At 43.0% G+C, this 72,089-nt stretch overlaps 3 protein-coding genes, 1 long non-coding RNA gene and 1 other non-coding gene across 8 annotated transcripts in view; 4 read left to right on the top strand and 1 right to left on the bottom strand.

Moving 5' to 3' along the window:
- The window catches only part of LOC124702100, an 8,832-nt gene extending 5,846 nt beyond the window's left edge, over positions 1-2,986 (top strand). For 2 of the 4 annotated variants that reach the window (XR_007002326.1, XR_007002328.1), the window contains one exon: positions 1,049-2,986. This is a non-coding gene — a long non-coding RNA (uncharacterized LOC124702100). The remainder of the gene's footprint in view (positions 1-1,048) is intronic. The other 2 variants (XR_007002329.1, XR_007002327.1) reach the window with 2 other exon arrangements.
- Positions 2,987-3,423: 437 nt separating this feature from the next.
- TRNAK-CUU lies at positions 3,424-3,496 on the bottom strand. The gene has a single exon. It is a non-coding gene; the product is annotated as a tRNA-Lys (tRNA).
- Positions 3,497-14,897: 11,401 nt separating this feature from the next.
- On the top strand, positions 14,898-18,691 carry LOC124697929 (guanosine nucleotide diphosphate dissociation inhibitor At5g09550-like). The gene is made up of 13 exons (XM_047230453.1): positions 14,898-14,995; positions 15,385-15,447; positions 15,579-15,662; positions 15,751-15,858; positions 15,976-16,148; positions 16,264-16,375; positions 17,319-17,399; positions 17,483-17,545; positions 17,649-17,750; positions 17,841-17,965; positions 18,128-18,338; positions 18,410-18,484; positions 18,615-18,691. Exons 1-13 carry the CDS (start codon positions 14,909-14,911, stop codon positions 18,672-18,674), a joined length of 1,344 nt encoding a protein of 447 aa, XP_047086409.1. The 5' UTR covers positions 14,898-14,908; the 3' UTR covers positions 18,675-18,691.
- A 3,610-nt stretch (positions 18,692-22,301) lies between these two features.
- On the top strand, positions 22,302-26,200 carry LOC124695296 (beta-glucuronosyltransferase GlcAT14B-like). Its single transcript, XM_047228153.1, has 4 exons — positions 22,302-22,821; positions 24,193-24,268; positions 24,347-24,462; positions 25,482-26,200. Exons 1-4 carry the CDS (start codon positions 22,302-22,304, stop codon positions 25,994-25,996), a joined length of 1,227 nt encoding a protein of 408 aa, XP_047084109.1. The 3' UTR covers positions 25,997-26,200.
- A 6,885-nt stretch (positions 26,201-33,085) lies between these two features.
- LOC124695295 lies at positions 33,086-37,021 on the top strand. The gene is made up of 4 exons (XM_047228152.1): positions 33,086-33,700; positions 33,782-34,168; positions 34,624-34,806; positions 36,448-37,021. The coding sequence occupies exons 1-4, from the start codon at positions 33,086-33,088 to the stop codon at positions 36,790-36,792; spliced, it is 1,530 nt and encodes a 509-aa protein (XP_047084108.1). The 3' UTR covers positions 36,793-37,021.
- Positions 37,022-72,089: the final 35,068 nt, after the last annotated feature.

The raw sequence follows: 72,089 nt of genomic DNA, 5'->3' as shown, positions 1-72,089 counted from the left end.
GGCGTTGTTGCTTGTCGCAGCGACCGGCCGTGTTTCTTGTGGGCGGCAACCTGCAGTCATAGAGATGTGGGACACGGAGGCCGGCACACAAATCGTGGCCAGCTGAAGTGCGGGCGTGGAGGCAGAGGGCACGACACGGTGGGCGCGGGCATGGGGTGCAGCGGCGGCCCGATCGTGGGCAGTGGCGTGCATCGTGGAGGGTGAAGTTGCGAGGAGAGCGAGATTAGCGGAGTCAGTTTTGACTGGATTATGGTTGAACTCAAGGATGTGATCGCTCTGAAGCGGTGATGCCGCCTCTGACGGAAGGAAGGAGGTGGGGAGAATGGAGAGATCGTGTCCGTATGATGTGATTAGATGTACGGTGCAGATGTAATTTTCCTACGGCACTTCGTGCCTTTATAAGTAGTAGAGATAGAGACTAATGGAAAAAAATCTTGTCCAACTTGTAAAATATCAAATAAAAAAATTAACAGTTGTGTAACTGACTCTGTTTTCCACTTTGTTTTCTGATTATAAGCTAATTAGGCTTATGATGCATGGAAGTCCGAAGCATAATCCGTGTCCGTCTATTTAGTTCCATTCTGATGTACACTGCAACATTCTTGATTGTTAGTTTATTCTTTCGTATGCGGATGCTGCCCGAGGGTAATTTCTCCACCATACCGCAAAGAATTGAACATGGCCCTATTGCTTATTATCTCCGTGTGCTCATTTGGTTACTTTCACGGGGTTTGATTGAGAAGCTCAAAGAAGGACATGCATAATACTCTAGGTCTGCAAGTGCTGACCGTCTTCCCAGTGCTGCTTGTGAACTGTCACACCACGGAAAAAATCAAGATTTCGGTGCACTGGTACAACATTCCCCCCCCCCGGCCGCATTGCCGTCAATGCCAGTGACCTCTCGACCTTTCCTGGCATTCAAGGTTCACATCATTTGTCACCCCCACCACGCTTGCGGTTCTATACCCCAACCCAACTTCTCTCGACAAGACACGGATGAGTGATCTTAGCCATTTTATTACACTATTTTCGTTCTTGTTTGTTGCAGCACAGGACACTGGACACCAAGTTCACAAACAAGATGACATGGAAAGCTATTTTAGAGCATCGGCCAGAGTTACAACAAGATGCACCGTCACCCATAATTTCCTTCTTGGTACTGCACGGATAGATTTAGTTTGATATACGAGTTATTACACAACAATTTCCATCGAAGTGCAATGAAGGTTATAAAAATGGACTGAAGTATACACAGTCACCTACATAGCCACACATGAATATGTTGTTTCAAAGGTACTTGAGCTTGTTTCAATGATAGGCAACAGAGATTTAAACTTCGTTACATTTTCTTGCTCTGAGCGGTGCTTAATGATAGCTCATTGGTTGTAAATTTTTGTGCATTTGGTACAAAGTTCACATTTAGGTTCTGATTGTTTTTCTCTAGGACAACCTTCGATAAAGATTATCTTTACTGCTTATTGCTGATTTTTTTTCTTGATGTCTGAGGATTTTTTAGTTATATCCCCTTCTGGTTTGTTTAGCCCATTTGCATCAGCCAGAGAAATTGAATGAGGTTTCACATTACATCAAATGCATGGATTTAAATATAGGCTTTTAAAGATTTATTTCAAAAACGTCCAGATGGTAGCTTATTTCTGATGTGGATCTGGGAAGTAGTCATTGAATGATTTGTGTCCATGTTGTGTGACCGTGGCACCATTTAAATAACTGATCATGCTTAAAGATGTAGTGCTTCGATGAATAGGTGTACTCCTCCAATCCTCCATGGAATTGTGCTCATATGAATATTTTTATCCATTCGTTCCATCTTCTCATATCCAATTTAGCCTTTGTTAAAGAAAGGTTGTTGCTTTTGGGGTTTGTCTAGACTAGGCATTTCTAATCAAATTTCTTTTTTGTGTGGTTTATATGTAACAATAAAGAGAATAAATTTGTTTCTAAATAAGGTCTGTCTTATGTGTGTTGCATATGAGTCGATGGCGGGCCTCTAAAATTATTTGTATGTGAGCTAGCTTAGCTCTATAACTCAGAGACCATTCTTTTAAGATTAATTGTTTTGGTAGGTCAATCAAAACAACTTGCAAAATGATTAATGCCTCAAAACCTAATGGTATGTTGCAGCTTCAAAAAAACTGAAAGAAACCTCAAAAAATGTATTATGCTGATAAATGTTGCTCAGTTTGACTTTGATCTGTCCTGCTGATATCCACATTCACTTTTTATGTGCAGATCTAAATAAACTATCGGAGCACCTTTATTTAGCATGTTTATGAGCTTAGGAAATTAGATTTGTTTCATGCTAATAGATGTCGTCTTAATAATTATTGAAGTAATGCGAAGAACCAAATATTTGTGCTTACAAGAATTAAATCTTTTGTTCTAAAAAATGTGTCTTCAATAAAGGAAACACATATGCGAGGACTTTCTACCAGTAATTGATCATTTGTTGGAGTAGAAAGAGCATTGTCTTTGTCTCATAACTTTTAGCTATTAGCTATGTTGATCATATTTGATTTAATGTTACTAATACGTAGGGAGGCTTGACTCTTCGGTCAGGACGGCGTGGACTGTGTTCAACATATGGCAGGCTATCAAATCGAAGAGCGTCTTGAAGCCGACATCACTCGCCAAGACAACCATCAAGGTCCACGGCGACCTCCAATCGAAGAGCAGACAGAGCAACTAGAGATTCAAGCCGCCTTCATCACAACCACTTGCAAATAGAGGCATGCATTCTGAGCCTCGCTGGTGTGTGGCAGTCTAGATATGTGTGCTGGGAATAATGAGCAACATGAGTGTCATGTACTTTTCCTCTGCAGGTGTGAACTTTTTTGTTGTCTGAATCGATCTGTTTGGTCTATGGCTATGAGCTAATGTGTTATTTGATGAATAAAGGCTACTGCTGGTTTTTACTGCTGTTACGGTGTTGATTGGTTGAAGCTGAAACTGCTTCATATTCTTGCAATTGAGCTGCTCTCTTGTCTTCACCTTACATTGGCTCTTTGATAAATGCACAATCCTAATTGTTATTTCTGTTGGAGGACAATTGAAGCATGTCCTGAGCCAAAGGCCAATAAAAATAGTGTCTTGTCTTTGATTGGGACCCCAACGACCGGCGAGGAGGCGCCCCATGGGGCGCCCCAACTACTAGTATATAGAAAAGGTGTTTGCGTTTTAAATAGGGTCACCAATACCAGTACCAACCTGATGTACCTGAAGCTGTACATAAACAGTAAGATGTATGCTTAGATCTTTAAAGTAGAGATCGCACATTGAGTAATTGCATATGGCAGAGGATAAAGCATGTACTAAATTATCATAGTAGATCCTCAATCCGTGCTGAATTTTGTGAAATAAAAAAGCATCCTTTCGCATTATTGAGAAAATCAGCAAAAAGGCAATCGCCCACCGTGGGGCTCGAACCCACGACCACAAGGTTAAGAGCCTTGCGCTCTACCAACTGAGCTAGACGGGCTTACGTTTGAATTCTTTAAAACTATCTATTATCAAAAAGCTTTTGCAAATTACTGAGAAGTGAATGCGCACATAGGTCTGGACGGTGCGTCAGAAAATCTAAAGGTAAAACATTTCAAGAGATCTATTTGAAATCACCCTGAACCGAGAGAGGCCATGACCACCAACTGGTGATCTACATCTAAAACATCAAACACTTTTTTATTTACAAATTACCATATATTCTAGTTGCTTGTTCTCCAGCTTATTCCTATTGCGCCTCAAGTGCGTGTCTTCTCTTCATGTTTAGGATCCCTCAAGTTTGCTGCTCATCGTGTTCAATACATAGTTGCCGACGATCCGGAACGCTCGGATCGCGGAACGGGATCGCGGAACGAGGTTCGACAAGCCAGCGAACAAGGATCGCTCGGGGGTACACATCTTTGGTACGCGAAGTTGGATCGTGGATCGCGATCCACTTTGATTTGGGTCGATGACCCTGGATCGATAGAGTAGATCAAACACGATGACATGGTTTGATAGTTTGTACTTTGTACCTGATGATCTTGGAGACTTGGACCGATGAAATCCTTGCGTGGATCCAGAGTTCCAGACTTCCAGAGACAAGACGAAGAGGCGTGCTGAGAAATCAAGAGACGAGGGAAAAGAGGAGCAGAATCAAGATTACTAATAAGCCCAAATATGACGCTTAGAATTACCGTTTTTACGCATTCTTTTTAATGGGCCTACCATATTCCAGGTCGCTAATATGGGAAGACGAACGGGGCGAACAGGATCGCGATCCAAAAACGAATTCCATCGATCCACGCGCGTTCCCGATCCCCGATCCGGGTCGATCGACCCAGGATCGCGGAACGCGGCAGCGATCCCGAACCCTGCAACTATGGTTCAATACGGCGATATCCTCATTGATTTTCATATTCTCCTGTAATACAAAGGTAGCACTAAGCTGTTGAGAAAGAGACTGAGAACATGGACATTGCTTGTGTGATATAGTATTGACTGACTGAGCTACATAGGAAAGACAAGACTAATGCTATGAACTAATTAATTGTTTGATAATTAATAACATGTAGTGCTGGGAGCTAAGGTGTAAAATTAACATAGTTGGAATGGGATTGGTGAATGTACAGTGGGGAAATGCAGAAAACACACTGTTTGAAGGCAGCTCGAGTGTTCCGACGTTTCAACACCTCTGCCATGTTGTCTTGTTATAATTTTTGAGTTAGCTCAACATCTAAAGTTCTGGAGTAACATGTTCTAACTATTGAGTTCAACATTTCACTGCTACATTTTGCCTTTTTTTTTCGAAATGGAGCTAAGATCAAGGTCTGTCGTATAGCCTTTCAAGATGACGGCTTAAACAGTGAAGCATCTCGTATGCATTTTGGACAGAACTAGGACCTCACAAGTTTTACGTGACTTGCATGTTTCATGTTATTTGAGAAAGTGCTAGACGCAAGAGAACTGCATCTGATCCAAATCATGATGCTTAAGAGTATACTTTCATCTGATCCAAATCATGATGCTTAAGAGTATACTTTCATCTGCTGATTGCCTTTCCAATCTTCAGTATATGGAGGTGCACCTGGGCATATATGTGACATAACTTATTTAATCTAATGGACTGATTGTTAAGAATTCTAGAACTAGTAAACAATCGAAAAAAAGATTATCAAGCTGCTATACTTTCCTCCCGCAAAAAAAAAAAAAGCTGCTATACTTTCCTGTCTTATGGAGAAAAGTTACAACTAGTAAAGTCTGTATTCACATCACTGCCAAGTGCTAACTTTCTTTATGTGCACTCCGGCCCTTCCCATTGGAATTATTGAGCAAATAAATAAATATATGAAACATTGCTTTTGGAGAAAATATGTCATGGAAGATAAGGGCACTGCACTAATTGCGTGGGACAAAGTTTGCATTCCGATGGAACAAGGTGGTCTGAGAGTTTTAAACATCAATGTTCACAATAAAGCTCTGCTAATGAAGAATTTGCACAAATTCTTCAATAAAGAAAAATTCCCATGGGTCAATCTAATTTGGGAAACTTATTATCAAAATGGATCTCTTACTGGAAAATTAGAAGGTCTCCTTGGTGGAGAGCACATTTAAAATTGTTGAACACATACAAGCAACAGGCTACTTGTAGCATTGTGAATGGTAAATCAACTCTTTTTGGTCAGATAAGTGGCAACAAACAACTCTGGAACAGAAATATCCAGAATTATTTTCTGCTATGCAGTCAACAGCAAAATTTCAGCCAGCAGCCTCATTCACTTGACATATTTGGAAGAACATTTTCACAGGCCACTCTCTGTGTACAAGCATATAACCAATTTATTGAACTGCAGCTGAGCCTAAATACCATTCAAATTTCTGACAACCCTGATCAATGGATGTATACATGGGGCAAATAGTATCTGTACTTTTCTCAGAAGAGGTTTCAGACACTCAGATGCATCTTTTGTGGGACTGTACTTTCGCTGAAGAATGCTGGGACATAATTCTGCCAGAAAGAAATAGAGGAACAAACATGTATGATGAAATCACACTGCTCAAAGAGAAATTGCACAAACATGGAACTGATTACTTTGGGATGCTGTAGCATATGTTTGCAACGAAATGGGAAAATATTCAAAAATGAATCTCCTTCAGTTCAAGATTGGAAGAGACAACTCAAGGAAGACATGTCCATGGTTATCCATAGACTAAGCAAAAGAAAATACCTACTATCAAAGATTGGATACAGAATAATTCTTAATTAGACTCCCTTTTCTCATTTTCTTTGTACTTATGAAAATATTTTACTACCTTATAATATATAATTCATACATTAGGGCAGAATGCCTTGCTGTTTTCCTCTAAAAAAAGAATTCTAGAACTAATGATACAGACTGAGATTCTGAAAGCCAATCCTGTCTTGCATAATCAAAATTAAACATAAATCCTCTAATATCTACTTGAGATGGAAGTTATATTTGTTCATTCTACCTTCATTGCATGCTAAACGACTTTGTCACGTTAATATTGCCTCTGACTGGGGAGCGAAAGCACCAACCTGAACAAAAACTGAGTGCTATGTTGGTTGGTATACTTTAATATACCGATAATATGTTCTTGGTTAGATCATATCCTCATTTTCTTGCGCACATCCTAATTTTTTCACTTAGAATTAACACAGCTTTGATTTTTTATTTGAATTTTATGATATCGGTTCAGTTCGGATTACCCATTGTGAGGGCATAACCCCACCTCACAGTGCATATTTTAATTGAATAGGGGGAACTAAGGATCTCTGACAATTAACTTTTCATAATAAATGTCATGTACTTGATAACTGTACTGCCCCACACACAGAAATCCTTTCCCTTCGTACGATTAGAAGAAGCTTTGATTAACGAAAGATTCCTAACTTTCTATCCACTCTCAGCTAGTCAAGTAGAAGCCGAGAAGATAGAAGATCACTCCTTCTTTTGTTAATTTCTTTTAGGGATTCTCATATTCCCTACTGGGAACTTTCTCACTCCCCGGTTATGAAAATCTAATACGGTTGCGGTTAATTTCGATAGAATGTTCGTTATGCTTTATCTACTCTGTTTCTAGATTAAAACTATCGTACTCCAATTTCTCATATATCCAACATTTAATCCCGGTGATGATGAAGAACACAAGTGTTGTAGGGTTTCGGCGATCGATAACATCACTATGCCCAAGGCAAATGACCGAATTTTTTTTACGGAAAGCTCAAAGAACCCAATGTTGAATTAATGAAACCACATACGACAAAGGTTGCAATGGTGCAGAAAACAGTTTAAAAAAACAGAGACAGGGCAAAGATTACAGGCCACGCTGAGAGCGTAGCAACACAGAACATCAAGAACTACATGCCCGAGCAGCATCTACGAGCACGAAGAAGAAGTCCCTACCCTGATACTCGACACAAGAAGGTCACAGACCGCAAGTCATGGCGTTGCCACCGGCCGATGCTCTTCCGCCGTCGCCATCGAAACTATATTTCTCACAAAACAGTTACTCCCTCTAATTTATAATAAGTGTCGGAACTTTATTAGTTTAAATTTAATTTTAAACTAATAAGGTTTCGATATTTGTTATGGATCAACGGGAGTACAAGGTATCCCATATAAATAACCCATCCTATAATTAATGAAGATATACATCAAGTAGCCAGCAGAGCAGGAACCAGCAGTACATATATTCCTTAATTACGCCAACAGCTTATCTACTAGTCTGCGACCCTCGGGATGGCCAACCTCCCAGTCCTGCAAGAGACTTCCGAAGAGGATGAAGAAACCGACACCGATGGCGAAGCATATGATTCCGGCGGCGAAGGGGAATATGTTGAGGGGTTTTCGCTCGACCTTGTATTCGAAATTCTCTGGACCCATAAGGTAGTAGCCTAGTATGACGAACGACATCATCGCTACGCCCACGACGATGGTCATCGTGAGCCGACCGCACTCGTCGGGCTCCGCCACCGCCTCTGCCATGCCGCTCTCGACGTCGGCCATCGCCCGCTCGGATTTATAGTATGTCGATCGAATCAATCCGGCCACTTCCTTTGCACATATATATACGTCGATCGATCGCTAGCGTAGGTAATTTTATCTGTTTCTGGACCTCACGTCGTACTCGTACTAATAGGCCCAAGCCTCACAAGAAACGGATCCATCCATATAGCACAGCCCACAAAGTACAAATAGATCTTTTTTTAGAACAAAGAGATCTTTTAGAATGTGTTCCGCCCACGTCGCTCCACGATTTACCCTGGCCAATTTGTTTTTGACAATCAATACTACATATATTTATAGCAACAAATAGTATATGATAGAGATGCATGAACTGCCGACGATTACAACATAAAATCTAAAAGATAGTAACAAATCTTCGAGGTCTTCAATTTCTTTCTTCTTCCAGAACACAATTTTGTACTCTTCTGAAGGCAGCCAAAGATAGATAACGAACCATAGACCTGTAGATACCGACGAAAGTTCTCACATTATTTTTTGAGCCGCAATGCCAAGGCTGCGTGCACGCACGCAACCATTAAAGCGAGTCATACAACATCGGCAAGAGTACCAACACCGGTATGTCGGGAGTAATAACCGACTAGCTTTATCGTCGTCGATGGAGAGCCGAGAGTACGAATCACCATTGTTGAGGACTTAGCAGACGGGACAAAAACTGCGAGGATAATCCTCCTCGTGGCAACAACAACAAAAGATCCAAAATCGATCTGGCGAAGTAAGATCCGAAGGCTCATAACTAAAAATTTGTGATTGTTCAACACCACCATTGACGCCGGGAAAAAGATCTCGTCGCCGAACGAAAGGCCGAAGATCACTTAGTGCAGACGATGCCATCTCCATTGAGGGAAAAACCAACAAGAAGGCGGCTACCAAAATCCAAACATAATCTAATAAAAACAATACTTTTATTCGAAACTTCACGCATAGATCGGGTTCCCCACTCCTCCCAACGCCGGTGAAGCCGACCGGAGGAGGGGGAACCAATCTATGGAGGAGGATGAACTGGAGGCAGCTAGGGTTGAGACAGCGGCTGAGAGGAGAGACGAGATCAACCGGTCTTGTTTGATTCTACCTTTGACCTAAAAATATTTAATCCAACGCTACACTTGAAAGCTACCCTGGTCAATTTTAGTTGCTTTACGTTTCTCGTCAAGCTATTACGGTGGTTCTTAGGTTTTCCTTTTGTTTTTTCACTAGATTTTTGTTTTCGGTTCTTTTTTTCTTGCTTATTATTTTTTCTTTCCGTTATATTTTCTCCTTTTATTTTTATGTTTTCTTTTTAATTTCCTATCATATTTCTATATTTTTTCCTTCTTATATTCCTTCTATTTCATACTTCATGTTTTCTTTCTTCTTTTATTTTATCTATTTTTTTTGTATTTTATGTTTTATATTAAATAAATGCGCATGTTTTTGACAAAATATTAGTACTTTTTAAATTCAAATAATATAAATATTAATATTGATAAATTGTTCAAACATAAATATTTGTATTTAAGAAAGCACGCAAATAACATAAATATTCATTGTAAAATCATTCCTTTTTATATTAATAGATTTTTGTTACAAGAAGAATAACGTTTTATTGAAAATCTTTCAAATTACATAAATGTTCATATTAAAATCATTGAAATAAGATAAATGTTTTTTTAAAAAATTTGTTCAATAACATACATATACATATTCAAATTTAAATTCATTCAAATAAGATAAATGTTCTATTTTCTAATATATTCACGTAACATAAAAGTTCATATTGAAAAATAAATTAGAAAAAAAATAAAAAATAAAGAAATTGTTCCTGCTGTTTTGGGCAAAAATGGTAGGAGCCCATGAAGAAATCGATGAGCGACTCTGTCCTTCATCCAGTGGTTTATAGGAGCTCTTTAATTAGGGCATATCCAGCGCGCCGAACTGTTTTGGACGCAAAATGTGTCAATTTCTATGTTTGAATCGGCCCATGGATTAGAATGAGGTAGTGTCCTCCTTTCCGTCTGCTTGGATTGGGGGAGGGAGTGACTCAATTGGCACCATGGATGGAAATACAAACAAATAAATTTAAATCATGAGCCCACATATGCTCCGCTTGCACGGATGTCATGATGCACATGGGCGAACTCTGCAAACATTGCTGGCATTGATCTCATAGTGCATCATAGAGCATTGTCCTTTGCAAGCCTAGAGAATACCGGAGAACGCTGGAGCATGTTGATGTCACTATGAGAACCTTCCATGCTAAAAAAAGTGTGAAATCTAAATATCTTGTGATGCAACATCCTCAAGAATAACAGTGCACCCATCCACATGCCCGTTTTATTGCCCCTGCGAAGAAAAAAGTAGTTTTTCCACTCCTAGCCAAGCATCTCAAGAAACCGCTTTCCTCTATAATCTAGTTTGGCATTGTCAACGACATTGGGATCTCTTGGGTAAGCATCGCCGAACACTGCAAGCACATCTTTGCAAAACTTGTATACCGAGTCAAGGCATGTGGGATCTCGCTCATGCGCTTATACTCATCAATGATCACGTGCAACTCCATATGCAAGGATTCAAATAGGTGCCAAACATTTTTTTGGTAAGAAGTAAAGCCAAGTTTACTGATAATACTGGTCTTGCATTTGAAGTATGAGTTGTGCCCCCACTACTTAAAAAACAACTATACACAATTTTCTTAACTGTGACGCACTGAAATTGTAGTGCGCCACGGGTATATATCTGTAGCACACCCGAAAGTGGTGCGTCATCTCGGCTAACTTACCCGTGGCGCACCGTTAAAAGTGGTGCGCCACATGTATTCCTTGGCTGGGCTAGTCGGTCTGGGCCCCTTAGTTGTGGCCACAGGTATATTTGGTATGCGTGGCGCACCTGTATGTGGTGCGCCATGGCTAAGTCATGTGTCGGGCTTATACAAAAGAGGTCAAATATCCGTGGTGCATGGTGTAAGGGTGCCCCATGGGTAGCTAATATACTCATGGCGCACCAAGGCGTGGTGCGCCACGACTAACCTAGGACCATCCATTTAGTCACATGGAGCTATCTACCACCTCTCATCCCCTGTCCTCTTTTCCCTCCCTCCGAAAGTGGACCTGCCCATCTCCCTCCTCCCCCACCTCATTTCCTCCATTGTTTCACTCGTTTTATCTTGTCATACCTACTTTGGTTGATAGATATGTAAGGAAACACTCTCCCAAGTCCTAGGTCTACTAAATCTCACTCACTTTCTCCTCCACACCGTCTCGGTCTCTCGTATCAGTTATTTATATAATATGTGTGTATTTGGAGGATATGCATGTTTGTGTAGCTGGTCGGGCGCCTGCATGTGTATGAATGTTTGTATGTGAAGTTTGGATGTTGCTCCGACATGTGTATGCACACGTTTGTATGTGAAGGTTACATGTTGCGCCGATGTGTGCGTGCATGTTTGTATGTGAAGGTTGTGAGAGATGACGAAGCTAGTTGACAACATATGAAACTGTATTGTGTTTCGATCCAAATGTGATGATGTGAAAATGAGTTTTGCCGATGTTTTTTCCGAAATGTTGATTCATTTCCGTTTCCGCGAATTTATGGCACTACATGTAAGTCCTATTTTTAGTAAAGGTCGTGCCAAAATTTGATGGCGACCATATATGATCGTGTGGTTCTAAAATATTTTCTTTATCTATACCGCGCAGGTGACCATGGTCATCACGATGAGCGAAAGCATCATGGCTAGATATTTGAAAACCTTTTGATTGCTAAGAAGAATTTCAGGAGTCCATGCTTTAATGAAGTGGTTACCTTGGCTTGCTGGAATGTTTAGAAGCAAACGAATGGGTGGATTTCCAAATCTGAGAGGCCATCATTCAGAGGTTGAAAAACCGCTTTTATTTTGGATATCACCTGCATAGGGTGAAAAGTTATGTTATTTCTTCTTTGTCACAATGGATAGATAGTCTCCCTTAACGGTTTTCTTCTTTCTACCTTTGTATATAAGCATGTAAATATGTACAGGGTTCTTTATTTTTCAACAAAATATGCTGTGGGGGCTCCCTACAGTAAATCTTCAAAAATCTAAAATAAAATAAAGGAACAAACATCTATGATGAAACCACACACTGCCCAAAGAGAAATTGCACAAACATGGAACTTATTACTTTAGGATGCTGGAACATATAGTTGCAACGAAATTGGAAAATATTAAAAAATGAAACTCCTTCAGTTAAAGATTGGAAGAGGAAACTCAAGGAAGATATGTCCATATGGTTATCCATAGGACTAAGCAAAATAAAAGACCTACTATCAAAGATTGGATCCATAATAATTCTAAATTAGACTCCCTTTTCTCGTGTTTCTTTTTACATATGTAATATTTACTACCTTATACTATATAATTCATATAGTAGGGCAAAATGCCTTACTGCTCCCCCACCTCCAAAAAAAAGAATTGTAGAACTAATGATATGAAACATGTACATGTGAGAATCTGAAAATGAATCATGCCCTGCATATTCGAAACTAAATTTCAATCCTCTAATCTCCACTTGACATGGAAGTTATATTTGTTCTACCTTGATTGCATAGTGAACACCTTTGCAACCAGACGGCCAAGTTCATGGATCCTAGACCTTGCTTGGTCAGATAAAGATGGAAGTTGAGGCCTTGCTCCCTGATGGTTATGTCGTGCTTGTCACTTCTTGTAGGCATGTGTTGTTGTTATTGCTGTTGTGGCATGGGTCGCTGTCCTAGCTCGGCTTGGTATTGTACGGTTTTCAGGCCTAGTTTTCCTTATAAACCGAGCCACTATTCCTACTAATCGCAAAGAATCGTTGCGATGTCTGCATTTCGTCAAAAAATATCGATAGTACGGTTCTTAGTTAGATCAATCCTCATTTTCTTGCGCACATCCTATTTTTTCACTTAGACTTAAAACAACTTGATGATTTTCTATTTGAATTTTATGATATCATTAGTTCACTTTGGATTACCCATTGTGAGGGCATAATGCACCTCACATTACATGTTTTAAGGAAATTATGAATGGAGGGGGAACTAAGGGGTTCGACAGTGTTGCATCTCTAAAAACTAACTTTTCTAGACTAAGGGGTTCGACATGTACTTGATAACTACACTGCGATCTCCACACTGGTACATCCCTTCGCTTCGTACGAATAGAAGAAGCTTGAATTAACAAAAACCCATAGGATACAAAGGTAAAGATTCCCGACTTTCTATCCACTCTCGGCTAGTTAAGTAGAAGCCGAGAAGATAGAAGATCACTCTTTTTGTTTGTTTAATTTTTTGTAGAGATTTTCATATTCCCTCCTGGGAACGTTTTCTAAAATATTATACGGTTGCGATTAGTTTCAGTATAATGTTTGTTATGTTTTATCTACTTTGTTTTCAGATTAAAATTGTAAAATTGCTCATATATCCAACATTCAATCCGAGCGACGATGAAGAACGAAGGTGTTGTAGGCTTTCGGCGATCAATAATATCACTATGTTCAAGGCAAAGGACTGAAGTTTTTTATACAGAAGGCTTTAAGAGCCCAGTTTTGAATTAATGAATCACATACGACAAAGGTTACAATGGTGGAGAAAACAATTTACAAAAATAGAGACGGGGGCAAAGATTATAGGCCGCGCTGAGAGCGTAGCAACACAGAACATAAAGAGCTACAGGCCTGAGCAGCATCTACGAACACCAAAAAGAAGTCCTTACCCTGATCCTCGACACAAGACCGCAGGTCTCGGCACCGCCACCAGTTGTCACTCTTCCGCCGCTGCCATCCGAACTATATTTCTCACAAAACAGTTACTCCATCTAATTCATAATAAGAGGAACTTTATTAGTTTAAATTTAAATTTAAACTAATAAATTTTTGACACTTAGTACAGATCAGAGGGATATCCTATTTAAATAACCCATCCTATATAAATAATGAAGATGTACATCAAGTAGCCAACAAGCACGAACCAGCAGTACCTATATTCCTCAATTACGCCAACAACTTATCTACTAGTCTGCGCCCCTCCGGATGGCCAACCTCCCACTCCTGCAAGAGACCTCCGAAGAGGATGTAGAAACAGACAGCGATGGCGAAGCATATGATCCCGGCGGCGAAGGGGAACGTGTTGATGGGTTTTCGCTCGACCTCGAGTTCTAAATTCTCTGGACCTATAAGATAGTAACCCAGTACCAAGAACGACAGCATCGCTACGCCCACGACGATGGTCACCACGAGCCGACCGCAGTTGTCGGGCTCCGCCACCGCCTCTGCCATGCCGCTCTCGACGTCGGTCATCGCTCGCTCTCGGATTAATAGTATGTCGATCGAATCAATCCGGCAACTTCCTCTGCACATATATATACCCTTCGATCGATCGGTAGCGTACGTGATTTGATCTGTTTCTGAACTGAACTGGACCGCATGTGGTACTCATACCACCGGGCCCAAGCATCATATGAAACGTATTTGATACCATCCATAGAGCACAGCCCACTAAGTACAAAGATGACTTTAATAAGCTTTTTTTTGCATCTCATCCGGTAGCCCACCCGAACTCTCAAAAAAAAATCCGGTAGCCCACCCCACCCGGCGAGCCTCCAGAGCACGGGCCGGCGCATGGCGCGCCACGCGTCGCGCTCGCCGGGCGCTGCGACCTGCAACCGCGAACCTCGACGACATCTCCGCGGAAAGCAAGGAGATGAACGGAAGCAGCGACTGATCGATCCGATGCCTGTATGTACGTGCGTGCGCGCGCGTTTGTCGGGCTCCTTCCATATATACGCACGACGAGCCGAGAGAGAAGAGATCACCGGCAAGCGGAGGAGAGCGAGGGGAAAGGAGAGGGAGATCTGGTAGATCGGCGTGGGAGCGATGGATGAGGAGTATGACGTGATCGTTCTGGGGACGGGGCTCAAGGAGTGCATCCTCAGCGGCCTCCTCTCGGTCGATGGCCTCAAGGTCACATTCTCTTCCCTTTCTAATCTGTTCATGCGTAGCGCCTTGACGTTGGTTCCAGGCTTCCAGCCTACTGATTCTGTTAGTGTCAAACTGGAAATGTGGCTGATCACATCATCATTGTTCACGAAGCGCATGTGTCAGATGAGATCTTAGGGTGTACTATATCATTGTTTGAAGAAGGAAAATCTTGGAAATGTGGTGACCTCGGATTGATTAAGCTATGAAAATAATTCGAATTGGATCAACCATACTCCACCCGACTTATTGTGGATCGGAGAGAGTACTAGTTTCTAACAATGCAGGCTAACATTTCCTTTGACAAAGGCACAATGCATAACTCTGAAGTCTCCAAGTCTTTATTTTTCTTCTTCCGTGTGTACGTGCTGCAGGTTCTCCACATGGACAGGAATGACTACTACGGAGGAGAATCTACATCCCTGAATCTGACTAAGGTGTGGTAACGTGACACCTGCACCCATATTTTCTGATCATCATGCTCTCCATTGTACAGAATAAGATCTTAAGTTCTCCTGATCCTGAATCTGGAAGTTATGTGTAACGTTTCATTTCATTTGCTTTATAGATCTGGAAGAGATTCAAAGGCAGCGAAACCACTCCGGATCATCTCGGCGTCAGCAAGGAGTACAATGTCGACATGGTGCCCAAGGTCTGTTGGCGCCTGAAAAATACACTCCTTTCTTCTCCTATCCTTCTGTATTATGAATGCAGATTCGTTGTAAATTGTGAGTTTGCAGTTCATGATGGCCAATGGTGCATTGGTCCGTGTCCTGATCCGTACCAGCGTGACAAAGTATCTCAACTTCAAGGCCGTCGATGGCAGCTTCGTGTACAACAATGGGAAGGTATGGATCTGACATTCAGACATGAATATCAGCAAAAAAATAATTCATACATGGCAACTGTTAAATCTGTATATATCATGTTCGGATTCACATTTCCCCCTTTGTTCATGCTGCTAGATCCACAAAGTCCCCGCAACAGACGTCGAAGCCTTGAAATCTAACCTGATGGGCCTGTTTGAGAAGCGCCGCGCCAGGAAGTTCTTCATCTACGTTCAGGATTACGAAGAGGATGACCCAAAGTCACACGAAGGCCTGGACCTGCACAAGGTCACTACGAAGCAAGTCATCTCGTAAGTTGATTTCGCTTGTCTTGCAGTTCGGTTGTAATGAACTAAAAAGGAGAAAACCAAGTCGTACTTTGCCACCGTTTCCTAACACTAAGAGACTAATGTTTGCTTGGATCAGCAAGTATGGACTGGAGGATGACACGGTTGACTTCATCGGTCATGCATTAGCACTTCACCGGGATGATAACTATTTGGATGAGCCTGCAATTGACACTGTCAAGAGAATGAAGGTGCTATATTTCCACCAACTAAACAAACAAGTTTGTTGGAGTCAGCATTCATTTTGATTTGTAGCGAATGACCATGCTTGCTGACTTCTGAATGATAACTATCTAGGAAGTAATTGTCCAAGATCGTGAGCAAACTATATTTGTGTTTTGTTTAAAACACTATTATTGAAAGATAGGTTACAAAAAGGGCATATACTGTACACCTAAATAAGAGCATGATTGAAGTTGCTGTTAGGGGCCAGCTAGGCAATTGAGGACTTAACAATGAAACAACTGTACCTGCTTGGTAGTTTTCCTTCCCATGTTACTGTCTTTTGCATCGTCTCATTTCTGTGGTCCTCATTTTTCATTCAGTACGATTAAGAATAAAATCATTAGGTTAAGCACATGTGCATTCAAGCGACCCTCAAAATGGAACATTAATTATGCTACTTTTAATTCCAACCTAGTTTTCTTGAATCTTGACCTTGTCACCACACCAATCTATTTTTGCTTTAACCATATAAATGATATCTCATTTCTCTGATATTGTGATGTACTTATAGCCTTCAGGATTTATTTTCCTGTACCAAACATGGATAATCTGGTCATGTTAAGATATATGTGTGTTGTTCTTTCTATTCTGCTGTCACTGTTTCTGAACTGTCATACTGTTGTGTTCTAATGTTTCTTCGCGTACGCACTGTATGTAGAGGATCAATGGGGAGGCCTATTGTTCAAATAAAGTCATAATATACATACCAACGTTGCATTGAAAATGACAGATATTTCCATATGTAAAAATAATAATCTGCCGTGTCTCATGGAATATTTATAAGCTAAAGACTTACAACTAGGGTGAAACAGAAGACATGACAGCTAATTTGACAAACAAATACAGAAATGCGATATCTGTAGGGAAATAGATAATCAAAATCTGATTCTCGCTATTGTTTTTCAATAGCTTTACGCGGAATCATTGGCACGTTTCCAAGGTGGATCACCTTACATCTACCCTTTGTATGGACTAGGAGAGCTCCCTCAGGTATGGGCATATGGCCATTATTTTACTTGGAAATGATACACGTTTAATCTTTACTACAGCTGATATCGAGAATGTTGTATTAGGCCTTTGCTCGTCTGAGCGCTGTTTACGGTGGCACATACATGCTCAACAAACCAGAATGCAAGGTAACTAATTTTTTTCAGACAGTTCAGCACTCGTCAATTAATGCACCAAGGCTAGCTTCTAGTTCTTCAGTCAAACATGCTTAAATTTGGCAACTATTTGCAGGTTGAGTTTGATGAGAGTGGTAAAGCATTTGGTGTGACTTCCGAAGGGGAGACCGCAAAATGCAAGAAGGTTGTCTGTGACCCCTCCTACTTGCCTGACAAGGTAGACATACGTTTGTGACTTGCAAGCACCACATTTCGGATTAAGGTGTGTGGTAGAATATGACCTTGATATCTTTAAAACAATGAACAGGTGAAGAAGGTTGGAAGGGTGGCGCGTGCGATATGCATAATGAAGCATCCGATTCCTGACACCAAGGATTCTCATTCTGTGCAAATTATCCTCCCAAAGAAACAGCTGAAGCGCAAGTCAGACATGTAAGTATTTTTTTTAAAAAAAGTGACATTTAAGAGAGAGTTGATTAGATAACCAGTACTACTATTCAGCTGGTTCTTGGTTTGATGATTCATGATTGTCTTAAAATATGTAGCGGTCTTAGTTAAAGCATCATAGCAGTACCTCATACAGTTATTTTGCAGGTACGTGTTCTGTTGCTCTTATGCTCACAACGTCGCGCCGAAAGGCAAGTTCATCGCCTTTGTGTCGACCGAAGCTGAAACTGACAAGCCTGAGATTGAGCTGAAGCCCGGGATTGATCTGCTTGGCCCTGTGGAGGAGACGTTCTTCGACATCTACGACCGTTATGAACCTGCTAATACTCCTGAGGAAGACAACTGTTTCGTGACAAATGTAAGTTCAGATCTTCAGGCAAACCATAGTTTCTACTTGAAGGAGTGTTCTTAAGTCCTTGGTTTTTACAGAGCTACGACGCGACCACCCATTTTGAGACTACTGTGAAGGATGTGCTCGCCTTGTACAGCCAGATCACTGGAAAGGTAACTGTACTAGATTTCTTTTCCTCTTAAAGCGTCAAACTTTTAAATACTGAAGTAGAGCAGGGTATTTACTATAAGAACATAGAAACATCTGGACAGAAATCTAATAATTTGCACCGTTGTAATGCAGGAGCTTGATCTCTCTGTGGATCTGAATGCTGCCAGTGCTGGTGAACCTGATGCTGCTTGAACACCTGTTACTCTTAGATACTTGTTTAATTTTTTTCTTTCTTTACTCATTCATTCTTCATAGATGGATCTTTTGTGTCCAATCCATTTCTTGGGGTTCCATTTTTGTCCTTCCTGTAAGAAAGTACAGTATGATGGATTTTTATATACATCTAATAATTTTCACATGCCTTCACTAGTGACTAGTGAGAGTGTGAGCAGAATTTTTTCCTTGTCCGTCTATGCTCTTTCTGAACATGTATCTCATGTATTACTGAACATGCCCAGAGCTGTGCCCCCAGGATAATAAAGAGAAGGAGGGCACGGCTCTGTGATATATAAAAATGGGGTTTGTGCTCATCTACCTCTTGTACTGGACAGTAGGATAAATCAAGTGCAGCACGGCGTTGCTGTCTCTGCACGCTTCCAACTTTTCCAGGTGCATGCAGCAGAACCAAAAACAATTTGCACAGTGGAGATAAGGGTACACAACAGAGGTAAAATGATAGTACAAGGGATTAATCTGGAGGAATAATATATATAGTTTTAAATATATATTTCAGACTTCTGGTCGTTGGCCTAATAATTCACATAGTAGTACCTAACTGAAGAACTTTTGTTGTAATAAACAACTCTATCCAGGCCAGACAGAAAATGGTGTGAGATCCACATATATACATTGAAAGAAAGAAAGCAAAGGATCATCAAAGTCTAACAACCTTTATCTTGCTGCTAGTCGTACAGCACCATCATGGACCAAATCATTCCAGTTTTCACCATCCTCAGGGCTCAGGCTGGGTACTAGAACGGCGCACATATCCTGGTAGGACTAGGATCCCTTTCTGTTGGAGCCACTCTACTAGGGCCAGAAAAGCGGCAGCACAAATTGCTACTACCTTTCATTCATAGGTTAGGTGATGAAAAGCTTGGTGATTAAAGAAAAGAAAACAGGCTATCTAGAGGCTTTGATTACGATTAGCAGGCACAGCAAGCGAGTATAGACGTATAGTACTGGTACTGAACCGAGTGATCAACTGTCGTTTGCGCGCTGTCGTAGCGTCGGAGACTGAATCTGTATGGAGCGTTGTTTCTATGCATTTTGACCCGGCGAGCTAGAGGGAGAGTAGCATTTTGCTTGCACGGAACGTATCTGCCAGTCGTGCCTGGTAGACTGGCTGGAGTATACGCTTAAAAAAGACACTCCGTAATACCCTCCACCAAGCAAGCACGCCGTATGACAAATTGTTTTTTCAGTAGTTCTCCTAGAAAAAGCCGTTGATAATATTGTCCCACATACACTATTTTGACGACGACAACTTTTCCATGGGACATGGTAAACTTTGGTATGCCCGTGCCTACTAATTCTTCACCATCGCGCTGGTCGGCGAGGTGCTTCTAGTAGCCATCGAGCTCACATTTGTCCACTACAATTTTGCCGATTGACTGTTGTACTACCGGTGATACTACCTATGTTCCAAAATACCGTATAAGATAAAACCTGTGTTTCAAAACATTTTAGAGCAACTGTAGCACATATGCCGGATATCTGCCTGGCTAAAAATATATAATCGTTAGTTTTTGGTTTTTGGTGAAAAAAGACCCGAAAAGCCGGCCTGAATAATTTTATCCATCACTCACGATTTTCGATCCGTGGTGCACCATATTGGATACCCATATCGAGCAACCCCGAAAGCACCGCAATGGTATGCAAGGCTTCAATCGAGGGGGCCATGATAGCCGACATCGCTCTCGGGTAGAATCAAGGGCCATCGATTTGCCCGCTCATTCCCCGTCATGCAAACCCAAATTCATTGTCAGCTAGCGTCCACGCCCTCGCTGTCCTGGAGGTAAGTTTAGGGTAAATCAAGGTCATTTATTCAAGATTCGGGCGCTGCGGTTTGTGAGCTTAGATTTTTGTTTGTAGATGAACTTGGGGGTGGCCCGATTTTTGCTCGAGGATTTGTCGTCGTCAGGCGATTCCGACATTGAAAAATTCCTTCACGACGACAATGTCGAGAACCTCATCTTGTTGGCCGCCGTGAAGGAGCAAGATGACGGCAAGAAACAAAAGCGTAAAGGCTCGGCGGTTGGGCGCCTTTTAGGGTTTAGATCATCGATGTTGGATTATTGTTGGGTTTAGATCATGTGAACCATTAATTCCATTCCAGGCCTTTCTTAATTATTTGATTTGAACATTCATTGTAATTTGGATTATTGTTGTATTGTGTGATGTTGAGATAATAGCAATTTTGATTTGTATTTTATTTGAAAGGGATTTTGATTTGTATTACTATCATTTTGATATTCATTTATTTAAAATAAAAAAATATACTAAGTCAATGTCCTGATTTTCAATACTGATGAGGGTCTGCGCCCAAACAAATCACCAAACCCATACCAGATAACTTATCTGGTACGAGTTTGAGGGCCTGCTTGGCTGCACCCCGCGTGGCATGAGAAAACCGTACCCAATCCGAGGTAGTACAACCGGTTACTCCCTACATACCGGTTTATTAGGGTATTACGTATTGAAAAAAGCTTTAACAATTAATTTAGTTGATAAAACAGAGAAAACACAACACCTTTTCTTCCAAAATCGGAGTGGACATAGGCAAATCAAAGTGCACAAAGTCAATATTAGAGTGGACAGAGACCGGTTGCTTGCTTCCCACCAGCATCGCTCCTGATAGCATGTTGGTCACTGCCACTGCGTCGCCAGTTGGAAAAGACGAGGGAGAGCATAGAGTTTGGACATGGTCGGTTAGGATAGGCGAATTCAAATAAATGTTCCCTAAATGTATCCTATGCTTCCTTTGTTGCTAAATGTTATATTACATGTGCCTAACCTTTTTTATTTTTATTTTAGAAGTGCTTTAGCGCCAAATGACACTTTTTTGAACTCAGTTGTGGAAAAGTTAGCATTGCCCTAAATATGTTCAAAATTGTGATGGTAACTTACATGTTTGGAGGGGGATATGTCTCCATGAGAGTGTTTGTGTGTATGGCGATGGACTGAATGTCTTTGAATTTGTACATCTGTGTTATAGCCGTTGTTTCATAATTAATTTTTGATATTTTCCAAACTCTATATAGGGCTAGAAAGGGCATGAATGTCTTACATTTTGTTAGTAACTAATTTATGCTCGAAATGTGTAATAGTGTAATAGACCGGTATTTTTGCCCATCTATAGCGAGCAAATCTTGCAGATTGAGGTGGGAGGGAGAGATGCTTAAACATGTGCTTACGCGCGGCGCATGGTGAAGCCCTTGTATTTAAAAACTCAGCCTCCGATCGATGCAATCACCTGTGTGGACTCTGGAGCGTTATAAAATGATCCCGTAATTGCATCGCTAATCTCAAGTAGTAAAAGAGTAGCAGAAGCGCTCTGCACTCCGCGTCAGACGCAGGCAACGCAGCACGCTTTGCACCCGTACACTCGCCCCCGACTTGCTTGCACGAAACGCCGCTGCCACCGTCTCCACCTACGCTGCTACCTCACCTCCACCAGCCAGCTAAGCCCAGCGACCGACCCAGCGCCTCCATTCCGTCCGATAGGTCACCGTCCGTACGCGTCACCGGCGACCCGACCCACCCACCGGCCACCGAATGCCGGAGCTCTAGCGCTGCCTCCAGCCCGCCCGCGGCGCCATGTCGAGGAAGCACCACCCGCCGCCGCAGGCGCACCACCACCGCCAGCGGTGGCCGCGCTGGCTGCTGCTGGCGCTCCCGCTGCTCTCGCTCCCCATCCTCTACGCCGCGCTCGGCTCCGCGCGCTCGCAGCCGCAGCCGCCGCGGCTGGGGGGCAGGCAGCAGCCCCCGCTGCCGCCGCCGAGGCTCGCCTACCTCATCTCGGGCGGCCCCGGGGACGGCCCGCGGATCCGGAGGCTGCTCGCGGCGCTCTACCACCCCTGGAACTACTACCTCGTCGGGGTCGCGGGCGACGAGGACCGCGCGGATCTCGAGGCCTTCGTCCGCGGCGAGGAGGCGCCGCGCCGCTACGGCAACGTGCGGGTCGCCGCGCCCGGCGAGTGGGCCGCGGTCTCGCGCCGGGGACCCACCGAGCTCGCCGCCACGCTCCACGGCGCCGCGCTCATGCTCAAGGAGTTCCAGGGGTGGAGCTGGTTCATCAATCTCAGCGCCTCCGACTACCCGCTCATGCCCCAGGATGGTACTAACTAATTTCAGCTACCTCCTTCTTGATTCCATTGCCTCTACTAGTTAACTTGCAGTTTTAAATGCGTTTTATAGTTTTAAAGCATTCACTACACTTACCAAAACTATAGATTGTGTGCCATAGTGCTTGTAGCTTGGTTGTAGCTTCTGCTCATTTAGGACCTTATATGCTGCTCCTGCTCTGTAAGGTATATTCATTTGCTATAACTCCCCCAAATCAGTTTTTCTGTTAGAACAGTGCTATTCTTGCTGCACTCTGGTGTAGGCCAGTTCTGTTGAACGATAAGTTCAGGCTACAAAAGGGAGGGGACATAATATAGATAAAGCTGGCTGGGAAGTAAAAAAAAGGGTGGGATGAGCAACATAAACCAAAACATAAGCATCAGCGCTTCAGAGTTCAGATTCATCACTTAGTCCAACACACCAGGGATCCCAGTCACATCTTCACATCATGAACTCTTGTGCTTCCCAACTGCGCAGCGGCATTCAGAACTGCATCAAGCAGACGAGTTGATTAGTAACTCCAGAAGGGGACTGGCAATTTCATTCCTTCATCCTATGTTTAAAATTTCACATAGCCCGAACATCTGCCCCAGTGAAGACCCCTCCTAAAAGGAATGCTATCTGTAACAGTATCATTGGCAAAGCTATCTGTCTAGCCGTAGCTTGAGTGTTTTCAGTTACCTTTTTTCTCTCCATACATCTAGTCAGAACTGCCCATAGCCTGTAGTGTTTATATTGTCAAAATGGATGACCAAATAGCCCTGCACTCTACACTGCCAGGTGTTACGTCCTCTCTTGCTGTCTCACAGTTGGCATCCTAGATTTCCACATCCACCAGAAAACGCAAAATTTTCCAAGTTCATCATATATGGTACATCAGCTATTATAAATGTCTCAGTAAAATTGCAATAAATACTGCAGTCATCCATTGCATCACTTGGGATTTTTGTTAACTATAAGGATTTAATAAATAAGGTGCTTGTTGGGCTAGCCAGTACTGCTGTTCCTTCCACAGAAAATATTGCGCTGAGGTAAAAAGAGCGTGAATTTCAGCATCTTGTATGCAACTCATCTGGAGTATTCTGGATGTTACATCAACACAAGGCGGCAATGTTGGGTGTCTATTTATAATACTATTATAATTTTAAGGAATCCGTGTCAAAGCAAAGAGCCAAAGATAGCTTGTGCTTCTGGTCTCACTTGTAGTTCTTGAGGTTTCCATTTTTCCCTAGTTGATAGAACAAAATATTGGCGTGGACCTATATGTTGATTGGTAGCACATTTATGGATTGCAGTGCTCTATCAAACTAGTTGGTGTCACTTCTGAAATTAACATCCATGTCCTTCCCCTCATACTTGACAGACCTCCTTCATATCTTCTCATATCTTCCAAGAGATCTGAACTTCATCGAGCACACAAGCAGTATCGGTTGGAAGGAGTAAGGGATTTTTTTTCCTTGTGTTTCTTAACATCTGATGATATGTTCTTTATCATGATTCCTTGGTTGCGTGTGCAGGCATCAAATGGCAAGACCAATCATTGTAGATCCAGCGTTGCAGATCTCGAACAAAACAGAGGTCATAACAACAAAGGAGAAAAGAAGCTTGCCTTCAGCTTTCAAAATATTTGTAGGTATTGTCTCATGCTTGCTTTGTACTTAACACAGTCCAAATATTTCTGCACTAGTTCAATAGTATAAGCATAGAACACTATGCTGCTGCCTATCTACCTCCTGTTCACAATACTCTCTTAACTACAACTAGATTCCCATACAAATTGCTGTGTATGACTGTAGAACTATGACATTGCTATATTCACGATTCTCATCATAATACTCTGCAGGTTGTTGATAAAACTTATTCAATGGACGTGAAGTTGTTCTGCATATGAAGTATTGTAGTACAAGAGATATAAATAATGCTTATGCAAACTATTTTATACACAGAGATTGGGCTAGAAAATTCATTAGCCATATGCCTTTTTGATCATCAACTAAGACAAGCAACAACCAGTTGACCTATTAGATTGAATACATCTGGGGGTTTATATATATTTTTGTTGTGCGTTACGAAGATCTATGCTAGCCAGGATCTTAAGAAATAAGAATGCATCACTCTGTTGTCGGACGGGCAATAGTGACCACTCATAATTTAGTCAGAAACGACACCGAATCTGCAATGGTGGCTCTAGCCTTCTCATGGACTGCATTGTTCCTTAAGTGCTAGCATCTTCAAGAAAAAAAGGGAATATGTGGCAGCACAATATTACTCCCTCCGATTCATATTAATTGACTTCAATATGGATGTATCTAGAACTAAAATGTGTCCAGATACATTCATATTAGAGTCAATTAATATGAACCGGAGGGAGTAGATATTTCCACTTCCGCATAGTCCTTTAGGCATCAACATTTTAAAGCAAGACAATGCATAAAGGTCCGCTAATGGCTTAACCTGAAAGAAGAACTTACAAGTGTTAATTCACCATAAATTGGAAATCCCTTTACAGAATTATGTTTATTTTCTTGATGAACCTGCCATTCTCTTGAAGATGAAACTGACACATAGGTCTATATGTTGAGAGCCAAATGCAGACTCTTTGTTACAGTGTTAATGTGATCTCTAACCAATGACCTTATTCTCCCGATGCAGGTTCGTCGTGGGTAATATTGAGCCGGCCATTCCTGGAGTTTTGCATACTAGGATGGGACAACCTTCCTCGCACGCTACTCATGTACTTCACCAACTTCCTGTCGTCCTCAGAGGGGTACTTCCACACAGTGATCTGCAACTCGAAGTACTACCAGAACACCACCGTCAACAGCGATCTCCGTTTCATGGCATGGGATAACCCCCCTCGGACACACCCTCTTAATCTGACAACCGAGCACTTCGCCGCGATGAGGGACAGCGGGACGCCGTTTGCACACTCTTTCACATACGACGATCCAGTCTTGGATATGATCGACGCCGAGCTGCTGAAGCGACGGCCCGACCACTTCACGCCAGGTGGATGGTGCTTGGGTAGCCCGGTCGGTGGCAAAGACCCTTGTAGCTTCTTCGGAAGGTCGTTTGTTCTCCGGCCAATGAAAGGCTCGGGGAAGCTAGAGAAGTTGTTGTTGAAACTGTTGGAACCTGACAATTTCAGGCCTAAACAGTGTATATAACACTCTTTGTTACTCACACGTAGCCAGCTTTTAGTGTTTTTGTAGTGTTCAGGGGCAAAGTGTTCCTGAGGTGGTTCTGATTGTTGTTGCGGTAGCAGGTAGCCACAGTGACACAGCGTGCTGTATACTTGCAACTGAAGCTCGAAGAGCGACCGAACTCATACACGTACACACTTGATGCTCCATCGTACTTAGAGAGCCAAATTACGGTACTACTCCGATTCATATTAATTGACTTCAATATAGATGTATCTAGAATTAAAATATATCTAGATACATCTATATTAGAGTCAATTAATATGAACCAGATGGAGTACATGAAAATAGTGTAATCATATCCAAAACTCCACTTTATTAACATGTAAGCATGAAGCTAGTGAAACTCATCAAATCATCTAGTAAGAGCGTCGTGTACAGGCTCAGCGATTCATATGGTTGGAAAGAAGGAAAGTTAGAGCACTGTAGCTTCTCTAACTTTACACCACAGCTCCATTGTCTAACCGGTACAGCTGACGCTCATCGCCAATAGCCATGCTTTGGACGATACAAAAAAATAATATTTCTACGTGTTTATAAGTTGGAGCATGAGTCGGAGAAATATGTTTGTCCTGTGCACGGAAGGTCTGTGACTCTGTGCATGTTTGTGCCGTTGATTCACTGCTTTGAGATTCACAGCACATTTTTATATCAAGTTCCATTAAAAAACATTGTGTTTTGGTTTGACTAGATACATTGAAACGCAATGATACTTAATGAAATAGTGTACGGGACAATTGCCTCTCACACGAGTCGCCGGTGATATTTACAGAAGAGGCGCCAATGTTAACCCAATGTACATGTCCGGTGTGTGTATGGGGGACTCCGACCTACTTGGTGCGTTCGGGAGCGCCGCACACCCTGTGTCCCAGGCGGCAGTTATTTGGGCCACGAACCAACAAAAATAGGTTAGTTTTTCTTTTTTACGCTAAATTTTTCATTTTTTAAATATGCTTTTTCCAAAAAAAAACTTAATATTTTGCAGAAACTTATTTTAAAAAAGATTTGAACATTTTCAAAAATGATTTCTGTTCAAAATCTGAAATTTTTCGAAAATTGAACATTTTAAAAATGAATTTTTCCAAAATCTTATTTTAAAATCTGAATATTTTTAGGATTGAATATTTATAAATTTTGAACCTTTTTTATAAGTGAACATTTTTCGAAATTGCACATTTTCAAGATTGAACAATTTTTTTGAGAACGAATATTTTTAATCTAAGTATTTCTGAAACTTGAACATTTTTTCGACCTCGAACATTTTTCGAGATTGAAACTTCTTTTTAAAATTTGAACATTTTCAAAATCGAACATTTTTGAATTTGGATAATTTTGAGATTGAACATATTTTGAATATGAAAATTTTAAATTTAAACATTTTATAGTTAAAATATTTGCTAAATTTAAAATGCACACTTTTGAAATTTATTTTCAAAGAAATATGAAGAAAGAAAAAAGAAATAGAAACGAAAAAAGAAACAGAAACGAAAAAAGAAAACACAAAAAACAGAAAACAGAAAACAGAATAGAGAAAAAAGAAAAATGGTAAACTGGACCGACCAGGCAGACCCATACCGTGCGTGAAGGGTGTGCGCCACAGCTACCCATCCCGCACGCGCGCGTTCGAATGGGTTGAGCCGGACAAAATCGCCCCCAACGCGGCCACGCATACCGAAAACGAACCACCGCGACCGTTTGCCTCGACCCATAGCTGACCTAAATCTGAGCTTGCTTTACGTAGCCGCGGACAGTGAGCGGATGCACGTGCCGTCCTGCCATGATCTCCCATGGCCCTCTTGTCATAGGGACAGGTAATTTTCATATTAATAGAAAACACATTCCTTTCTTATGCCCTACTACTTCTACTCTAGGCTCCTAGGTTAGCTACCTAAGCCACGTGCCACAGCTGGTGATACCTTCGATCTGAATTACGAACTGTAGTATGATAAGCTTTTTACCTAGTGGACTTAGGTTTAATCGAACCTTGGGAAGCACTGCTAAAATAATGTAAATGAAACGTCTACAAGACTTGCTAGTTTTTTTTTATTTTATGTTTACCAGACCTTTCTATTTTACTTTTATGGGGGTTGTGTTCAATGATGAAAATAGGCCAGGGTTAAGGTTTCTTATGCAGCTATCCATACATATATAATTAAAGCGCATATGTGTAACGAATAAAATAGATATAAGAGATTTATGAGTATCACATCCGTAAATACTTTTGCACCTAAAGCCAAAGGTGACAAGAGCCTATTGATCCAACCATTAAGCTATTAAGCATATGAATAGAGACCAAAACATTAAGCTAGATGATTGTGCCATATATAATCCCGAATGAATCACTAAACATGTAACGCTAATTTCACCTTCTGTCACTGAGGTTTCGCGGTAGCACTCCGTTCTCCACTCACCCCACCTATTCCATTGATCGATCCGAATAATATGGGTACCTGCAGATCATCGAAACGAGGCAAAGAGACAAGGATACAAGATTGTAAAACTCCTATTCAATTCTTACACATATAATAAGATTAGATGCACATAAACACTGCGAGGATTCACCCCAACCCCGCAGCCCGTGAGGACTACTCACACATAATATCAAGATCAGTAACAAAGATAGGAATCATTGTGGCGAATACTTAGATTGAAATCACAATATTCTTACAATGATCCCCAATTCTCGAGGAGATCTCTATTACAATGGTGACGACTATGGCTATGGAGGAGATTGGGGATGGAATGGACGAACTATGGTGGTGGATCTCCTTCGGTGTGGTGCAGATGGATCTGATGGATGGCGGCTCTGTTTGGCGATGAATGGATCTCTCTTTGGCGTTAGGTCATTCACGAAACTTATAGGGTTTGACCTCAGGAAGGCTGCAGCAGATGGTACGGGCGAGGCTTGCCCGTACCGATGCAAGTTTTAAGTCCCTAGAACCTCCTCTTCGAGTGTATTCAACTTTGTCATACTCCTGACGCGATTCTCTTCAGTAATTGCAGATCCATTTGTCATTATGACGTGATTTCCTGCACATCATCCAAAAAATAGAAGAGATTGCACATTTTTGCATTAATTAGTCATTAGTGACAATTTGAGAGGCAAACTTAGTCAATTTGTTGACTTAGCTAAGGGTTTAAAAGCGAGAAAAAGTGACGTATTTCACAACCATCAGCCCATGCGTCCAAGGATTTCACTTGACGACGGCAAACTCGCTATGCGCGAGGATTCCACTCCAGCTTAAGTTGGATGGCCCCACGCCGCCTGCCTTCTTCCCCGCCGCGGCCTCCGCCCTCCTCCGGTCCCAACTGGTCGCGGTGGAAAGCACGAGCTCTGCCTTCGCCGCACTGAGGTGGTTGTTTGTGTCACACACATGAGGGGCACTGTCTCCCTAGCGCACGTGATGGCGTGTACGCCGAGCTCGGCGTCCTGGTGTGCGTGGAGGCGGGGGCGCGATGCGTCTTGGGCCTCCTTGTTTCGCCACGCGATTGGGGTGCCACTCCTGGCCACGCTCCTCTTCTAGCTGGTACTCTTCCTCTGCCGCTCGGGGGAAGTCGAGCAGGCGGCGTGCTTCCACCATGACAATAAGCTGGGACCTCCCACTAATGAGGTCGCATATACGCCACCGTTCGGCCAGGCGCGCGGCCTCGTGCTCCCTGGTGGTGCGGGACATCTCAGCCAAGCACGCCTAGATGGCGGTGGTGAAAACCACCGACATCTCGCGCTCGTGAGCCGCGTCCTACTGCGTAGTCTCGAACGAGGCCAGCAGCGCCGCTTGCTGCCCGGGCGGTGGTGCGTCCTCGGCGGCATCGTACCAGCCTTCATCGTACTCCATGTAGACGACCCCGTCCACTTCCGCATGCTCCGCGTCCTCTAACTCCTACGCCGCCCCCTCGACTGTGATGCGGGCCTCCACGTTGCGCCCCTCCGTCGCGCGCTCGGATGACAGCAGGAACTGCTCACTGGCGGCGAGGGAGAGCTTCGCCCACGTGGTCTACAGGCTGAGCGGCATGGTGCGTGGGGAGCAGAGGGCGCCGAAGAAGGAAGAAGGAGACTGGGGCGCCAATGGCTGCTGTGAGCTAGAGGAGGCCGCGCGCGTCACCTTCTATGGCTAGCGGCCGTGGTAGGAAAATTGGGCATGAGCATGCGCCTGCCACTTTCTTACGCGGGAACTTTCCCGCGTCCTCCTCCCACTCGCCATTGTTGTCCCGTCGAGCCTGCCATGGTTAGAGCCACCCAGGAAAGACGATCCAGATGACGCCCATTTGATCGCCGTGTTGGACGCATCGGGCGACTCAAACGGTAACCCGGACGCCACCCCTATCCGCTTGTCCGTGCGGCCATCCAAACAGTAAAAAACGGATACGAAACGTATCCGTTTTAGGTCGCCGGGCTGGAGATGCTCTAAGAGCATCCCCACTCGTTGGCGCTCCCCACGCCCAAATCCGGACGAAACAACCGCCGGATTGGACGAAATTAAGTCGTGGGGAGTACCGTATTTCCAGTCGTCCACCCGGAGTTCGGCGGATAGAGTTTAAATTCAAACAAATCGCCGTCCCGCGCTACAAGTACGGCCGGTTGATCGGCAAAAGGAGCAAAAGGATCAGCCACGGATCGGCGATCGGAGGGAAATTACACGGAGACAGAGCTCGTCGGCAGTCCCGGCCGGCACGGCGGTGTCCGACGGACCGAGTTCCCTCACACGCCGTGGCCGAAGCGGCTGCTGCGGGCGACGAGGAAGCAGCGGCAGTGGACGTCGAAGCAGCCGCAGTCGACGAGGTAGATGGTGAGGTAGACGAGGTAGGAGCCGGCGGAGACGATGAAGGACTGGCCGGAGTGGCTCGGAGGATGTCGCTGCAGTGGCCCTGGTACCAATTCCTCGTCTCCTCGTCCATCAGTTCCATGTCGCCGCCGCCCATGAGGAACGCCAAGTCTGTGTTCCTCTTCTTCGCCGCCGCCGTCGTCTTCGGCGAGGCGATCCGGACGCCTTGGTTGGCGAGCATCTCACGCCACCTACCGTCGAACTTGTCGTTCCTCCCGTCGGCGTGCGACCTCAAGTCGGCCCAGCACTTGTCGATCGACGCCCGCATCCCGTCGGCGGGATTGTCCGTCCGTTTGAGCTCTTTCAGCTTCTTCTGGCCGAGTTCAGGGCGCCCTTCCGCCGCGCAAGCCGCCGGAGCGTCGGGGTTGTACTGCTCGGTCTTGCTCTTCGAGAGAGTCGTGCGAGTTTCCTTCCACTTCTCGCAATTCTCGAGCGGGCGTAGACGTTGAGGAACTTGAACTGCAGGCCGGTGTCGTCCGTGTACATGTCCAAAGCTCGGCACAGCTGGGGAAAAAAGATCACGGCGATACGGGTCAGGTAACGACGATGTGCCTCGGTGATGCAGGGTCGGCGGAGCATACCTTTTGCTCCAAGTCGTGGCCGCTGATCGGCCGTTTGTCGACCTCCTCCTGTATGCCGTGCCATTTGCTCGCACGCCGTCCGCATGATCCCCCAATGGGTGGCCATTGCCTTCTCTCCCCGGTACACGTTCATGTTCGTCTTGTTGAAGTAGGGATCGACGAGTTTGCGTTCCTCGTACGCCTGCTTCACTCGAAGCCGATACGTGTCGAACGACCGATTGGCCCCGATTATGCCGTTCGTGGACACGGTCATCCAAGCTTCGGCGAGGCACTCCTCTTCCTTCGGCGTCCATTTGATACGCGGTTCGGCAGGCGGCGAGTCCTTCTTCCTCTTCTTCTTCCCCTTCGACAAGGTTGGCGGCGGCTTGAGTTGGCTCTTCTTCTTCCTCGACTTCTTCTTCGACGGCTTGCCTTCCGTCGGCAACATCCTCCCGATGCCGTTGCGCGCCGCCACAGCCTGCCGTCGCCCTCGTCTCCTCTTGCGTGAAGAACCCCGGGCACGCAGCGGCGGCGGTCATGAAGAACCCCGGGCTCGCGGGCGGCGGCCATGGAGCCGGAGGTGATCATCTCGTGGATCTCCTCTTCGTTCGGCGCCGCCGTCGCACCGAACGGGAGCGGCCCTCGTCGCAGGGCCGCGCGAGGTGTCCTCGAACAGGCCGCCACCGCCGACGTCAAGCTCGGGCGGCGACGTCGTGGACCTGGACGGCTGGACGTGGGCGCCCTCTTGGAACACGGCAGTCGGCGACGGCGAGTACGGCGAAGGGGAGAAGGACGACGGGGAACCGGTTGTACCTTGCGTCGGCCATTGGCCGGGGAACATGCTGCCGCCGCCGCTAAAGGCCATGCTGATCAGCCTCGCTTGTTCGTCCTGGGCCGCCGCCGCCGACCTCTTGGCGGCGGCTCTTTTCACCCTCTCCGCACTGGCGCTTGTTTCTACCTCGCGCCGTTTCTCGTCCGCCGCCCACTCGGAGTTCGACATGCCCGGCGGCTTCGTCTTCTTCGCCCGCATCTTCCTCGCCGGCGCCTTCGGCGGCATTGTGGTGGACGAGAACACGAGGAGGAGAGTGGTGGTGGACGAGAAGACGCCGCCGAGAGCCGGAGCTGGAAGACGAGGAGATTGGGGGATTTCGGCGGGAGAGAATGGGGATATGCAAGCAAATTGGAGGGAATGGGGATATGCAAGCAAATTGGAGGGAAAATCGACATGATTTGGTTTTCCAGTCGCCGACTACGCGGGTCCACACGACGTTTCGCGCCAAAATCTTTCGTCCGGAGTCCCCGAGCGCGCCCCGGGGGGCCGGGGATGGCGTGGGCTCGCCGGATGGACGAAGGGACAAATCCGGACGAAAACGAGAAACCGGGGGCGCGACTGGGCCGAATTTCGCCGTCCGGATGGAAAAAACGTCGCTCGGGGGCCTCGTCGGGGGACGAGTGGAGATGCTCTAACCGCCTATAGGGTTCATCCGTCCGGTGGGTGAAGTTGATCCTGTTATCTGGTGCTAAACGGGCCAACTCAGCAATCTCGGCCCATCTGCTCCTCAGCATCTGTGACTGTGTGCGAATCGACTGCGACTCCAGAGTCCAGACTCCGACCATTACCATTTCGCCGGTGTGAACTGAAATGTGAGAGGGCCCAAATCGAACCCCCCATGGCCATGGAGCACATGGACGGGGAGATCGCCGCGCCGGCGCCGCCCAGGCTTCCGCCCGGCGAGGACCGGCTCAGCGCGCTTCCCGACGACGTTCTTATCCAAATCCTTATCAAGCTCCGCGACGCCGCCGCCGCCGCTAAGACCAGCGTCCTCTCACACCACTGGCGCCGCCTCTGGGAGCTACTCCCGGAGCTCTGCTTCCACCCCGCCACTGGTCCTCAAGGCATCCGCGCCGCCCTCGAGTCCCATGAAGCGCTCATCACCCGCCGCCTCGCCGTCGAGGTCATCGACGCCACCCCCGAGTCCCTGACGGCCTTGCTTCTCGTCGCCGCGCCCCGCCTCTCGGGCGATCTACAACTCATCAACGAGGTGGGGCAGAAGCAGACGGAAGACGAGGCCGTGGAAGCGGAAAATGGCGCCCTCGAGCTTCCCTGCTTCGAGAACGCCACCGCGATCCGCCTCGACCTAGGGTATCTGGCCCTCGCCATGCCACCTCTCGGCGTATTCGCCGGGCTCACCGATCTCTTCCTGGCTGGCGTCGATCTGCGTGGTCCGTGCATGCTCGGTGATGCTGCCTCGTCGCTACGCTGCCCGGCCTTACGAAAACTCACCGTCCACCATGCCAGGGGTCGTCTAGCCAACTTTGCAATCCACTCGGACTCTCTCCTAGAAATCGATCTAAAACATCTGCAGGCAGACGGCGCCCTTGGTCTGGGCAAATTCACCATTCACTCCGCGTCTCTCTTGCAAATTGAGCTGAGGAATCTGCAGGGCATCCAAGAGCTCACTGTTTTTGCGCCAGCCCTCCAAATGTTAAGTGTGATCCACTGCTTTGCTAATGGCGTGACTCAGCCGGTTGCAAACATCTGCGCCCCTCAGCTGAAGTTCCTCACATGGAACGATGCCTATGATGCAAGCTCCACCCAGTTTTGCAACATGGAAAATCTCAAGCGTGTGACAACATACCCTTTTTCTGTATATGGAAAAGATGCCCATAGATCACGAAATAGCTTTTGTTTGAGGCTAATACGGCGCTTCGAGCTCATCCGATGTCTCAGATTCATGCTCTTCTATGTGACGGTGAGTTCATTTCTATGTCAGTTATGCCATTATTGCGTAAACTTGGAGTTCAAATTAAGGAATGTGCCATATGCAGACAACGAAATTCTCACTTTGTTTTCTTAGCTGAAGTCCCTGAAGCAGCAATTCACCCATTCATTTGCCTTTCGTAGTAGCTTTTTATCCTATGAGATGGCGGTGCCTTTTTCTGCCTTGAGTAGTTATCAACTTAGGATGATGTTACAAACCACTACACTGACTGTGCTAGTATATTCATTATTCAAGGGAGCGCATGAGCTTGGACTTGCTAGCATAAAAGTCATTAGTTATGTGTTATTTACTTTCTAAACCAGATCCTCATTTTCTTTCCATTTGTTACAAGTTATCCTTTTTTTTACTTAGCATGTATCTACACCTAGAAAGTACTAACCATCAGAAATGCTCCATTTTTGTGTCTGCACGCGAATCTACAACAGGATATTACGAACGAGCAGTACTTGATGGAAGACATTATAAGGCTCCCGGACATTACACACTTGGCCCTGGATATATGTCCAAATGGACATTCCTTTGGAGCCAGTGTGTTTCATGTCCTCGGGATGTGTACTGGTGTAAAAATGCTGCTATTTACACTTCCGAACACACCAGGCCAGACCAAGGTAAATACTACCCTTTCTCTATTTGTCTGATACTGGTATGCATTCATATTTCTTGGCACACCTGTACTTGTCCTGCTAGTAGCCCTACTCCAGGCAATGCTTTGATACTGTTGATACTGGATGCTTTGCTCCAAATTGTATGCATGGCAAATATAAGGCTTATGTATCTGCCAGTGACAAAGCATGTTTTTTTTCGAGAAAACGCAACGTTTCATTTCATTGAAAAGGTAGAAAGTTCTACATGCCTCCTAAGAGGTTTACAGTGGGTATATTACCGCTTCTGCTTCAGTGCTCCCCCCTAATATATTACCGCTTCTGCTTCAGTGCTCCCCCCTAAACACATCAAGGGTCGAGATTACTCTATACCCCTTCATAATTAAGGGTATGATTGTCATTAGTTAATTTTGTGTTTTTTTGTGTAGTGTTAATTTTGTGTTAAGCACTAAAACCCGTATTGCCCAAATTCATAAATATACGGGCGCTTGTACTATTTTATCCGTATGTCGTCCTTGTCAGCCACGGCTCTGAAATTCATGTACGGGTGCCTACGGCGAGCAGGTCGGCCGGCGACGTGATGTCCACGTACGCGTGCATGTGGCCATCGGCGGAGAGAGCACAGTCGACGACATGAACTGATCAGCACGCCCGGTGGCCAGCTTGGTTGATGCCATGAAGTCTAGATACACGTACCGGAGCTGCTCGGCCGGCAACGTGTACACGTGCGTGCGGCCGGCCGCAAGACCGGTATATCTAGCAGCAGGTTAAGAAAACAGTTAAGGTTTGCGGCCGGATCATTCATGACGGCGAGCAGCTTGGCGGCCGGACCATTCACGGCGGCGAGCAGCTTGGCCGGCGGCATCCAGCTGCAGGTTAGGGGAGAATTAGTGGTATGTGACGGTTGATGAAGGTGGGCGTATGGTCGATCTGAACGGTTGCAGGCGCAGTTTCAGTTTTCCGTGACGTAATTAGGGGCGCCAGATCGGATGGATTCTACCGTACTAAATAAGTACCTTAGACCAAAATACCCTTAAGAAGTTTCAAGAGGGGGGAGCACCGAAGCAGGACTCCACATCTCTAAGTCCCTTTGCTCCAGCCTTGACCCATAACCTTGCTTCATCTTTGATTTGGAGCATGTTACACTGGGTGTTAGTAACTTGGTAAAATGCTTCATTTCTTAAATATAGTTTACTCTGTTGGAAATGCGTGAAATTATCGGGCAATGAATGAGGAATTTTTTTCCCAACAATGAAACGGAATACCTCCTTGGTTTTGTCTTCTATTCTTTGGCCATTTATTTATAAAGACTGTGTTATTAAGATGATAACAATGGCCTAAGGACAATTTAAGATCTCTTTTTTGAAGCAAACAACTTAAGATCTCATTCAACATGGTTAATCGATTGCACAATACCTGACTGTAAGTATTTAATGTCTGTTGTTCGACTTCGTATTTACATAGAATAATCTTATTGTCTGCAATAGGTTGACTTCAAACTGTTTTCCATCTGTTACCCTTCTCTAAATTTGTAAAAGACGTGTTATACATCCTGCCAGCCTTGGAATTTTTAGTTCCATTATTCTTATTTCATGGCATTAAATCATATTGGCTGATCTTATTGTTCTGACATACACCTTTTTTCAGGCACAAACTGCATGCCCGTCAGGTTGTGCTTGCGACCAGCCACCAAACTGGAAGACCCAAAAACTCGCGCTGAACTGCCTCCAAGAAGTACAAATCTGGGAACTGAGAGGAACTGAACATGAAGCTGCTCTTATGAAACGGTTATTTGATTGGGCAACAGTGTTAGAAAAGGTGACAATAGCTTTCCATGGGTCAGTCCCTGAAAGCAAAGCCAAGGAGTTCTTCCAGATGCTTCAAAGCTTTTCCAGGCTGGAAATACGTGTGAAGCAAGTCGTGGCACCGTTAGCTGAGAACCAAGCGTTCCTGAAAGGTAACGCGTACCGCGGCTTCTCCAAGAACACTTAACCTGCCCCAGAAGACTTAAGTCACCAGCTTGTCATTTACCCTTGCGGTCGTTTTGTGTTTCTCTTATATCAGTATCAGACTATCAGTTGCACCCTTTGTGCACATCAGAGTCTGGTAGATCAGGCTTTATCAATTGCACTGTTTGCCAGGCTACCTTATACATGTTTGATGGCTTATTTACTGTACTTTGTACACGTGGATGTCTAAATTGAGGAGATGACAGTTCATCTGTGGTGGCAACGACCAACGAGTGTTGCTTTCTCCAGGTAAAACTTGTGGTCGAGCATTTCCGGAAGCAACGTCTTTGTACGTGCAAGACGGAAATTTTGTCAAAAAGGATCACCTGCCCCAATGAAATGGCAAAAAGGATCACCCCTCAGTGCAAATGGCAAAACTGCCGTGGCGGCACGCTCGCCAGCCGACACGTGGAGGGTGCCGCCACCGGCTGTGCGGCACGCCCTGCCGCCGTGGTGCGGCCGCCTTGCGAAGGTGAAGGAGGTGGTGGATTTTTCTGATAAGTTCGGCATGAAATATTTCATGTGCGCTTATTACGATCATGATCCACCCGCACGAACAAGTTCATCGTCCTCGAGGCCTGCGGTATGTTCTAAAAGCATGATTAAAAATCCTCGAGGCTTGCGGTATGTTTCATTATTTTTCGTTTATTAACCGTCTTATTTTTGTTGCAGCCTCCCCGCCCCTTTGCAACTGGTTTCACTGGATAGACCAGGAGCAGCCGAATTGGACGCGCCGTGAGGTGGAGGAAAAACATCGGCGTACATGGGCAAGGTTCCATGAGGAGGAGCGTAGGGAAAAGGCTATTGCTAATGATAAATCAGTGAGCGAGAGACAGATACAAAAATTATCTATAATTTTTTATGCTCCATGGGCACGGTTCCATGGGCAGAAGAACGTGGCGACAAGACTAGAAAATGGACACGCTGGACGCAGGGCTACGTCTCAAACGTATCTATAATTTTTGATGCTCCATGCTTATTTTACACCAATTCATATGTGTTTTGTTTACACTTCGTTGCACTTTTACATGATTTCCGGCACTAACCTATTAACAAGATGCCACAGTGTCAGTCCCTGTTTTCTGCTATTTTTGTATTTCAAAAAAGTTGTACATGAAATATTCTTAGAATTGGACGAAACAAAAGCCGAAGTCAATATTTTACCGAAACGAAGGCGAAGTCCGGAGGGGGGACGAAGAGGCACACCAGGGCGCCCACACCACCCCTAGGCGCGGCCTAGGGCTGGCCCGCGCCTAGGGCAGGTGTGGAGCCCACAGGCGCTCCACCGACATTAATCCTCCGCCTATTTATACAACTTCTCGGGAAAACCCTGGAGACCCGAGCCTCCATTCACGAACAGTTCCGTCGCGGCCGCCATAGCCGAACCCATCTCGGGGGGTTCTGAAGCTCTTCCCGGCACCCTGCCGGAGGGGGAAATCATCGCTGGAGGCATCTACATCGCCATGCCCGTCTCCGAAGTGATGCGTGAGTAGTTCATCCCTCGACTATGGGTCCATAACAGTAGCTAGATGGTTGTCTTCTCCACCTTGTGCTTCATGTATCGATCTTGTGAGCTGCCCTACATGATCAAGATCATCTTTATGTAATCCACTATATTTGGTTTGCCGGGATTCGATGAATGTTGAATACTATGTTAAGATTGATTATATATTCATATCATATGTTATTTGTGATCTTGCATATTCTCCGTTGCTAGTAGAAACTCTGGCCAAGTGGATACTTGTGACTCCAAGAGGGGGTATTTATTCTCGATAGTAGGTTCATGCCTCTAATTTCCTCGGATAGTGGATACTTGTGACTCCAAGTTATATTTCCTTCTTTATTTCGTCAGATATATTAATAACAAATGTTGATTTCCCGGAAAAAGTTTGCGCCTAAATTTTCCCGCCTAATTTTTTCCCGCCAAAATTTAGCGCCATGAATTCCCGCCAAGATTTCCCGCCTTTCCTCTGAGCCGCGTGCTATAAAACCCCTCCCCGGGCATTCATTTGTTGAAGACAATCGTAGTCGCTCCAAGATGGCTCATCCTAGCGATCGTAGTTTTACTGCATTTATGGCTGCTCCTCTTCTCTCCTCTGCTTCTTCAGTTATGAGTGCCAATTACATAGACAATGTCGAAGATCTGGTCACGAATGTGACCCTCCTCGTCGAGGTAGGCAAGCTTTTTTCTAGGCACGCAGGTATGCCTGCTCGAACTCCGGTGGAAATACGACAAGAGCTTCTTAGGTTACAAGCTAGGTTTGAGAAGAAGAAACCGAAGGATGAGAAGAGACAAGAAGAATTTGCAAGGCATCCCTTTACATGGGCTTCCTCGACCGAGGAAGACGAAGAAGTGTTCACGCCGAGAAGCCTGGCTAGGAGCAATGAATATTTCAAGGGGAAGAGCGCCGCATCCACTAGCGTTGGCTCGGACGACTATTTTATGCCACCGAGTAAGAAGGGCAAGGTTATTTCATCGTCGAAGAGCAAGAAGAAGGGGAAAAGTGAAGCTTATAATGTTACTCATAGCGTTTATTTTAAGTTGTGGTGTTGGTAGTGCCGATGTATCTTCATTTCGATAGTAACTTAATTGTATGTTGTATTTTTTGCATGTTGATGTATCTTATTTTAAAGTACTTGTTGATAATTATGCAAAAGTATAGAAATATGTCTCATACTTAGGTCATACATAGATAGAAATAATAGTAATATGCCACAGTTCTCAACATATCACGCTTGTCGACGATAGCGTTGTGGTCTCTGCTTAGCACCAGAAGGCGACAAACGACGTGGTGAACGATGTTGGCGCAAACCTCGGTCGTACTCTTCGTCCTCATCATATGTGTTGGCATCATTGTTCTGTGGTCGAGTTTGTAATACGTGCTGATATTGTGTCGCTGGAGGAATTAAACTTTCTTCTCCGCTCATAATGTCAGCAACAAAGAATTGATTAAATATCCCTTGATTATCATGTTGACTAGAAGATCCGGCATAATATTCTTGCTGCATATGCTCACGACCTTGTGGTGGGGCCATATTGTGGCCGAACCCAGCTATCATGTTGGGCCAAGCAGGATCAAAAGATTGCTGGGTAAAAATATGAGTTGTCATTAATAGACATCAATATTTTTTGAAATTATACATTGAAATTGAAGGAACTTGTGGAGGAGGCATATTGTAGCCGAGTCCAGCTTCCATCTCTGACCAGTTAGGTTCAAAAGATTGATGCGTATGGAAAAGGTTCGTAAATAATAGGCGTATTTTTATGTTGTGTGAGTGAATATTTGTAAAATATGAACATACGCGAGTGGTGTTGTCGATGTTTGAAGTCTCTGTTGGAGATATGCCCAAGAGGCAATAATAAATTAGTTATTGTTATATCTTAGTGTTCATGATAAATGTTTACATCCCATGCTATAATTGTATTAACCGAAACATTGATACATGTATGTTATGTAAACAACAAGGAGTCCCTAGTAAGCCTCTTGTATAACTAGCTTGTTGATTAATGGATGATCATGGTTTCGTGATCATGAACATTGGATGTTATTAATAACAAGGTTATGTCATTAGGTGAATGATATAATGGACATACACCCAAATGAGCGTAGCATAAGATCAAGTCAATAAGTTCAATTTGCTATAAGCTTTCGATACATAGTTGCCTAAGTCCTTCGACCATGAGATCATGTAAATCACTTACACCGGAAGGGTACTTTGATTACATCAAACACCATTGCGTAAATGGGTGGTTATAAAGATGGGATTAAGTATTCGGAAAGTGTAAGTAGAGGCATATGGATCAATAGTGGGATTTGTCCATCCTGATGATAGATAGATATACTCTGAGCCCTCTCGGTGGAATATCGTCTGATTAGCTTGCAAGCATATGATTGGATCATAAGAGATAACATACCACAGTACGAGTAAAGAGTACTTGTCGGTAACGAGGTTGAACAAGGTATGGAGATACTGATGATCGAACCTTGGACAAGTAAAATATCGTGTGACAAAGGGAATCGACATCGTATGTAAAAGGTTCAATCGATCACTAAGTCATCGTTGAATATGTGGGAGCCATTATGGATCTCCAGATCCCGCTATTGGTTATTGCTCGGAGAGGAGTCTCGACCATGTCTGCATAGTTCGCGAACCGTATGGTGACGCGCTTAAGGTTCGATGTCGCATAAGTAGATTCAGAATATGAGATGGAGTCCGAAGTTTTTGTTCGGAGTCTCGGATGGGACCCAGGACATCACGAGGAGGTCCGGAATGGTCCGGAGATTAAGATTCATATAAGGGAAGTCATTTTCCGGGGTTCGGTAAAAAGTCTGGTGTTTTGACCGGAGCTTCTAGAAGGTTCTAGAGGGCCACCAGTGGGCCCACCATCCTGGGAGAGGCCACGTAGGCGCCACATGGAATGGTGGGGCCTGTCCACTATGACATGTGGGCCCTGTCCGGCCTACCCCTTAGAGATAAGATCTATCTCTTAATTTAAATGGTTTAAATCTAGAGATAAGATCTATCTCTAAAGGAAAGTGTTTAAACGAAGAGATAAGGGGAAGACTTGAGGGGGAAGAAAAGTCTCCCCCCCATGCGCCGGCTAAGGGGTAGGCGGGGCCCAAGGGGAACCCTAGGCCGACCCCCCCCATATAAAGAGGGGAGGGGGTGGCCGGCCAACACACCAATCCAGAAACCCTGGCCGCCCCCCTCTCTTCCTCCTCCATATGCTGTGCAGGCTTAAGCGAAGCCCTGCAGCAATTCTTCTCCACAACCACCACCACGCCGTCGTGCTGCTGGGATTTCGTGGAGATCTACCACACCTCCGCTGCCCGCTGGAACGGGGAGAGGAAGGGGCTTCATCGACACCGTACGCGCGACCGAGTACAGAAGTGTTGTCGGATTGCAAAGACTCGGGGACGATCGTCTACACCAACAACGAGATCTAATCTCGTAGGCTTTGGAAATCTTCGAGGGTTAGTCTCACATCAATCTCGTTGCTCCGATCTTGTAGATTAGATCTTGGGTGTTCCAAAGATTAGATCTTGAATTTATTCGTCTTGCGGTAGGAATATTTTGTTTTCTATGCTACGAACCCCATCAGTGGTATCAGAGCCATGTATATGCATAGATCTGTTGCACGAGTAGAACACAATGGTTTTGTGGGCGTTGATGCTTTTGTTGCTTTAGTTTGTGTATTTTGCATCTTGCGGGATTGTGGGATGAAGCGGCCCGGGCTAACTTTACATGACCGCGTCTCATGAGACTTGCTCCACGCTTGACATGCAACTTGTATTGCATAAGTGACTTTGCGGGTGTCTGTCTCTCCCACCATAATGAAGATTCCAATTTGCACTTTCTATTGTCAACACTAGTATCACCGTTGTGGTTCATGTTCGTAGGTAGATTGGATCTTACTCGAAAACCCTAAACCACGTAAAATATGCAAACCAAATTAGAGGCGTCTAACTTGTTTTTGCAGGGTTTGGTGATGTGATATGGCCATGTGATGATGATTATATTTGATGTATGAGATGTTCATTATTGTAACATGGCAACCGGCAGGAGCCTAATGGTTGTTTTCAATTTTTGTTAAAGACCTGCGTGTCTATTCATCTTGTAATAGCTTTATTTCAAGTAGTTGTTATAGTATCTATAAGTGATGGACAACCATGAAGCGGCGCCACTGACCTTGATGCCATGCTGGTGATGATGGAGATCATGTCCGTGCTTTGGAGATGGAGATCAAAAGCACAAGAAGAAAGGTCATATCATATCACACATTATGAATTGCATGTGATGTTAATCCTTTATGCATCTTATCTTGCTTAGATTGAGACGGTAGCATTATAAGATGATCCCTCACATTAATATCAAGATAATAAAGTGTTCTCCCCTCGTATGCACCGTTGCTACAGTTCGTCGTTTCGAAGCATCTCGTGATGATCGGATGTGATAGACTCTACGTTCACATACAACGGGTGTAATCCATGTTGCACACGCGAAAATACTTGGGTTTGCTTGAAGAGCCTAGCATGTACAGACATGGCCTCGGAACAACGGAAACCGAAAGGTTGAACGCGAGTCATATGGATGATATGATCAACATGTTGATGTTCACCATTGAAGCTACATCATCTCACGTGATGATCGGTTTTGGTGTAGTGGATGTGGATCGTGTACCACTTAACAACTATGAGGGATGTTGTATTGAGTGGGAGTTCATTAGTAATTAGATTAAAACATGAACTTATTATCATGAACATAGTCTGAATAGTATTTTGAATTAAATTTGTAGAAATGGCATCCGTTATCTACCATGAGCTAGTCTTGTAATTGAGATAGAAATATTGTTAATCTGACAAGTAACTTTACGTATTGGTACCGTATTGTTAAAGGATCAAGAAATGATTAAGTCCTATTGCAAACTTTTAGTAAACCTCACATTGTTGATTCAAAGAACAATGGTTTCAATTAGTACCTAGAATCATCTTGTTTGCATGAAACTTGAAGTTCAAATCTGTTTGAAAAGTGAGGAGCTGAAAATTTAGTTTTCAGAAATAAGCAAGGTATGAGATATATGTGATATCTAAGACTTTATTGCAAGGTGATAGAATATAATTTGGTGAAACTACATAAACTCATAAGTTTTGTGGGAATGTACGAAGGTTGAAGACGTCAGGCGTCCCCCTCCAACTATTGGGGCACTAACGATATTCGCATATCCATGAAATAATCGTCCTTAGTATGCACCGTTGCTAAGACTCGTCGTTTCGAAGCATCTCGTGATGATCGGGTGTTATAGATTCTACGTGTGCATACAACGGGTGCAAGCTAGATTTGCACATGCGGATACTGAGGTTAAACTTTACGAGCCTAGCATGTACAGACATGGTCTCGGAAAGTCGCCATGATATGATGGATAAAATTATGAGTGAAATTGTTCATCATATTACAAAGTTACTAATAGTGAAATATGGAAGACTTGTCATATGATGATCAATTTCAAAATAAGAACCTCAAGGTTATTGGTATTTGACCAACAAACCTAGAAGTTATTGAAGGTGAAGTGTTTTCTGAGAATGAGAAAAGCTAAATGAGAAACTACAAAAGATATTTTTGGCAGAAAGAAAGGAAAAGACTAGAAAGTCTAGCTCAGGTGTATATAGATGATATACATGTTATGGATGTATTCCTTGTTTTGTCACATAATGAAATTCTTGGGTATTTGTATCAGATTGGTTGGTATGAGATGTCATACAGTACAACGCAATACAAGAATATGATGGCCTAAGTGACTGATAAGGAATATGGTAATAATGCACGTCTGGAACATAATAAAGTGTTATTATGTTTGTCGTTGGCATTTCACCTAGCCCTTAAAATTTATAATAAAGAACTTGATAATTGTTATTTTGCTCTGGTCAAATGAAAACAATGAGTTGTTCAAATTACGACATCACTCCATGGACGATGGATAAGTTATTATAAATCTTAATGGTGAAACACACATACATAACACTGACGCTAAAATGTCATAAGGCAAATGATTTGAATTCCACTTATCCGTGGAACCGCCATTTAGGTCATGTTAGAGAGGAACGCATGAAGGAACTCCATGCAAATGGTTTTTTGGAGTCATTTGATTTTTGAATCGTTTGGCGCTTGCAAATCTTTTCTAAAGAGAATGACTGAAGTACCGTTCATAGGCCAGGAGTTGAACGGGCAACTAAACTTAGTGGAAACATACATGATGATGTAAATGGTTCACTGGGCATAGTTGTGTGCGGAAGATTCTTCTACTTCATGAAAACTTCCAACAATGAATTGAGTATATATATGTGGATATATTCGATAAGGAAAAAGTTTGAAAGCATTTGAATGGATTCAAATAAATTTCAGCATGAAGTGGAAATCATCGTAATAGAAAAGTCAAATATCTATGATTGGATCATAGTGGAAATATTTGAATTACGAGTTTAGCGAACATCTAAGAGAGTTATGAAGTTGTTCTACAACTCACATTTCTTGGAGTATCATAGTGATGATAAAGTGTCCGAGAGACGTATCTAAACCTTGTTGGATCAATGATGAGATAAAATAAAATGAAGCATTTATATTTTTGTGGATTATGCTTTAGAGACTACCGCTTTTACACTGAATAGAGCATCATCATGATCCGTTGAAATGACACCATACAAGTTATGGCATGGGTATAAACCCTAATAGTCCTTTCTTAAAATTTTGGTATAAGTAAATGAGTTTACAACCAAAACCGGATAAATGTCTTTGTTGGTTATCCCAAGAGAATGGATTGGGAATTCTTCCCACTATGAAGTAAAAGACAAAAGTGTTTGTTAATGTTACTTGCTTATTTCCAAGAAATTGTTTTCTAGCGAAGTATTTGAGTGGGAGGATAATAGAACTTGATAAGGTTTATGAACACTGAGCATAATGATCGAGTAGCGCAAGCATCGGAATTGGTTCCGAAGCGGCCACGACGATCATGGCTCCCATGACTACAAAGTGTTTTAGCCATGGAGATCGAAGTACATATTGAACCTTGTAGGTATGGTTTACTTTGTGATCAAATAAATGATTTGTGGACAAAGGATTGTTTTTGAACAATGATAAACCAACTACATACAAAGAAGTTATGATGGGCCCTGACTCCGTTAAAATGGCTATGCGCCATGAAATCCAAGATAGGTGAATACTTTTTGAAAGTAAATAGATCTATAAAATTGATGGACTTGGATGGAATATCCTTAAAGAAGCTTGACTTATCGAAAAGTTGTTTACGACAAAGTTCAAAGAGTTGACTACGATAAGATTAGATCTTCCGTGGCAATGCTTATAGTCTATGTGGATTATTCTAGTAATCTCTACATATTTCTTTTATGAGATATGATAGTAGGATGGCAGAAATACATTCCTTACCAGAAGTGTGTTTGAAGGATGTATACTAGATACAACCAAGAGTTTTGCTGGTCCGTGGAATACTAGATAGGTATACAAACTTCAATTGGATGAAATGAGTATCGCGGAGTTGGAATCTTCACCGGATGGAATAATCAAAAAGAGTTTTAATTTCATTTGAAACGATGAGGATGCTTGCATTTGCAAGAAATTAAGTGGGAGCGTTGAGACATATTTATAATACTTTATGTAGATGACATATCGTTGATTAAAAATAATGTGATCATGTACTTGATGTGATTAAAAGGTTTCATTGAGAATTAATTTCAATGAAAGGATATGGACTGAAACATATTTAGTGTCAAGATCTATGAAGATAGATTGAAACACATAATAAGTTTAAGTCAAAGTACATAGAATGAAAATTGAAGTAGTTCAATATAAAAATATTAAGAAGGTGTTTTTTTTCCATGTGAAGGTTTAATAAAACTTGAGTGTATTTGACACTCGATGAGTAAAAACACATGAGTGATTTTAGATCACGAATAATATGTACAAAGTCAGATGTCCTGTGCTCTAAAGTTTTACGAGCATATACCAGAATGATTCATGTAATGATCATTGGACAACAGTGAGAATATCCCTGAGTGTTTTAGAAGAACCAGGATATATATAGTTTTATATGGGTAATGATAAACAAATCGTTGTAAAGTGTTGCACCGATATTAGTTTGGTCACATATAAAAATAAAAATTTCAATCTCAATTAGGCTAAGTGTTATTTAAAAAGGTAGCACAATGAGCTAGAATATGTCTATGCTAGATTTAGATGAGTTCTAAATATTGTGACGGATTCTACAAACGAAGGCAGAGTATGTTATTGTTTGACAATGACTGAGGATGTTAAGTTGAGGAGTTCTTTGAGAACTTGGTGTAGTTCCGATAGTGTCAGAACTTTGAAGCTATATTGTGTGTGACAATATTAGTGACTTATTTCAGACCGCGGAATTAAGGTTCCACCAGAGGACTAAGCATATATAATTAATGCCGACTCATTTGGAAAATGAGTGATGCGTTGATGTCTAGGCACGCTTCTATTCCTGTAGACAGTGTTGGGCCTCCAAGAGCAGAGGTTTGTAGAACAGCAGCAAGTTTCCCTTAAGTGAATCACCCAAGGTTTATCGAACTCAGGGAGGTAGAGGTCAGAGATATCCCTCTCAAGCAACCCTGCAATTACGATACAAGAAGTCTCTTGTGTCCCCAACACACCTAATACACTTGTCAGATGTATAGGTGCACTAGTTCGGCGAAGAGATAGTGAAATACAAGTAATATGGATGAATATGAGTGGTAATAGCAATCTAAAATAAAGATGGCAGCAAACAAACATGTAACAGAACTTGTTGGAAACGGTGTTTCAATGCTTAGAAACAAGGCCTAGGGATCATACTTTCACTAGTGGACACTCTCAACAATGATCACATAAATAAATAACTTCTCTTCTCTTATGCTACTTTCAAAGACTCTATTGTTGGATAACAAACACCATTCATTGTGTAGGGCTACGAGAGCACCCTCAAGCCGAGTAAACAAGCTCCACAACGTCATAAAGGAATCACACACGATGCAAACACCGTCACCTGTCACACCATGGAGAGTAATTCCGGAGTTCATATAAAGTAACTCTAGAGTGCATAGTAATAGTTAACTTCACAATCTACAAGAGATCACGATCATAACCTACGCCAAGTACTACATGATGCACACACTCGTCCACATTACATCATGAAGGAGGAATAGACTACTTTAATAACATCACTAGAGTAGCACATAGATTAATAGTGATACAAAGCTCATGATCACATAAAGATCACATGGGAGAGAGAGATGAACCACATAGCTACCGGTACAACCCTTAGCCCCGGGGGAGAACTACTCCCTCCTCATCATGGGAGACAGCGATGGCGATGGAGATGGCGGTGATGTCGATGGAGATGCCTTCCGGGGGCACTTCCCCGTTGTAACACCCCAAATTTCAAAACCAAGAGAAAATGAATTTCCTTTTTCCAAAAATGTGAACCAACAAAAACTTTTCTTACATAGGGTGCTAGGTATAGTGCTCGTACCTTTTTCTTGTGCTATTGCCATGATTGCCTGTTAAATTAGTTTTGGAGTAATCATAAACCCTAAAACCCTAAAGTGATCAAGTGAAGATCACAAACCAAATAAAATTAAAAGAGAAAGAAATCAAATAAGAAAAACACTAAACCCTAACCTTCTCAAAATCTTTTGGATCTAGTTTGAGAAACCAAACTAGAAGAAAAATACATAGGTGGGCCTATAGCCTTAATATATCAATTTTGAACCCTACCTTTTCTTACTTTGCTAAATAGTGGTGAACCATTGCAAAACTTACGAAACCCTAAACCTCATCCCTCTTGTCACCAATCTTGAAAAAAAAAAGAATGTAAATAAGAAAGAGGCACATGTGCCTATGGCTATCTTTGTAAAACTTTACCCTAGGCCTTTCTACTTATTTAGAGGATTGGAAAACCTTCATAAAACTTATCTAGTACTTCTCCAACCCAATCCAAAGTGAAACAAAAGATTTTGAAAATAAAGTAATAATGCCATAGAGGCATATGAGAGCAAAATATCGAATTTGTGAAATTGAGGATCTTGACCCTAAGACTTGTAGTGAATGGTTGGATCACTCCTATATACCATTTCAACACTCAACAACATCAATTGGGTCAAGCCTAGTCAAATTAAAAATCAAATGCCACATATGCATAGAGGCATATGTGACACATAGCCATTTTCACCAATTCTTGTCCTATGCACTTCTACTTTGACCAAATGGTGTGAAACCATCTCTAAACCCAATCTAATACTAAATTGACCCTAACCCATGCCCAAGTAAAGCAAGATGAACAATTTACAAAGAATAATGAAAATTGACACATCACCTCTCATGTATTATGGCCAATTTTACAAATCTTTGAGCAAGACCATTTGAAATGGTTTCAATGGTTTGAAAATGTTTCTAAACTAATAAGAATCACATTAGAGTCAAGAAAAGTCAAATCAAATGGAGAGAAATCAAATAGTGAGATAATTCCATTTTCACTCACATACACATAGGGCCAATTTATCAAATCTTGACCTAGTCACCTCCATTGCCTCAAAATGGGTTGCACCTTTCACCTAACTCAATCTAACACCAAATAAACCTCACTCTTGTCAAAATAAAGCAAAAAAAAAATAGAAGAATAAAAGTTAGAAAATCACAAAACCCTCACATATGGTTTATGCCATTTTTCCAAATATTTGACCTAGACCAATTTGGTCTTCACCATTAGTTGGAGAATGTTCTTAAACACTTATCACAACTTTTGGAATCAAGGTTTCACAATTCAAATGAAATTCAAAGACAATTCCCACTCACATATGATAGTGGTCAAAACTGAAATTTATAGTCTGATCACCACTTTGAGCCCCTGCAATTCAATCTTCCCAAACCAATTCTTGCTAACTCTTTGCACCATTGCAAAGTCAACATCAAGGTGAACAACGTTGATGAAGATCACCCTGCCAAATTCATCTTGGATCATTAGCTATGCTCATCCAAAGTCTTAACTTTTTAACATATTCAACATTCCTCACTTAGCCATTTTGGGCCAATTTTTGAATTCTACTTTTTCCACCACCACCTCAAATCATCTCTGGTCAATTACAACTTATCTAAACCCTCACATTTCAAAAACATTCACCTTTTGAATTATTTCGAATTTGGACAATTTTGTGAATTCCAAAATTGGGCACTATTTGCAACTATTGCAAATAGTGATCTACCTCACCTAACCTAACTCCAAGCTATACTACATTGTCCCCTGGTCCCCTTAAACCATCAAGGCAACATAGCAAACCTAGGGAGAGGAGGAGCAAGGCTAGGACATGGCCATGCCGGCCATGTCACCAACCCGACCACCTCCACCTCTCTCCCTTCCTTCCCCAACCTGGCCACCATGCCGTTGCTCGCCACCTCACCCTACTGGAGCACCTCGAGCAAGCCACGGTCGAGGAGGAGCTCGACAACCGCCGGAACGCGCGCGCCCAGTGGTGGCCACGCCATGCCGACGACGTCGCGCGTGGACACCCGCAGACGCCGCTGGACACGCGCCGCCTCGCCACCCTGTGCCTTGCCTGGACCCCCTGCGAGCACGTTGAGTATCACCGTGACACCGCGACGCCGTGGGACAAGCCCTCGACCGCGACCCGTGCCCACCGCCGCCGGAGAAGGAGACCCTGCTCCGCCGCGGGCGCGACAGACGCGGAAGCGAGGCGACCAAACCAGCCACCCTCTACCCTAGCTGTCGCCACCAAACGACTCGCCAGGAACCGCAAAACAGCGCCACGCCCTCGCCTAGCTCGCTAGCTCACCGGAATCGCCGCGCCATGGTCGACCTTGCCACTGCCCCGCAGCACCCTTGCTCGCCTATAAAAGGAGACCCCTTCTCGTTGATCTGAGCACACCATCACCTTCCCCTCTTCTCACTCGACCGCCAGAACCACTTCACCGTCGACATTCGCCGCCGTAGCCACCCAATCGCCACCTCACTGCCGACGGACGCCGCGGAAGCTCGCCGCCGATTGAAGCCGATCCAGGAGTTGCCGCCGGTGCCAGGAGCTTCGTCATCTACTACATCTTCCCCGAGCACACTGCCAGCCACCGCGGGAGCCCTGGTTAGCCCTCTGACCCCCTAGCGCCGCCGTGCCCGTAACCCTCTCTCGCCGGAGAAGACGATGGCTCTGAGCTGTCGATCTGCTTTCTAATCCAACGCACCACACGTCTCCATACCGTTTCGGGTTTTAAAAGAGGCTGACAGGCGGACCCCACCCTGTCAGGCAGCCCGCGCGGTACTGGACCGTAGCTGGGCTGGCCTTGGGCCTGTTTAAACGATCTGGCCCGTTTAGTTTTCCCGCCGGCCCGTTAATTTCAAATCCAGTTTAAATATTTACAAATCCATTTCAATACTGCCTCCACTTTGAAATTCAATAGATTCAATTTGGCTAAACCAAATTTAGTGAACTTTATATGGTTGGAAAGCTACTGAAATTATCTAGCCAATGCCACTGGCCTCATGGCCAGATTCTTTGTAGAATAAATGTGAGAAAAATAACAAGACAGGGACTTTTCCCTATTCAAATAATTCTTAAAAATCAACCAAAATAGATATTAAGTTAATTCCAACTCTAATAGCTCACATTTGACTTACACTAATTGTTTATATAACAAAATGGTGTGGTCACTCTGAATGATCATGCCATAGTTAAATGAATGGATAATTTGACTAGTTTAACTAGTTGATATTGTCCAAAACTATTAAAGTTAAATTTTGTGAAGTCTTACACTTCATTTAAACTTTTCTCACATGAATTCAGGGGATGTTTGGACCCCTGGTTCCAAACTCTCTTATATGAATTACTTGAGATTTAAATCAAATGTAGTGTTATTTAAATGGTATGAGGTGATCTACCTCATTTAAATCATTTTCTCAAATACTGATGATGAATGGTTGACCTAGGTCAATACCCATTTCATGTATAATTGTTTGAGAAATTAAATCTTAAGAAGATTTCAATGAGAGGAATTTATTTCTCAAGAACCCTATGGAAACTATCATTTACATATAAAGTACAAAGAAGTGAATTCCTTTTAAACCCCACAACCCATGCACTCTAGTTAATTTATTTGTGTGCATAGAGTAGTTTGTGTGATGTGTGTGATGTATGGAATAGCCATTGAATTAGTGAGTAATTACACTCGTATTCAAATTTAGACGGTAGCACCGGAGAGTACGCCGAAGAAGAAGGATACTACCAAGAGGAGGAGGAAGAACAGTTTGAGAACTACCAAGGCAAGCTAATATTCTTGCAAAGTGCAAAGCCCCTTGGGGCAAGGCACCATGACTCTTACCTTTTCTTACATAAGCCTACCCCAAGTTTTTACTTTACAAGCTTTTACTTGTTTTCTCAATAAGTTACTTTTATAGTTAACTTTGGTCAAAGTACAAGTTGGTTACTAGAGTAGTGAGTTAGTCTCTTCCAAGCAAAGCAAGATAGCACCCCTCATGAATTAGAGCTAGTGCTAATGAATTAAAACCTGACTACTCTAGATGGGAACAATGTGAATTTGAAATGAATTTGAAACCTTGGAATGATGATGCATTCCATTGAATGATTTTTGAAGGTGAATATGAACAAGAGAAGATGGTGATTTTTGATAAAACAATGATGTTGGTTTGAATGCGATACCTTTCCAATTATCAAGTACCCCCACAATACCTGATTATGGGTAGGGCTTAACTGGAAGTTTATGTGTCTTAGTATGGGTTCCCTCTAAACAAGCGTCATCGGGGTTATGCCGAAAGCTGCCTCTACCACAAAAGAAAGGATATGATATGATGCGAAATGAGGAGAATGTCCGGCCCAAGCCTCGTGCAGTTCCCGAGCTGATCTGTCTGTCTTCACCGGGAGGCCAAGCTCATGGGGAGAGGTGCTCATACTAGGATTCGTAAGTGAAAGGTTATGGTTGATGATCCGCGTCATTGTGTTACGATGATTCGGGAAATCCCGACGAATGAAATCAAATGTTGTGGCACAAGTGTGCAACCTCTCGCAGAGTGTAAACCTATTCGAATAGCCGCGTCCACGGTTACGGACGGTTGGAAAGGCCATACAGTTTCCGATGTCATATTTTTGAAAATGATGTTGAAAGGTGATGGTGAAATGACTTGTGGTGAATTGAATTGAATTCACCACAGGAATGGTGGGAATGACACTAATGTTCCCACTTGAGTTAGTTAGCACTGGAATAAGCTTTTTTCTCAAACTTTGCGAACTAAAACTAGCTTTATGCAAATAAACTAGAGCTTAGCAAACCATACTAGAATGTCTAGCACTTACTTTAGTATTAGTTTGCGAGTACTTAAAGTACTCACGGCTTTGTCCCTGGCTATTCAAATGGCCGGAGTATGAAGAGGAACAAGGAGATGACCAGCGGGACGCCTACGACAACTAAGCGCCTTCCGACGTCAAGCGTTGGCCTGTGGACTAGAGAGTCCTTGTATCTTACGCTTCCGCTATGTTGAACTATGAACTTGTGTTTGTTCGTTGATCGATAGATCAACTATTCGTGTAATATGGATGATGTGATTCCAAATTGTAAGACTTATGGTATGTAATGAATGATGACTGTGACACTTAACTATTATGCCTCGCAACAACAATATTCCTGGGATTGCGATGTATGACATAATAGGCATCCGGACTTAAAAATCCGGGTGTTGACAAGTTGGTATCAGAGCCATTGTTTGACCTTAGGAGACCCTAGTTAGAATGGACGTCTGAAAAACTTAGTTTCAAAAACCAATGAAGTGAATATTTGTGAAAACTTGTTCTTACTCTTACCCTTAAGATCTTTTGCAAAAATGAGAAATCTATACTCTACTTTCTTTGCAAGCCTACGTAAAATTTTGCGCACCTCCGCACAAAGATAGTCTCCTTGGAGGCCACTGTCAGGGCCCAAGAGGATCAGCTGAATGAGATGGAAGAGGAAGATGAAGACCCTCAGGGAGAAGAAGCCATCATGAGTGATGGCGAGGACTTTGAGGACACGGATCTGGAAGACTACGAGTTTCTGGAAGCCGGGGAAGATAACCCCACCCCGATAGAGGTGGATAGTGAGCAGTAGTTTCACTTGAGCACAGGTGTAGGTGTGAGTTTGTATCAAGATCCCCTTGTATCGTAGAGCGATGAATGGTTCTTAAAACCAACGGTGTGTTAGCTTTGTAATGTGTGATGTTTGGTATGAATGAAAAAGTGTTGTTGGTTTTACCCCTTCAACACTACTCAAATTTTCAAGTTTTAAACTTTTGAAACTTCTTGAACTTTAACTCAAACAAACCATAGAAATTTCCCTCTTACCTTATCATCTACCTCCGATACTCAGATGGCCCCACCAACCCGCAGCGCCACCCAAGACGCCATGATGCAGATGCTAGAGATGATGATGGCAGACCGAGAAGCCGAGAGAGCTGAACGCCAGGCCAACATTGCTGCACTGCAGCTGATTGCTCAGAACCAACGCCGCTTTGCCGCAAGAAAGAACCAGAACAACAACGGCCGCTACTACAACATGACTGCCACTGAAGCCCAAGAAGCACCTCAGGCTATGCCAAGTATGTCTTCCTGTTAAATCATATCGCCCGATCTCTATTAGGAACCTAACTTTTCTTAAAATCTCGGGACGAGATTTGTTTAAGGGGGAAGGGTTTGTAACACCCCAAATTTCAAAACCAAGAGAAAATGAATTTCCTTTTTCCAAAAATGTGAACCAACAAAAACTTTTCTTACATAGGGTGCTAGGTATAGTGCTCGTACCTTTTTCTTGTGCTATTGCCATGATTGCCTGTTAAATTAGTTTTGGAGTAATCTTAAACCCTAAAACCCTAAAGTGATCAAGTGAAGATCACAAACCAAATAAAATTAAAAGAGAAAGAAATCAAATAAGAAAAACACTAAACCCTAACCTTCTCAAAATCTTTTGGATCTAGTTTGAGAAACCAAACTAGAAGAAAAATACATAGGTGGGCCTATAGCCTTAATATATCAATTTTGAACCCTACCTTTTCTTACTTTGCTAAATAGTGGTGAACCATTGCAAAACTTACGAAACCCTAAACCTCATCCCTCTTGTCACCAATCTTGAAAAAAAAAGAATGTAAATAAGAAAGAGGCATATGTGCCTATGGCTATCTTTGTAAAACTTTACCCTAGGCCTTTCTACTTATTTAGAGGATTGGAAAACCTTCATAAACCTTATCTAGTACTTCTCCAACCCAATCCAAAGTGAAACAAAAGATTTTGAAAATAAAGTAATAATGCCATAGAGGCATATGAGAGCAAAATATCGAATTTGTGAAATTGAGGATCTTGACCCTAAGACTTGTAGTGAATGGTTGGATCACTCCTATATACCATTTCAACACTCAACAACATCAATTGGGTCAAGCCTAGTCAAATTAAAAATCAAATGCCACATATGCATAGAGGCATATGTGACACATAGCCATTTTCACCAATTCTTGTCCTATGCACTTCTACTTTGACCAAATGGTGTGAAACCATCTCTAAACCCAATCTAATACTAAATTGACCCTAACCCATGCCCAAGTAAAGCAAGATGAACAATTTACAAAGAATAATGAAAATTGACACATCACCTCTCATGTATTATGGCCAATTTTACAAATCTTTGAGCAAGACCATTTGAAATGGTTTCAATGGTTTGAAAATGTTTCTAAACTAATAAGAATCACATTAGAGTCAAGAAAAGTCAAATCAAATGGAGAGAAATCAAATAGTGAGATAATTCCATTTTCACTCACATACACATAGGGCCAATTTATCAAATCTTGACCTAGTCACCTCCATTGCCTCAAAATGGGTTGCACCTTTCACCTAACTCAATCTAACACCAAATAAACCTCACTCTTGTCAAAATAAAGCAAAAAGAAATAGAAAAAATAAAAGTTAGAAAATCACAAAACCCTCACATATGGTTTATGCCATTTTTCCAAATATTTGACCTAGACCAATTTGGTCTTCACCATTAGTTGGAGAATGTTCTTAAACACTTATCACAACTTTTGGAATCAAGGTTTCACAATTCAAATGAAATTCAAAGACAATTCCCACTCACATATGATAGTGGTCAAAACTGAAATTTATAGTCTGATCACCACTTTGAGCCCCTGCAATTCAATCTTCCCAAACCAATTCTTGCTAACTCTTTGCACCATTGCAAAGTCAACATCAAGGTGAACAACGTTGATGAAGATCACCCTGCCAAATTCATCTTGGATCATTAGCTATGCTCATCCAAAGTCTTAACTTTTTAACATATTCAACATTCCTCACTTAGCCATTTTGGGCCAATTTTTGAATTCTACTTTTTCCACCACCACCTCAAATCATCTCTGGTCAATTACAACTTATCTAAACCCTCACATTTCATAAACATTCACCTTTTGAATTATTTCGAATTTGGACAATTTTGTGAATTCCAAAATTGGGCACTATTTGCAACTATTGCAAATAGTGATCTACCTCACCTATCCTAACTCCAAGCTATACTACATTGTCCCCTGGTCCCCTTAAACCATCAAGGCAACATAGCAAACCTAGGGAGAGGAGGAGCAAGGCTAGGACATGGCCATGCCGGCCATGTCACCAACCCGACCACCTCCACCTCTCTCCCTTCCTTCCCCAACCTGGCCACCATGCCGTTGCTCGCCACCTCACCCTACTGGAGCACCTCGAGCAAGCCACGGCCGAGGAGGAGCTCGACAACCGCCGGAACGCGCGCGCCCAATGGTGGCCACGCCATGCCGACGACGTCGCGCGTGGACACCCGCAGACGCCGCTGGACACGCGCCGCCTCGCCACCCTGTGCCTTGCCTGGACCCCCTGCGAGCACGTTGAGTATCACCGTGACACCGCGACGCCGTGGGACAATCCCTCGACCGCGACCCGTGCCCACCGCCGCCGGAGAAGGAGACCCTGCTCCGCCGCGGGCGCGACAGACGCGGAAGCGAGGCGACCAAACCAGCCACCCTCTACCCTAGCTGTCGCCACCAAACGACTCGCCAGGAACCGCAGAACAGCGCCACGCCCTCGCCTAGCTCGCTAGCTCACCGGAACCGCCGCGCCATGGTCGACCTTGCCACTGCCCCGCAGCACCCTTGCTCGCCTATAAAAGGAGACCCCTTCTCGTTGATCTGAGCACACCATCACCTTCCCCTCTTCTCACTCGACCGCCAGAACCACTTCACCGTCGACATTCGCCGCCGTAGCCACCCAATCGCCACCTCACTGCCGACGGACGCCGCGGAAGCTCGCCGCCGATTGAAGCCGATCCAGGAGTTGCCGTCGGTGCCAGGAGCTTCGTCATCTACTACATCTTCCCCGAGCACACTGCCAGCCACCGCGGGAGCCCTGGTTAGCCCGCTGACCCCCTAGCGCCGCCGTGCCCGTAACCCTCTCTCGCCGGAGATGACGATGGCCCTGTGCCGTCCGATCTAATTCTAATCCAACGCACCACACGTCTCCATACCGTTTCGGGTTTTAAAAGAGGCTGACAGGCGGACCCCACCCTGTCAGGCAGCCCGCGCGGTACTGGACCGTAGCTGGGCTGGCCTTGGGCCTGTTTAAACGATCTGGCCCGTTTAGTTTTCCCGCCGGCCCGTTAATTTCAAATCCAGTTTAAATATTTACAAATCCATTTCAATACTGCCTCCACTTTGAAATTCAATAGATTCAATTTGGGTAAACCAAATTTGGTGAACTTTATATGGTTGGAAAGCTACTGAAATTATCTAGCCAATGCCACTGGCCTCATGGCCAGATTCTTTGTAGAATAAATGTGAGAAAAATAACAAGACAGGGACTTTTCCCTATTCAAATAATTCTTAAAAATCAACCAAAATAGATATTAAGTTAATTCCAACTCTAATAGCTCACATTTGACTTACACTAATTGTTTATATAACAAAATGGTGTGGTCACTCTGAATGATCATGCCATAGTTAAATGAATGGATAATTTGACTAGTTTAACTAGTTGATATTGTCCAAAACTATTAAAGTTAAATTTTGTGAAGTCTTACACTTCATTTAAACTTGTCTCACATGAATTCAGGGGATGTTTGGACCCCTGGTTCCAAACTCTCTTATATGAATTACTTGAGATTTAAATCAAATGTAGTGTTATTTAAATGGTATGAGGTGATCTACCTCATTTAAATTATTTTCTCAAATACTGATGATGAATGGTTGACCTAGGTCAATACCCATTTCATGTATAATTGTTTGAGAAATTAAATCTTAAGAAGATTTCAATGAGAGGAATTTATTTCTCAAGAACCCTATGGAAACTATCATTTACATATAAAGTACAAAGAAGTGAATTCCTTTTAAACCCCACAACACATGCACTCTAGTTAATTTATTTGTGTGCATAGAGTAGTTTGTGTGATGTGTGTGATGTATGGAATAGCCATTGAATTAGTGAGTAATTACACTCGTATTCAAATTTAGACGGTAGCACCGGAGAGTACGCCGAAGAAGAAGGATACTACCAAGAGGAGGAGGAAGAACAGTTTGAGAACTACCAAGGCAAGCTAATATTCTTGCAAAGTGCAAAGCCCCTTGGGGCAAGGCACCATGACTCTTACCTTTTCTTACATAAGCCTACCCCAAGTTTTTAATTTACAAGCTTTTACTTGTTTTCTCAATAAGTTACTTTTATAGTTAACTTTGGTCAAAGTACAAGTTGGTTACTAGAGTAGTGAGTTAGTCTCTTCCAAGCAAAGCAAGATAGCACCCCTCATGAATTAGAGCTAGTGCTAATGAATTAAAACATGACTACTCTAGATGGGAACAATGTGAATTTGAAATGAATTTGAAACCTTGGAATGATGATGCATTCTTTTGAATGATTTTTGAAGGTGAATATGAACAAGAGAAGATGGTGATTTTTGATAAAACAATGATGTTGGTTTGAATGCGATACCTTTCCAATTATCAAGTACCCCCACAATACCTGATTATGGGTAGGGCTTAACTGGAAGTTTATGTGTCTTAGTATGGGTTCCCTCTAAACAAGCGTCATCGGGGTTATGCCGAAAGCTGCCTCTACCACAAAAGAAAGGATATGATATGATGCGAAATGAGAAGAATGTCCGGCCCAAGCCCTGTGCGGTTCCCGAGCTGACCGTCTCGTCTTCACTGGGAGGCCAAGCTCATGGGGAGAGGTGCTCATACTAGGATTCGTAAGTGAAAGGTTATGGTTGATGATCCGCGTATCGTGTTACGATGATTCGGGGAAATCCCGACGGATGAAATCAAATGTTGTGGCACAAGTGTGCAACCTCTGCAGAGTGTAAACCTATTCGAATAGCCGCGTCCACGGTTACGGACGGTTGGAAAGGCCATACGAGTTTCCGATGTCATATTTTTGAAAATGATGTTGAAAGGTGATGGTGAAATGACTTGTGGTGAATTGAATTGAATTCACCACAGGAATGGTGGGAATGACACTAATGTTCCCACTTGAGTTAGTTAGCACTGGAATAAGCTTTTTCTCAAACTTTGCGAACTAAAACTAGCTTTATGCAAATAAACTAGAGCTTAGCAAACCATACTAGAATGTCTAGCACTTACTTTAGTATTAGTTTGCGAGTACTTAAAGTACTCACGGCTTTGTCCCTGGCTATTCAAATGGCCGGAGTATGAAGAGGAACAAGGAGATGACCAGCGGGACGCCTACGACAACTAAGCGCCTTCCGACGTCAAGCGTTGGCCTGTGGACTAGAGAGTCCTTGTATCTTACGCTTCCGCTATGTTGAACTATGAACTTGTGTTTGTTCGTTGATCGATAGATCAACTATTCGTGTAATATGGATGATGTGATTCCAAATTGTAAGACTTATGGTATGTAATGAATGATGACTGTGATACTTAACTATTATGCCTCGCAACAACAATATTCCTGGGATTGCGATGTATGACATAATAGGCATCCGGACTTAAAAATCCGGGTGTTGACACCCGTCCCGGCGGCGTGCCGGAACAGAGACTTCTGTCCCCCGAATCGTGGCTTCGCGATGGCGGCGGCTCTGGAACTTTTCTCGTATCGTGGCTTATTCTCTTAGGTGCTCTGGCCCCTCTTCGGTTCTCTGGAAGCTTCCGGGAAAAATAAGATAATGGGCGTTGATTTCGTCCAATTCCGAGAATATTTCCTTTGTAGGATTTCTGAAACCAAAAACAGCACAAAACAGGAACTGGCACTCCGGCATCTTGTTAATAGGTTAGTTCCGGAAAATGCATCAAAACTATATAAAGTATGAATAAAACATGTAGGTATTGTCATAAAACTAGCATGGAACATAAGAAATTATAGATACGTTGGAGACGTATCAAGCATCCCCAAGCTTAGTTCACACTTTTTGCGCCTAGCTGAAAGGCGTTAAAGAAAAGCGCTTATGGGAGACAACCCATTATTTTACTACAGCACTTTTGTTTTATATTTGAGTCTTGGAAGTTGTTACTACTGTAGCAACCTCTCCTTATCTTTATTTTATTGCATTTTTGTGCCAAGTAAAGTCTTTGAAGTAGGGTTGATACTAGATTTGGATTACTGCGCAGAAACAGATTTCTTGCTGTCACGAATTTGAGTAGAATTCTCTGTAGGTAACTCAGAAAAATCTGCCAATTTACGTGCGTGATCCTCAGATATGTACGCAACTTTCATTCCATTTGAGCTTTTTCATCTGAGCAAGTTAAGTGCCCCAGAAAAATTCGTCTTTTCTGTTTTGACAGATTCTGCCTTTTATTTCGCATTGCCTGTTTTACTATGTTTGATAGATTTCTTTGTTCCATTAACTTTCAGTAGCTTTGTGCAATGTCCAGAAGTGTTAAGAATGATTATGTCACCTCTGAATATATGAATTTTCAATTATGCACTAACTCTCTAATGAGTTTGTTTCGAGTTTGGTGTGGAGGAAGTTTTCAAGGGTCAAGAGAGGAGGATGATACAATATGATCAAGAAGAGTGAAAAGTCTAAGCTTGGGGATGCCCCCGTGGTTCATCCCTGCATATTTCAGTAAGACTCAAGCATCTAAGCTTGGGGATGCACAAGGCATCCCCTTCTTCATCGACAACTTATCAGGTCACCTCTAGTGAAACTATATTTTTATTCAGTCACATCTTATGTGCTTTACTTGGAGCGTCTGTTTGATTTTGTTTTTGTTTTTGTTTGAATAAAATCGGATCCTAGCATTCTTTGTATGGGAGAGAGACACGCTCCGCTGTTGCATATGAACACATGTGTTCTTAGTGCTACTTTTAATGTTCATGGCGAAGGTTAAAACTGCTTCGTTCATTGTTATATGGTTGGAAACGGAAAATGCTTCATGTGGTAATTGGTATAATGTCTTGAATAATTTGATACTTGGCAATTGTTGTGCTCATATATATCATGTTTAAGCTCTTGCATCATGTACTTTGCACCTATTAATGAAGAACTACATAGAGCTTGTTAAAATTTGGTTTGCATGATTGGTCTCTCTGAGTCTAGATATTTTCCGGTTAAGGTGTTTGAACAACAAGGGATATAGTGTAGAGTCTTATAATGCTTGCAATGTGTTCTTATGTAAGTTTTGTTGTACCCGTTTATACTTGAGTTTGCTTCAAACAACCTAGCTAGCCTAAGCCTTGTATTGAGAGGGATTACTTCTCGTGCATCCAAATCCTTGAGCCAAAAACTATGCCATTTGTGTCCACCATACCTACCTACTACATGGTATTTCTCTGCCATTCCAAAGTACATTACTTGAGTGCTACCTTTAAAATTCTATTCTTTGTCTTTGCAATATATAGCTCATAGGAAAATAGCCTTAAAAACTATTGTGGTGAAGAATATGTGCTTATGTATCTTATTTCTTATAAGTTGCTTGTTGAGCGATAACCATGTTTCTGGGGACGCCATTAACTTTTACACCTTTGTTGAATATCATGTGCATTGCTATGAATGTTCGTCTTGTCTGAAGTAAGGGCGATTTTCATGATCAAATGGTTTGAGTATGCATATTGTTAGAGAAGAACATTGGATCGCTAACTAAAGCCATGAATCATGGTAGAAGTTTCAGTTTGGACACTAATCCTCAATCTCTTATGAGAATATTATCTGTTGTTGAATGCTTAAGCATTAAAAGAGGAGTTCATTATCTATTGTCTATGTTGTTCCGGTATGGATGTCTAAGTTGAGAATAATCAAAAGGGAGAAATCCAATGCGAACTTTCTCCTTAGACCTCTGTACAGGCGGCATAGAGGTACCCCTTTGTGACACTTGGTTGAAACATATGTTATGCAATGATAATCCGTGTTAATCCAAGCTAATTAGGACAAGGTGCGAGCACTATTAGTATTCTATGCATGAGGCTTGCAACTTATAGGATGTCTTATACATAACACATATGAATTATTATTACCGTTGACAAAATTGTTTCTATGTTTTCAAAATGAAAAGCTCTAGCACAAAAATAGTAATCCATGCTTCCCTCTGCGAAGGGCCATTCTTTTACTTTATGTTGAGTCAGTTTACCTACTTCTTTCTATCTTAGAAGCAAACACTTGTATCAACTCGTGTGCATTGATTCTTACATGTTTACCTATTGCACTTGTTATATTGCTTTATGTTGACAATTATCCATGAGATGTACATGTTGAAGTTGAAAGCAACCGCTGAAACTTATATCTTCCTTTGTGTTGCTTCAAAGCTTTCTACTAAGAATTTATTGCTTTATGAGTTAACTCTTATGCAAGTCTTATTGATGCTTGTCTTGAAAGTATTATTCATGAAAAGTCTTTGCTATATGGTTCAGTTGTTTAACCATTGTCTTTACCATTGCTTCGAATCGCTGCATTCATCTCATATGCTTTACAATAGTATTGATCAAGATTATGATAGCATGTCACTTCAGAAATTATCCTTATTATCGTTTACCTACTCGAGGCTAAGCTTGGGGATGCTTGATACGTCTCAAACGTATCCATAATTTCTTATGTTCCATGCTACTTTTATGATGATACTCACATGTTTTATACACACTTTATGTCATTATTATGCATTTTCCGGCACTAACCTATTGACAAGATGCCGAAGAGCCAGTTGCTGTTTTCTGTTGTTTTTGGTTTCAGAAATCCGCCAAAGGAAATATTCTCGGAATTGGACGAAATCAACGCCCAGGGTCTTATATTTCCACGAAGCTTCCAGAAGACCGAAGGGGATACGAAGTGGGGCCACGAGGTGGCCAGACCATAGGCCGGCGCGGCCAGAGGGGGGCCCGCGCCGCCCTATGGTGTGGGCCCCTCGCGCCGCCTCCAACCCTACCCTTCCGCCTACTTAAAGTCTTCGTCACGAAACCCCATGTACCGAGAGCCACGATACGGAAAACCTTCCAAAGACGCAGCCGACGCCAATCCCATTTCGGGGGATTCAGGAGATCGCCTCCGGCACCCTGCCGGAGAGGGGAATCATCTCCCGGAGAGCTCTTCATCGCCATGATCGCCTCCGGATTGATGTGTGAGTAGTGCACCCCTAGACTATGGGTCCATAGCATTAGCTAGATGGTTGTCTTCTCCTCATTGTGCTATCATGTTAGATCTTGTGAGCTGCCTATCATGATCAAGATCATCTATTTGTAATGCTACATGTTGTGTTTGTTGGGATCCGATGAATATGGAATACTATGTCAAGTTGATTATCAATCTATCATATATGTGTTGTTTATGTTCTTGCATGCTCTCCGTTGCTAGTAGAGGCTCTGGCCAAGTTGATACTTGTAACTCCAAGAGGGAGTATTTATGCTCGATAGTGGGTTCATGCCTCCATTGAATCTGGGACAGTGACAAAAAGTTCTAAGGTTGTGGATGTGCTGTTGCCACTAGGGATAAAAGATCAATGCTTTGTCTAAGGATATTTGTGTTGATTACATTTCGCACCATACTTAATGCAATTTTCTGTTGTTTGCAACTTAATACTGGAAGGGGTTCGGATGATAACCTGAAAGTGGACTTTTTAGGCATAGATGCATACTGGATAGCGGTCTATGTACTTTGTCGTAATGCCCTGATTAAATCTCATAGTAGTCGTCGTGACATGTATGTGCATTGTTATGCCCTCTCTATTTGTCAATTGCCCAACTGTAATTTGTTCACCCAACATGCTATTTATCTTATGGGAGAGACACCACTCGGTGAACTCGTGGACCCCGGTCCATTCTTTACATCTGAAATACAATCTACCGCAATACTTGTTCTTTACTGTTCTTCGCAAACAAACATCATCTTCCACACTATACGGTTAATCCTTTGTTTTCAAGCAAGCCGGTGAGATTGACAACCTCACTGTTACGTTGGGGCAAAGTACTATGATTGTGTTGTGCAGGTTCCACGTTGGCGCCGGAATCCCTGGTGTTGCGCCGCACTACACTCCGTCACCAACAACCTTCACGTGTTCCTTGACTCCTACTGGTTCGATAACCTTGGTTTCTTACTGAGAGAAAACTTGCTACTGTACGCATCACACCTTCCTCTTGGGGTTCCCAACGGACGTGTGTTAACTGCACGCATCAGTGTATCATGTTGGATAGGTGAGGATGTCCAACAGGAAGGTACCCCCATGACCATAGCTGAAGAAACTCATAGCTGACGGCAAGTATGTGACCCTTAGATTTTTTCTGGATGGCGTGACATAACCCCCTGTATGTATGAGCAAGCATGGCTGAACAAAAGCTGTATACGGGCCTGGGAGGTAAGGGGTCTTCTACTATACTCTTGGGAAATTTTAATTAAACTGGGAAGAACAACGTCACCATGTGACGAAGGGAACATTATACCGAAGAGATACAACACATATGTAAATAGATGCCGTGCCAGCGTGACATTATCTGCATGCGCATACATGTTTCCCACTTATTCCTAAGTGCGTCAATTTGACGGAAACCATGGCTTTGTGATTTTTTTGCTTTCTCGTCGAGATGTCGCTGCATCTTTTCAGACCATGGCTTTTCATTGCGTCCCGAGCGTTGGAAACCTGGACTCTGTCTGCAAAGTACGACAAAGTCCGGTTCCAAGTTTCATTAATCAGCGCCGTGATAGGGAGGGCGCGCACACATTTCAGCACGCCATTGTACACCTCTGACATGTTGGTGGTCATTATGCCGTACCGAGCCCCGGAGTCTTAAGCAAGCGCCCACTTGCTAAAATCGGGGCAACTCTCGGCAATCCACGTAGACAAATTAACTGTCTTGGTACGACCCCACTGATCTTTTCTCTGTGGCAATGCATCACTCTCAATTTTGGCATTGATTCCACTCCAAATTGGATTCATCTTCTCTGTTGTCTTCTGCATGCACATTCTCTTAAACAGCTTGGACCAATCCTTGTTCTTGAACTTTGAGTAAAAATTGGCTGCCAAATGCCGCATGCACCACCTTGTCTCTAGATTGGGCCACCCCCATTCAGGATCTTGTGCCACCTTCATATATTCGAGCACGCTCAATAGCCCTGTGTTGCGATCAGAGATGATGCAACTTGGGGCAATTTCCAACAACTGAAATCTTCAAGCAGCATAGGAACCAGAACCAGCTATCTTTATTCTCGCTCTACACGAATGCATATGCAATAGAAAGGAGTTGATTGCTTGCATCTGCCGCGATCGCGAACATGAGTGCGCCCTTGTACTTTCCAGTGAGAAAGGTACCATCTATTGATAACACCGGACGATAGTGTTGGAATGCCTGTATAGCCTGGGGGAATGCCCAAAATAAACGATCAAGTATTTCTTCATTTGGCTCCCTGGGGTGTTGACGTTGTCTACTGAATACTTGAGTCCCGGGGTTACTTGACGATATCTGATGGAGCATTCTGGGGGCTAGGTCATATGCTTGCTCATATGTGCCATACAGCCTCTGAAAAATGTCCTCCTTCGAACGTCTTGCCTTTCCGGAGCTGACATAGAAGCCAATCTGATCTTCTGCAGTCTCTTGCAGCGTCTTCACACTAACATGATGTCTTTTTCCACCGCCACTTGCATGATATGTGACACATATTTTGCGGTGACGTTCCGTTGGTTATCCAGTGCCCTAACCTGCTCGCAGCTATGTGGTTCTATTTTTAAGATATGCCAGGACTGACATACCCCAGAGCTCTTTCGTGCGATCACTCTCCCCCTGCACCCCTCATTCAGTTTGACACATATCACTTTTAGCTGACTTCGATCAGACTACTTCACTCTGTGCTCCCGAGATATGCCCAATGCATACCTCTTTATTGCATGATCAGCGGAGTCCTTGTTAGGCAAACTTTGCCCAACTAGCAGACTTTCCTCTCCTAGGACTGGAACAGAGCGAAATTCATTGCTTATGGTCATGGTCTGTAAGAATTCAGGGTCCATTGGACCTGGAACCGCCCTCTGGGAAGGACCAGCACCTTCTTCATCCGATGACGATTCAAACGAAGATGAACGAGCGTCATAATCCAACACCTCAGTCAATCCCTCCACGTATTCGCTGATGTCGACGACCGCGGACCAATATCCTCGGTTATCATTATGGTGGCTAGGCATATGATCTGATGGGCCGCTGCTAGGAGCAGCGGTGATGGCAAGCTGCTCCGACGGGCCGGTGCTAGGGCCTGCGGTGATGGACAGATGCTCCTCTGCAGCGCTCCTACTACTTCCGACATTATCACTAGCTGAAATAAACTTCACATACACAATCTGTCATCCGTACATAGCAGCATCAGGTGTGCTTGCAAACTTCATGTACGTACGCCAATTTGTATCATTTTTTACCTCCCGCAAACCCCAACAGGGAGGTCATGTCCTATCATTCCCTTCTACGTAGATAAGAGCCTCAACCGTCGTCCTCTTGCCACGCATCCCCTGACCAAATGGGCATCAGATGCATTTTCTTACATCCGCAAATTCTCTATTAACCATATCTATCACTGCAACTTTCATCGAGTCACAGTTCGAGAAATTCACCCCACCAAATTCATCACGTATGACTTCCCCATAGAACACTACCAAATTTTCCATCGTACATACTGCACAACCAGATTTTAAAAATAATATTAGTAACATCCTACGTTAAATCATATTCATGTTTTAATAATTTCGTTACATCAGATATTTTAACATGCCACTATGACTTTTTTTAAATAATTACTTATTTATTGTTAAAAAGGATTAATTTTAACAATAAGAATTCGTTACAGCACATATTTTAACATGGCATTAAGACTTTATGAAAATAATTAATCCTTTTTTTACAAAAAAACGTCACAAGAATTCTTAAATAATATTGTAAAAATATTATGACACCATTTATATCTCAATTCTTTTTCACAGAAGGGTGTTCTTCGAAAAAAAATTACGCCTCACGATATTTCCAACTAATATCATCCAGCAACAACATAAACGCTCCACTTCTATACCAACGATTAGCGAGCAGTTGTATGCTCGAATCTACCTAAAATATAAATTCATAAAAATAGTTAAAATTTCATTACGATAATTCATGAAACATACAAGATCATGACTTCATAAAATCCACCTAGCGTACGTAGTCACTTCTTCAATATATTAGTTCATTTGCTCATATGTTCAAATTTCACTCGTACATATAATGAAACTACACTAGAGCAGCTATATGCTCCAATCCACCTAAAATATTAATTCAAAAATATAGTTAAAAATTCATTACGATAATTCACGAAATATACAAGATCATGACTTCATAAAATACACCTAACGTACGCAATCACTTCTTCATAAATTCGTCCATTTTCTCATATGTTAAAATTTCACTCATTCGTACAATAATACTACACAATACTACACTAGACTACGCTAATCCAATGTTGCATGTCTAATTAGTAAAGTAAAATACACTGCACTAAACAAATGGTAACAAAATTTGTGCATGTACGAATAAAATCAAAGATCTCACATAACTCACCTTGATGTATTATTCCTTCTACTCCTTCATGCACTTAATCACGGACATAATTACTAGCTATGCTAATTTTCCGTCTGCTCGTACGAGAGAAGCGAGAGAAGGAGAGTAGCTGCGTGTGAGTGAGAACAGTACGCTGTGAGGAGTGAGCAACAGCTGCTTTTAAAGCATGCGGAGTCAGAATGCTGAAGCACTTTCGGCGGTCTATTTCCTGTGTCAGTCGTTTCATGTCTGCACCAAATGCATGCGAATCGGGCGAGTTACGTGAAGGAGATATGCCCTAGAGGCAATAATAAAGTGGTTATTATTTATTATATCTTTATGTTTATGATAAATGTTTATATATCATGCTATAATTGTATTAACCGAAACATTGATACATGTGTGATATGTAAACAACAAAGAGTCCCTAGTATGCCTCTTAACTAGCTTGTTGATTAATGGATGATTAGTTTCATAATCATGAACATTGGATGTTATTAATAACAAGGTTATATCATTGTATGAATGATGTAATGGATTCACCCAATTAAGCGTAGCATAAGATCTCGTCATTAAGTTATTTGCTATAAGCTTTCGATACATAGTTACCTAGTCCTTATGACCATGAGATCATGTAAATCACTTATACCGGAAAGGTACTTTGATTACATCAAACGCCACCGCGTAAATGGGTGGTTATAAAGGTGGGATTAAGTATCCGGAAAGTATGAGTTGAGGCATATGGATCAAACTGTGGGATTTGTCCATCCCGATGACGGATAGATATACTCTGGGCCCTCTCGGTGGAATGTCGTCTAATGTCTTGCAAGTATATGAATAAGTTCATAAGAGACCACATACCACGGTACGAGTAAAGAGTACTTGTCAGGAGACGAGGTTGAACAAGGTATAGAGTGATACCGAAGATCAAACCTCGGACAAGTAAAATATCGTGAGACAAAGGGAATTGGTAATGTATGTGAATGGTTCATTCGATCACTAAAGTCATCGTTGAATATGTGGGAGCCATTATGGATCTCCAGATCCCGCTATTGGTTATTGGTCGGAGTGAGTACTCAACCATGTCCGCATAGTTCTCGAACCGTAGGGTGACACACTTAAAGTTGGATGTTGAAATGGTAGTACTTGAATTATGGAATGGATTTCGAATATTTGTTCGGAGTCCCGGATGAGATCCCGGACATCACGAGGAATTCCGGAATGGTCCGGAGAATAAGATTCATATATAGGATGTCATTTTATGAGAAATAAAATGTCGCGGAAGGTTCTATGGAAGGTTCTAGAAGGTTCTAGAAAAGTCCGGAAGAAACCACCAAGGAAGGTGGAGTCCACAAGGGACTCCACCTCCATGGCCGGCCAGCCCTAGATGGGGTGGAGTCCCAAGTGGACTCCACCATAGGGGGCCGGCCACCCCCCACATGGGAGGTGGGAATCCCACCTTTGGGTGGGAGTCCTAGTTGGGCTAGGATTGCCCCTCCTATGGAAGGTTTTGGTTTCGGGTCTTATTCGAAGACTTGGACACCAACACTTGGGTTCCACCTATATAATGAGGGGCATAGGGGAGGGGGCCGGAGACACCAAAGCCACCACCTTGGCCGCACCCCTTGGAGGCCGGCCACCCCCTCTCCCCAAACCCTAGCCGCCCCACTCCTCCTTCTTCCCCGCACGCTTAGCGAAGCTCCGCCGGGATCCTCCACCGCCACCGACACCACGCCGTCGTGCCGTCGGATTCAAGAGGAGCTACTACTTCCGCTGCCCGCCGGAACGGGGAGGTGGACGTCGTCTTCATCAACAACCGAACGTGTGACCGAGTACGGAGGTGCTGCCCGTTCGTGGCGCCGGAACCGATCGTGATCAAGATCTTCTACGCGCTTTTGCAAGCGGCAAGTGAACGTCTACCGCAGCAACAAGAGCCTCATCTTGTAGGCTTTGGAATCTCTTCAAGGGTGAGACTCGATACCCCCTCGTTGCTACCGTCTTCTAGATTGCATCTTGGCTTGGATTGCGTGTTCGCGGTAGGAAAATTTTTGTTTTCTATGCAACGTTATCCTACAAGTGGTATCGGAGCCGTGTCTATGCATAGATGGTTGCACGAGTAGAACACAATGGTTTTGTGGGCGTTGATGCTCTTGTTATCTTTAGTTGAGTACTTTGCATCTTTATGGCATAGTGGGATGAAGCGGCTCGGACTAACTTTACATGACCGCGTTCATGAGACTTGTTCCTCGTTCGACATGCAACTTGTATTGCATAAGAGGCTTTGCGGGTGTCTCGTCTCTCCTACTATAGTAAAGATTCAATTTACTCTTCTATTGACAACATTAGTATCAACGTTGTGGTTCATGTTCGTAGGTAGATTAGATCTATATCGAAAACCCTAAACCACGTAAAATATGCAAACCAAATTAGAGAGCGTCTAACTTGTTTTTGCAGGGTTTGGTGATGTGATATGGCCATAATGTGATGATGAATATGTATGAGATGATCATTATTGTATTGTGGCAACCGGCAGGAGCCTTATGGTTGTCTTTAAATTTCATGTTGAGTAGTATTTCAAAGTAGTTGTAATAGTTGCTACATGAGGTGAACAACCATGAAGACGGCGCCATGGACCTTGACGCTACACCGACGATGATGGAGATCATGCCCAAAGATGATGGAGATCATGTCCGTGCTTTGGAGATGAAGATCAAAGGCGCAAAGACAAAAGGGCCATATCATATCACATATGAATCGCATGTGATGTTAATCCTTTATGCATCTTATTTTGCTTAGAACGCGACGGTAGCATTATAAGATGATCCCTCACATTAATATCAAGATAATAAAGTGTTCTCCCCTCGTATGCACCGTTGCATTGTTTGACGTTTTGAAGCATCTCGTGATGATCGGGTGTGATAAACTCAACATACAACGGGTGTAAGCCATGTTGCACACGCGGAATACTTGGGTTTGCTTGACGAGCCTAGCATGTACGTACATGGCCTCGGGACAACGGAAACCGAAAGGTTGAACACGAGTCATATGGATGATATGATCAACATGTTGATGTTCACCATTGAAGCTACATCATCTCACGTGATGATCGGTTTTGGTGTAGTGGATTTGGATCGTGTACCACTTAACAACTATGAGGGATGTTGTATTAAGTGGGAGTTCATTAGTAATTAGATTAAAACATGAACTAATTATCATAAACATAGTCTCGAGTAGTATTTTGAATTAATTTTGTAGTATTGGCATCCGTTTACTACTATGCGCTAGTCTTATAATTGAGATAGAAATACCGTTAAAATCTGACTAGAAACTTTACGGATTGGTACCGTATTGTTAATGAATCAAGAAATGATTAAGTCCTATTGCAAACTTTTAGTGAAACTCACTTTGTTGATTCAGAGAGCTATGGTTTCAATTAGTACCTAAAGTTATCTTGTCTCCGTGAAACTTGAAGTTCAAATCTGTTTGAAAAGTAAGGAGCTGAAAATTTAGTTTTCGTAAATAATCAAGGTACGAGATATATGTGATATCTAAGACCTTATTGCAAGATGATAGAATATAAATTTGGTGAGACTACATAAACTCATAAGTTTTATGGGAATGTACGAAGGTTGAAGACGCAAGGCGTCCCAATCCTCCAACTATTGGGGCACTAACGATATTCGCATATCCATGAAGTGATTGTCCTTAGTATGCACCGTTGCTAAGACTCGTCGTTTCGAAGCATCACGTGATGATCGGGTGTTATAGATTCTACGTGTGCTTCCAACGGGTGCAAGCCAGATTTGCATATGCGAATACTAAGGTTTAAACTTTATGAGCCTAGCATGTACGTACATGGTCTCGTAAAGTTATCATGAATTGATGGATAAAATTATGAGTGAAATTGTTCATCATATTACAAATTTACTAATAGTGAAATCTGAAACACTTGTCATATGATGATCAACTTCAAAGTAAGAACCTCAAGGTTATTGGTATTTGACCAACAAACCTAGAAGTTATTGATGTTGAAGTGTTTTTCCGAATAATGAGGAAAGCTAAAAGAGAAACCGCAAAAGATATTTTGGCAAAAAGAAAAGAAAAGACTAGAAAGTCTAGCTCGGTGTATATAAATGATATACATGTTATGGTTGTATTCCTAGTTAAGTCACACTATGAAATTCTTGGGTATTAGTACTATATTGGTTGGTATGAAGTGTCATACAAACACAACGCAATACAAGAATACAATGGCCTAAGTGATCGACAAGGAATATGATAGGAATGCACGCCCGGAACAAAAATAAAGTGTTATTATGTTCATCGTTGGCATTCTATCTAGCCCTTAGAATTTATAATAAAGAACTTAATAATTGTTATTTTGCTCGGTCAAATGAAAACAATGAGTTGTTTAAATTATGACATTACTCCATGTACGATGGATAAGTTATTATAAATCTTAATGGTGAAACACACATACATAACACTGACGCTAAAATGCCATAAGGCAAATGATTTGAATTCCACTTATTTGTGGAACCGCCATTTAGGTCATGTTAGAAAGGAATGCATGAAGGAACTCCATGCAAATGGATTTTGGAGTCATTTGATTTTTGAATCATTTGGCGCTTGCAAATCTTTTCTAAAAAGAATGACTAAAATACCGTTCATAGGCCAAAAGTTGAACGGGCAACTAACTTAGTGGAAATATACATGCTGATGTATGTGATTC

This window comes from Lolium rigidum, chromosome 3 (genome assembly GCF_022539505.1).
Source record: "Lolium rigidum isolate FL_2022 chromosome 3, APGP_CSIRO_Lrig_0.1, whole genome shotgun sequence".
Lineage (NCBI taxonomy): Eukaryota > Viridiplantae > Streptophyta > Magnoliopsida > Poales > Poaceae > Lolium > Lolium rigidum.
Note: the sequence above shows the minus strand (reverse complement) of the source record. Positions and strands in the feature narration are given on the sequence as shown.

What these genes read in the sequence shown, in the direction of transcription:
- LOC124697929 (XM_047230453.1), top strand. Translation starts at nt 14,909, where the DNA reads ATGGATGAGGAGTATGACGTGATCGTTCTGGGGACGGGGCTCAAGGAG. An exon ending in TCTCGGTCGATGGCCTCAAG is followed by an intron (nt 14,996 to 15,384) that starts GTCACATTCTCT and finishes TACGTGCTGCAG; the next exon opens with GTTCTCCACATGGACAGGAA. An exon ending in CATCCCTGAATCTGACTAAG is followed by an intron (nt 15,448 to 15,578) that starts GTGTGGTAACGT and finishes TTTGCTTTATAG; the next exon opens with ATCTGGAAGAGATTCAAAGG.
- LOC124695296 (XM_047228153.1), top strand. Translation starts at nt 22,302, where the DNA reads ATGTCGAGGAAGCACCACCCGCCGCCGCAGGCGCACCACCACCGCCAG. An exon ending in AGCAGTATCGGTTGGAAGGA is followed by an intron (nt 24,269 to 24,346) that starts GTAAGGGATTTT and finishes TTGCGTGTGCAG; the next exon opens with GCATCAAATGGCAAGACCAA. An exon ending in AGCTTTCAAAATATTTGTAG is followed by an intron (nt 24,463 to 25,481) that starts GTATTGTCTCAT and finishes CTCCCGATGCAG; the next exon opens with GTTCGTCGTGGGTAATATTG.
- LOC124695295 (XM_047228152.1), top strand. Translation starts at nt 33,086, where the DNA reads ATGGCCATGGAGCACATGGACGGGGAGATCGCCGCGCCGGCGCCGCCC. An exon ending in CGGCCTTACGAAAACTCACC is followed by an intron (nt 33,701 to 33,781) that starts GTCCACCATGCC and finishes AAACATCTGCAG; the next exon opens with GCAGACGGCGCCCTTGGTCT. An exon ending in ACACACCAGGCCAGACCAAG is followed by an intron (nt 34,807 to 36,447) that starts GTAAATACTACC and finishes ACCTTTTTTCAG; the next exon opens with GCACAAACTGCATGCCCGTC.